The sequence below is a fragment of the Pelodiscus sinensis genome, chromosome 9 (assembly GCF_052426305.1).
Source record: "Pelodiscus sinensis isolate ZL-2025 chromosome 9, ASM5242630v1, whole genome shotgun sequence".
Classification (NCBI taxonomy): Eukaryota; Metazoa; Chordata; order Testudines; family Trionychidae; genus Pelodiscus; species Pelodiscus sinensis.
This window is the reverse complement of record NC_143060.1, coordinates 21291823-21363911: the sequence shown is the minus strand read 5'-3', so window position 1 is coordinate 21363911 and position 72089 is coordinate 21291823. Positions and strand designations below refer to the sequence as shown.

Genomic DNA, 72089 nt, shown 5'->3' with positions numbered 1-72089 from the left:
AATCTATGGGTTCTGCTCCCAGGAGAGACTTTCCCTTGACTTCTGTGGGTGGAGGATTATGCCCCTTGTTAGGATTATATTTGTAGCGTGGTAGTGCCATGGACTAAAACCCTATTATGGTAGATACTGTACAAATACAGTCTATACCTTACAGTCCAAAAGCTAAACATCAACTGGAGCTGCTTAAATCACTTTAAAGACACTTCTGTTTTTTAAACTTAAAAAAAAAAAATTAAACAGCAAAGAGTCTGGCACATTGACAGCAAGATGGGAAAGGACAGGTTAAGAAACAACAATAAGGGAAACTCCAGCCTTCTCTACTTCTTAAACAACTTTTGAAAATTGTGTATTCCCCAAGTTCAAGCTGACTATGAAATGCATTACAGCAACTTAAGTGGACAACTCTTAACCCAACACAAAATTCTGTTTAAAAACCAAAAAGAGCATTCAAGGATATAGTAGGCTATGGTGAACAGTCCCTTTCTTTAAAAAATATGTGGGATAGGTTAATAAAGCATAGGTTAATAAAGACTACTATTTATCTCTCCAAATTAGAATGTAAGAATGGCTGGAAGGATTTTGCTCAAACATTCCCTTCCACCTAATATTTTCCTTTCTCTGAGCAGTGACACAAAGGCAAAGCTATTGTCACTGTATTTTCCAGTAAGAGGAAAGCTTTAAGAGTAGTTTTTGTTCTTTACTTAATCCCATGTGACTCTCTTTCTTCCCTTATACTGGAAACCCTTTGCTTCATAATTTCTTCTCTCTCAAACTATCAGTGTGTTCCAAAGAGCTTTTTAAGAGTTAATTTTCTGTAATCACTTGCTCAGTAATATTTTCCAGGACAAACTACAGAGCCTCAAGGAAAATCTAGAGGAAATATAGTTAGCTAGAAGATTTACCCAGCATTGCTCAGATCCTTAACTCAATTAATTTTTGTTCATGAGAGCTATCCTAGAAAAGCTCTGCCGCGTCCAAGGAACGCATCTGCTTTTTTCAGAACAGTTTCCAAAAAAGTGAACGTGTTTTTTCAGCATCCCTGTATTCCTCTGTGAGAGGAATAAGGGATGTTCCAAAAGAGGAGGTTTTTTTCTGAAATTTGGCCCCATGTAGATGAGCCAAATTTCGGAAAGGCCTCTTTCAGGGGAAAAAGTGGAAAAAGATATGCAAATTGTGGTTTCCAATTTGCGTTATCTTTTTCAAATTTTTGTCTGCAGTGTAGACATAGCCTGAGCTCCTCAGCCAGAGTGAGGAATGCAGAAAACTGTGCACATTCTTCTCACTCCCTCACAACCAGGAATAGCCAGCAATGTCCCTGTATGAATGGGGAGAGGGAGAGGAGCTTCGTAAAGGGGAATGAGAGGCTTGGGGGCTCAGGCAGTCCCAGATGGGGGCCACAGTCAGCCCCTTTCTCCTGCCTGGTGATTCTGTCTTTTCTGTGTGGTTTTATGAGAAGCATTCCCATTCCAGGCACATCCCATTTTCCTGGCACAACCAACTCCTAACCTTGCTTTAAGTTATGATAAGAGGAAGCTGTATACCAAATTTGGTTGTCCTAGCTTTTACCATTTAGGAGGAGTTCTTGGACAGACAGACAGCCTCTCTCAAATATTAGTAAATTTCTACCTAAATATAGCTCTTTAAAAAAAATGTGTTTGCATATTTTTCTTTGCTTCTCTTTGCAGGATCTGACAACAAGAGGGCACTGTTAATAATGATATCCTTTTGATTAGCTTGAAATTCAAAACATACATACTCTCTGGACAGCCATCCAAATGAATGCCTAGAGAAAGATCCGTGTAAAGTCAAGCGACCCTAAAAGATTAATCTATGACTTTCAGCTTTGTCACTGCATCCGTTTACCAAAACCAAAAGAAGCGTTAGTTTAAAAGAAAAACCAAAATTGCTGACAAGTCACAGCACTAACTTATGTGAACAGTGCAAGTTTTGGACCACATATACTGTGAAAATACAAATTTCACCAGTTTCATTTTAGGTGTGAATTTCCCTGCACACACTTCTACATGGTCTACTGAAAACTACATTTTTTCTTTGCAGAACTCTGAAAGCATTATAGCTGTTCCCAGCTTAGTCTTTGTACCATTTGTAAAACAAAGATTCCTGCCATTCCTAAATATAAAACCATGAATTGTATGTAAGAACCAGATTATGACTCCCTGCTCATATTGGGCAGATTGTCAACAGGGCACTGTGTGTGGTCCTTTGCATCACTGGAAAGTAGGTGCAAAATTTTTCCAAATCAGAACACTGGGGATTTGCATTAGCTTAAATGATTATTCTGAGTAGCACAATACTATAGAAGTCATGGTATCAGAATCCAGCTTCATGCTTTGGAGTCCAACAGGAAAGGAAAGAGAATTCAAACTGGAAATTAAGATGAAATCTCTTTAACCTTTTTAAAGATTAATACTTGCTCAAGTAATTAAATCTTTTGGTTTTATTTATATATTAGGCAGTGCTGTGAATTGTGCTGGTCTCTGTACACACCCTCCTGCCCTTTTCAAGGCTTTTATTGTATTCAACTATTTTAAAATGTCCTATATGGAGAATGTTTTATTGACAATATATTGAACTTGTCAAAAAAAGAGGCACTACACAGTCATGAAAGATTAAAGCAAAACTCTTCACAAAGTATTAAATCAATAAATAGTTGTTTATAAGCATTTCTACTGTGTTCATCACCAGAGTGTCTGAGCACCACTTTATTTCACTACAAAGGATTATGCAAACAAATGTTTCAGAGTTCAGTACATCTTTTAGCAATTATCTGGCACACAGATGGGAAACACTATTCACTGGGCAGTTCAAAGCTGGAACTTGAGTTCAAGGTGAGCAACTTCAGTAACCATACCCTTCCAGTGGGGTTAAGGGCTCGATTCCTGTAACATATTGAGTATTCTGGCCCCAAACCAGTTGAGCATTTAATCATATGTAGGATTGCTTATGTTCAAAATTAAGCACATTCTTAAGTGCTTGTCTAAACTGAGGCCAGTGTTCTGCACCTTGCAGAATAGAGCTCTGAAAGAAAGAGCATTTCTTGCTACGTCTCCCACAAATGTGAGAAAAGAAACAATACATCATCTATTTCCCTGCCACACAAACTATTGTTCTTTGTATTGCCACATTGTCCAATACAATTTGGAAACATCCAAAGTCACCATGCTTCCACCTGCTCCTTCTAAGCCATCCCACACACCGCTTGCAAGTTTGACCTCTATCAACCTATATTTCCTTTTTAATTTTAATATAGCCCCCCCTATCCCTAGTTATATTTCAGTGTATCCGCATAAATTACTCCTCTCTCTCCAGGAAACATTCAAATATTTCTAGACTGTTACCATACTGTCATCACTTACGTAAGCTATTAATACTTCTCTTTGAAGTCACTCCTTCCAGTAATCTTTCTTCTCTGAACATCCCCCTGTTAGTCAATGTTGTTCTGGTAATGAGGTACCAGAATGTTCTGTTCTAGGACTGATCACACTCTGGACTGTAGAGAGAGACTTACTTCATTATTGCATTACTGTGACAAGACACCTCCTCCGGCTCAGTGCTTCTTCCTCTGGCGGTGGGGGGAAGAAGTCAGACCCACTCTGACTTCTCTCCTACTTGGGGTGTTTATTCTCCCACTTGGGGTGTTATTTCCCAGTATTTTCCAGGCAAGCTGTGGGGAAAATTGAAAGCGTTACCCCTCCACAAAACAAAAATAAACCAATGCCAACACAAAGCAGAGGGAAATACCTTTTCCCACACTCGCTCTGAGGGTGGGTGGTCGTGTTATTGACCCTGAGGGTGCCCTTTCCCCCCTAAATCTATTACTGATAGCTTCCTCTGTAGGAAGGGGAGAGCACCCAACCACCCAGCAGCAGCCTTTCTCCTTGCTGCCTCTAAACCTGCAGCAGCTTGTTTCTCCTCCACTCTGTCACCGGAGGAGGAGTTTTTAAAGGTTTCAGGCAGTCCTTCAATGAAAGCAGCAGGAATCGCTAAGGGTGTGTCTGCACAGCTGGGCTTAACTTGAAATAAGCTATGCAAATTGAGCTATGTTATTATGTAGCTTATTTCGAAATTGGCAGCATCTACAAAGCACTTATTTCGAAATAGAGCATTCTTCCTTCAACTTCCCTTATTCCTCATACAATGAGGCTACGTCTACACTGGCCCCTTTTCCGGAAGGGGCATGTTAATTTCAGAAGCCATAATAGGGAAATCCGCGGGGGATTTAAATATCCCCCGCGGCATTTAAATAAAAATGTCCGCCGCTTTTTTCCGGCTTTTAGAAAAGCCGGAAAAGAGCGTCTACACTGGCCCCGATCCTCCGGAAAAAGCGCCCTTTTCCGGAGGATCTTATTCCTACTTATTCCTACATGTTGCTGTGTAGACGTACCCTAATTTACCTGAGATAATCCCTTTTCAGTTTATAGGGAAAAGTACCTTCATCATTCTAGGTCTAATGTACCTTCTTTCCACTGTCTTCTTACAGTTCTCCAGCCTGACTTTTTGTCACAATTAGTTGATGTCTCTGCTCAAGCAACCCAAAAAATGCATTGGCCATATTTCCAATGGCCATTTATAAATGGCATTATAAATTCATGTTTAATCTAGAATTCGCTACTATGCCAGTCATACTCTTGTCATTATTACATTCCAGTATTTCTCCCCTCCCCTTTCTCCCTCCCCATTGGATATGCACTTTAGGTTATTTTTGTCCAGATAACTTGCAGAGATTCATTCTAACATATTAACATACTATTTTTTAAGCTTTCATTTTGCAGTCTTTGCCCCTACTTTTAACTTTTCTTGCCCCTTTTGTGTTATTTTTCTGTTCTGTCTGGTATTTGCTGCCCCTTATAATTTAGAAGCCAAGCAAATTTCACTATCTTGCTGCTGTCTTCCTCTTTCAAATAGCTCCTGCCTTATTTAACATCTTCATGAACTAACAGTGATTCCTGTGCTATCCCAATAGACACCTGTTCCTCAATTCAGTGCTTTTCCATTTACCATTATTCTTTGTTGCAGTCGTTCAGTCAGGTTTCCTCCATGTTCTGTGGTTCCTCTTGCCTCTCCACATTTTGTTCTTGTTCTTACTCTCTACTGGCCTTTCCCATGATTTGGTTGGCTGGCTGCCAGAATACCAACAACCCCTCAAGGCCATGATGACTGGTTGATGTCTTTGATCAAAGACACAAGTTGAATATAGGTAATGAAAACGACTCAGAGTAGTAACATTGAAGTAGGTTTCATACAACCAAGTTTATTGTTGAAAATATGGAATAAAGGCAAATAAATTGCTCCCTTCCATATTTCTTTTTAGAGTTATCAGTAACCTCATGGAGTGGCTGGAAAGGCTCTTTCTATTACAACTTAACTAATGTGGAACTCAATCTTGAATCCTCAGATCATCCATGTCCCCATTTGACTACATGGGCTTGTATTATTCAGCCTCTAGTCCTCATGCTTCCCCTCTCACTCCTCTTCCCCTTTTTTCTAGCAACTTGAATTTACCATGGTGTGCATGAAGATGGGTTCCAGAGCCCAGTGCTGATTCAGTTGTGCAGACCTTTTGTAGGCCAGTTTTAAGGTGATTAAACTTTCATTCTACTTTTTCCTGCACACACCACGACCTTCTAAGACTCAAGCTTCATCTCTTTACTTCGTCTTCCTTCTTTAAACATTCTTTTTTACTCTGAGCTGAATGAGTTGGTGCTATTGCTCACTTGGCTTGCTTCACAGTGCCATGAAAATGAGCTCTCCTCAGGCTGTTAGCTTTCTGCCATTATGTTGGTTGTTTACCCCCAACAGTTTTGTTCAGTGCAAATTAGTTATCCAGCAGTATAAAAAAAAAAAGTATCAAACATGGTTTCCCCTCAACTGTTCTGTCCATCTCAGTACTGAAGCAGAGTTGAATTAACTTTGAAAGACGTGTTACCAATAATTGACTACAATCCAAATAGCAAACAGCTGCTGAATCTCCTGTAGCCCTTAATACTGGAACTTAAACAGCAAAAAAATAGGGCTTTTCCCCTTGCGGTAAGATTGATTCTTTATTAGGTACATAGCTTGTACTGGGGAGGGAACAATCCAGAAAAAAACCCATATAGATGATGCTAATTATTCATGGTTCTGGTTCTCTTAAGCAAATACTAAAATAAGCTATTGATTATTTTCTCTTAATATTTGTTCCATTATTTTACTAGACATTACAAGTGATCTTTTCATAAACTTACGTTTGTAAAGCTAACATTCAATTAAGCAGGTAAATGTACAAAACCACAGCCATGTCGTCTCACATCCTTTTCTAGGAACTACATATTACTTTCATTCTCTGCTCTTGCTAAAGTGACCAGACGTCCCATTTTTAAAGCGACAGTCTCATATATAAGCGCACCTGCAGCTGTTCTGACTTTTTCTTAAAAACAGGCAACTTGTCCAATAGTTTCTGTCTCCCCCCCACATCATTAAAGGCAAGTCCAGATGCTGACCAGATCCCTGCTTGTCAGCCACCCACCCACCAGTAGTGAATGGGGGACAGGAGACCAGTGGCCAACAAGCATGATGTGTGTGCAAGACTGGTGGCGGGGCAAAGATGCAGCATGTGGGGTCATCCTCCCCCACTGCTGATCCTTCAGTGCAACTTCCACTGCATGCTGGCTCTTTGCCAGCAGGGCCCAGCCTCCCCTCCCCCCAATCCATTTCCAAGCCACCACTGGCTGCACACTGTGGTGGTTGGAGAGTGCATGCACGTGCCAGGTGCCAGTCGGTTATATGCTACCTCTGCTACCCACCCATTGGTCCATTATGTGCTCCTCATCTGACAGTTCTCTCCATGCTTTACCTATTTTCTCCCCCACCAGGGCTGGCCTTACCATAAGGTGAACTGAGGCAGCCGCCTCAAATGCCAGACTTGGGCAGGGGGCGGAAGAGGGGGCACCACTAGGACCCAGAGTGTAGAAAATTGTGTCTGCTGCTGGTGCGTATGTCTTCTCTGCTCTAGATGCACAGAGATGGTGGAGTGCCATGAGAGGAGTAGAACAGGAAGAAGGCAGAATTGAGACCTCTCAAAGTTTTGGCCCAAGCGAGGGGGCATCATTTGAGCTCCCCGCCTCAGGTGCCAAAATGTTGTGGGCCAACCCTGTCCCCCACCCCTGTTGCTCCCCCATATCTACCTCCCTCTGGCAGGGCACAGCTTGCTCCCAGCTCTCTCTGGTGAACCAGCCCCTGGTAGGAGCACTGGGCTCATCAACAACCTGGCCAGCAGATTCCATGCTTCCTCCACTGCCTTTGGCTGGCCCAGCATCCCAGGAAACCCTCTGGCTCAGGGTGTCAGCCTGGAGGAGCTGAGCCCTGCATATGCCAAAGCCCTGCACAGCACTGGCACTGGGAAGCCTTTCTCTGACCCTCAGCTAAGCTCTAAAATGGTGGGAAAGAAGCAATTTCCAGCCTGTTCACACCCCAAACATGCAGACTCAACACAGAATCCCTACAGGGAAGTGGCTTAGCACCCTCTTCATCCTTACTGTGGGCTCTTTCCCATGGGAGCACGAGGCTGTTCCATCCCCTGGGCATGCTCTCATGTGGAGGCACCTGTCTGGCCAGGTTCACTGAAGTCTGTGCAGTCAGGTTCCCTGGGCCCTGGTGTACAATGTATCCTTATGGATTAACTCCTTCCTGCCTAAGGGACAGGATGCAGTTGGGTTATATCAATGGCCAGCATCAGCCTTCGAGTGTTAGCTGCCTTTGGAAACAGTGTGGATAGGAAGGGACAAGTTGCTTCCACCCACATAAAAGCAGGACAGGGGTGTGAGGGCAGGAGAGAGAAAAGCTCTGCAAAGACATGGGACAAGTTATTCTTCCCCCCTCTTCTCCTTCCCTGCAGCTGTAAGCAGCACCTGTCCCTTCCCTCCTGCACAGTGCAGAAAGGCTGCTGCTGGCCACGTTTTGGTCTGAACCCTGGGCAGAAATTGTCAGGAGGGGGGATGTGAGCTGAGTGTGTCCCCCTCACACATTGCCTTGTGAAGGTGCAGTGCCAGGCACCAGGAGAGACCAGGTCCATGCCAGGAGCCCAGCCAGGCATGGAGGGTAGAGCACACCAGAGAGAGATGGTTGGGTCAGTTGGTCACTCCCCCTCCTCCCATGTGAGAAAGGTGTATGGCAGTGCATGTATGTCACCTCTCTTCATGTGTGTGGGGGGTAGAGGTGTGGGTCACCCCTTCCAATGTGAACCCTAAAGGCTTAAAGATAAGAAGGTAAATAAAAGGAGTCCAACTATGCAGTATGTATTTTTAACAGGGCTCAGTCAACTTAATATTAATTTGAATGTGTTACTGATTGCTGTTGAATTTGTTTGAGTAATTTTACCAAGTGTCCTTTATTCAGCATAGGGAAATATGGTCACTGTAGCCCCTGCATTCAGTCCTCCTAACCTTGTAAGCACTCACTACTCAATAGTGCAAACAAAAAATACTAGAGACCCTATTGAATCGAATTCTAATTAATATTCATGCTCTGCACGTGTGACCACTTAAAACTCGGATGCTTTCCATTGCTTTGTTATCAGGGTGATTTTGCTGTACCAAATACAGTGGATTTACTGCTTTTCTTTTGTGTGTCTGCCTGAACCTGAACTTTAACCTTTTATCCTTATACTCAGAAAGCCAAAAATTCTGTGGGATAGGGCTTCATCATTGTTACTTAACTGTAAAACTTTAGTTTGGCCTTTTTGCTTCAACATACTTACCTACCACAAGCTTTTTTCTATAACTCATTTGTCACAGAAAATAGTATCTAAATAGCTTTTTAAGCAATACCAGACTATTAGAAAAAGTATTTTATTCTGGCTAGTGTCTTATAAAACTACTACTTTTTACTTACATAGCATTTTTCATCAGGGGAGCCTAAAATTATACAAAAGAAGCTGATTATCATTATCCTAATATTATAGATAGGGAAACTGAGGAAAGATGAATGAAGGCCACACAGCTGGTTAACGGCAGATCTGGGAACAGAATCCAAATCTCTTGATATCAGTTTAGTGCCTCATATATTAGTCCACACTGGTACCTTTTTCTCTTCGTAGCATTCAAAAGCATAAATAATTCTGCAATAACTATGCATGTTCCATTTAATGGAATAATATTTCATTTTAAAATGCACTTCTTAAAATAAGAGACTGACACAACTGAAGGAAAATAACAGACTCCATAATCATAACTCATCACTTGGAGCCTAAAGTTTGTATTTTGTCTCAGGAGAATTCCTGATATGCCATGACAGATAAAAGTATCACAAGGCTGAGTTAAGGATGATATCAAAGCATTGAACTTGAATTTTTTGTTATAATGGGTAAAATTCCAAATCCAGGCTCCTAGTGAATCACTGTACAGTCTTTTGTAACTTTTTAATTTTCCTCTTTATCCTTCCCATTGGGACTGCAGTAAACTTGGGAGAAACTGTAGTAACTGGTCTAGCATAGTTCTTTATTGAATAGCATATGATCCCATGTTAAGCTATTATTTAGATAGGTCACAATAATCTTACGTACTTGCATGATATGTGTGTGCAGGTCTGTCATTTAAGAGTTCCTCCGCAAGGTGGTAAGTATGAATTTTGGGTGGGTCCGTGACCTCGCATGCGTCTGCAGTGACACCACCAACAGAGGATGTGGGGCCACAGCTTTTGTGAATCATAAAAGGCAACATTAGCATGAGAAGCTCTCCCACATCTTATTCTGACACCAGCCAGTTCCTCTGCACTGTGCACAGGGAGGATGCCTGACTGTCATGAGATAGCAGGTAAAGATTTTGCTCTGTGGTAGGATGCATGCAGCTACACACACAGACATTTCTACGCCTGTGTTTGAATTCTGCACGCTCATGCAAGGTCAGCTAAATCCTACTAATGTGCCAAAGCTCAGTCATGTGTTCCAAAGAAGTCAGTATTTATCTCCACTAAAGGACCGAAGTATTCCACAACAACAACCCCATACCTCTCAAGTTTGTAACTTAGCCCAGGAGCAAATAGGGCTGTCAATGAATCATAATTAACTCATGTGACTAACTAAAAAAATGATCACAGTTAAAAAAAAATAATTTTGATTCATCATACTGTTAAACAATAGAATACCAACTGAAATGTATGAAATATTTGTGGATGTTTTCCCATATTCTCAATATTGATTTTAATTACAACACTGAATACAAAGTGTACAATGTCCACTTTATATTTTTATTTTTGCTTACAAATATATGGACTGTAAAAATGATAAACTAAAAATAGGATTTTTCAATTCACCTAATACTGTACTGCAGTCTCTTTACTGTGAAGGTGTAACTTATACATGCACATTTTGGTTACATACTTGCACTCAAAAATAAAACAGTTAAAAATAGAGCCTACAAGTCTACTTGGTCCTACTTTTTCTGCCAATCGCTAAGACAAACAAGTTTGTCTACTTCTTATTTGCAATGTCACCAAAAAGTGAGAACAGGTATTTGCATGGCACTTTTGTAGCCAGCATTACAAGATAAGCTAAACATTCATATACCCCTTCATGCTTTGGACACCATTCCAGAGGACATATTTCCACTCTGATGATGCTCTTTATAAAAATAATACATTAATTAAATTTGTGACTGAACTACTTGGGGAGAATTGTATGTCTCCTGCTCTGTTTTACCTTCATTCTGCCATATATTTCATGTTATAGCAGTCTCGGAAGATGACCCAGCACGTTGTTTGTTTTTAGAACACTTTCGCTGCAGATTGACAAAATAAAAAGAGGATATCAATGAGATTTCTAAAAATAGTTACAGCACTTGACCAAGGTTTAAGAATCAAAAGTGTCTTCCAAAATCTAAGAGGAACTTGTAGAGTGTGCTTTCAGAAGTCTTAAAAGAGCTACACCCTGATGCAGAAACTACAGAACTCAAACCACCAAAGACGAAAATCAACCTTCTGCTGGTGGCATCTGATAGAGATGATAAAAATGTGCAGATATCAACCCACACAGCTTTGGACTGTTATCAAGCAGAACCCATCTGCATAGATGCACATCCTCTGGAATGATAAAGAGATACATTCGTATATGGCGCACAAATATCTTGCTACAACAGTCCCATGGGAACACCTGTTCTCACTTTCAGGTGACATTGTAAACAAGAAGTGGGCAACTTCTCCTACAAATTATAACTAAACTTGTTTGAGTGATTGGGTAAACAAGAAGTAGGACTGAATTGACTGGTAAGCTCTAAAGTTTTACGTTGTTTTATTTTTGAATGCAGGTTTTTTGTATCACACTCACAAGTAACACATGGAATCCATTACAATGAGAGATCAAAGCATGGTAGAATTTTAAAAAAAGATTTGACCTGTAGATGGGAAGTGAGAACATCCATCACACTAGATAGAACAAAATATTTTTAGAACAAAATATTTTTAGAAGGGATATAAACTCTCCTTGTCTTTCAGGGCATGAGTCATCCACTAACTGATGCAGGGATTAAAAAGAAACTCACCATGAGTTAGTTATTCCATACTGTAGCAGACCATTGGTGTTTTTCACTTGTTTCATAGTTGTCCAGTATGGGGATTCTTGCATGTTCCCCTGAAGCAGTGAAGTGGAAGAAGTTAAGCTAACCTAATTTAAACTCCATATTCCCCAATGAGAGTGAGTAAACTCAGTTCATACACATTTTACTTAGACCACACTCCTATCCTGAGGCATTTGGAATGGTTGCTGTCAGTCAGCCTACTGGATTAGATAGCTAAATGCTGTGCAGATTGAAAGAAGGCACACTCCTGAGCCAAAGAGTTTAGGGCAAAACAGAGAGATAAGGAAAACAATGACACACATACTGAGTATATTTCTCAGCTTTGCAGAAGTATGCTATGTAAGCTGGAAAGCTTGTCTCTTTCACCAGAGAAGTTGCTCCAATAAATTACCCCACCCATCTTTTCTGTCTGCTTACCTACAACAAAGTTGTATGGAGTTCTGCTTAAGACACTGAGGGCACACTGTGGTATGTGTATTTTTTCTTTTCATCAGCTCTTTTTAAGATCTGTGCATCTAGGGAAGAAAAGAGGGTTTGTCGGGAGGTTCCCCCCCCCCCCCATACATGTCTAGAGTGGGGAGGGGAAGAGAAAGGAGCTTACTGACCATTTTGGTTCTTTATTCTCTTTTAAATACCATACAGTGAGAAATAAATAAAGTCTCAACCATCACGACTCAATTTCCCTGGCCTGCCTCAGCAAAGCGACTGGCTTGGGACTGGCTCTGCACTCTTGCCCCGTCCCCTGGTGCTATTTCTATTCGTTCTCTACAATGTACAAAAGAAAAGGAAAGAATAACTGCTGTTTTGGCCTGTTGCTTGGGATTTGCATTGTGAATGAATGAGGTTTGTGCTATGTTGTATTTGAAATGTTTGTTTACTTCCTATGCTTCTCAAAACACAGTCTACCCATTCCACATCTGGTGTTAAATGCAGGACAAAACTGTGCCTGCTGCCTATTTGTAACCAGCACTTTATTTGAGATGCACCCATGCAACTATGAGGAGAGAAGATTTGGGTTCAAGGATAGTGGCCCTGTTCCGCATTACTGGGAGCGAAATCCTGAATCCCCTGAAGTCAACTGGAGTTCTGTCATTGTCTTCAGTGGGAGGACGAGGCCCTTCTGCTTTGCAAAGACAATAATAAAACATGTCCATGCTGTTGTGAGGACTCCTGTGTATTTTTTGCTTATGCAGTGGCTTCAACTTGAATGTCAGGATGTGGACAAGAAGAAGGTTTATTAACTTCCACATCTCTCATTTTGGGTGCTCGTGGTGTAGCTGCTCTCTTACAATTTCCTTCCTGCACAAGTAATAATCACTACTTGTAGACCAACTTGCATGCTAGAAAAGCACTCTTGGAGACAGTTTGCAGTTTCCCCTTCCCCCCCTCCCCCCCATCACAACCAGCAGGTTAGAAAACTTACCTGGTAATAGAGTACTCTGTAAATTAAGTAAGAAGATGACAGATTTAACGGATCTGAATAACACTGAACACTAATAGGAAACAGCCACAAATAGTCACAGCTATCTCAGCTCAAAATAGCCTAGAACAAGCAATTAGAAAGCTCGGTCTATTGGTGGTCAGTTATTTGATAAGCACTTTCAGAGCCAGCACAATTTGAGAAAAGCCTCTAGAGCACTAACAAAATATGATATTTGTCCATGACTGGGGGTTTTAGTGCCACCACAATCAAAACAAATATAGTAGTAATAATTACTATTAGTGTCATGCTCCTAGATAGCTGGGTATGGATATTATAATTTATTTCTCTGTTTTAAAGTTATTAATACTCATACAAAATCAGTACCTGTTTTAATATTTTTATTTACATTTCAGTTAAGTAGCATGCATCGGTAGTAACATTTCTTCTTAATATGGTTATTATTTCCTTCATTATCACACGCACAGAGAAGTATGTCCCTACAATTTGTATAATCAGTTAAACTATTTATAGTTTCCTCTGTGATTTCAAGCAAGTCGGAGACACTTGTGCATTGCTCACAATTTTCTTTGTCACATAGTAAAAAGAATGTACCTACGGCTAATGTTAAACAGGAAGAAAATATGGGTGCCCAAAAGGAACTTATCAGCTCTTGGTGACCCTACCTTCTCCATCCTATGCAGGTTGAGAACAATGCTTAATCTTCTGTAGCATTTTCTAGCCAGTCAACTTAAGCAACTCATAAGTAGTATGAAGCTACTCACAAATATTGATGTACAACAAAATATTTTGTCTGTGATAATTTATTTTTAATTTTAAAAAGTATGCAAATAGGATTGGTCCCTGAGCTCCTGACAAACTGCTAATGTTACTCTCAATGTTTTTTGGGAGCATCACATTGCACTCTATTGCTGGTACGTATCCCACAACCCAAGCCTCCTCCATTGAAGTCAATGGGTGCGTTGCCATGCTCTTCAAAGGGAATAGGGTTGAATATGTATTTACATGCAATGTAAATTAGATATAACATATCAGAGCTGCAAAAAAATCTTAGCACTTGATAAAGTCTAAAGATCTCATTCTGTAGATTTTGTAATGGCAGGAAGCCAAAGTCTACTGCTCTTACTGTGACCTTGCATTGAAGGTAGCGGGCCTGATCCTTATTGCACTCTGTATAGTATAACTCTACTCTTAATTCTACTTTCATTTCCACTGAAGTAAATTGGAATTAACTCTTCTGAAGTCAATGAAGTGACACTTGTGTGAAAAAGAAAAGAATCCAGAAAGTCTTTTAGCTTCATTGTTTTATGGTAATGATACAACTTCTTATAATAATTATAAAGCAAATGTAGTAACCATACTAGAGAAAGGTGTGCAAAATTTATGCTTACATAGAATCATTTGGGTTCAGCTTCTGATACTATTACTCAAGTTGAATTGCACATTGAGGACAGACTACTCATAGGGGGAAAGTACTATTCAAGATGAGTAAGGATATCAGAATCTGGGTCTTGGGGAAAAAAACCTACACTCCGGCTATGACTTCAGTACAAAGGTAAGCTGACGCCAGTTATGTTGGCATAAAGCAGACAGTATATTTCTTGTACATGTAAGTAACTAGTGTTCTTGCATCAGCACTTAATTTACTCATCAGGAGTCTGTGTGCCAATTCACAGTAAGGTGCATGGATTGAAGTGTTACTGTGAAGTTACAATTGTCTTCCCATAATGTAGTGGAGTGACAGAGGTCACATCCCTAGGTTGAAACCAGCCAACCTTGCACTGTCTTAGGAAATTTGGGCTATGCATAGTGGAGGGGAAACAGGGAGCAAAAGGGCGACTAGGAGCTAGGGATCAAATTCCTGTCATCTGATTTTCTCCATTCCATCCACATCCCACAATTTTATGCCTTTTTAATATCCCACAGACCCATGTGACACTGTTCGGCATCTGCCATCTCTCACAGAAGTATGGAGCCTACACAGCTCTGTTCTGTTCTCATGGCTGTAGCAAATACAGGACATATGATTCTCCAGTATAAGAACTGCTCACAGGAAGAAACGAAACAACAGGGTGTATGATGATTTCTTCAAGGACAACTTGCTAAGTGACATCACAAAAAATAATTTAAGGTTGTTGGTGTCGTTTGTAGAAAAGCTTGAGAGAGTGGATCACTGCTCCTGCATTGCAACACAAGCACAGGTTGGTGGGATTGCATTATGCTGAGCAGCAGCTGCAGAATTTTCAGGTGCATTCCTGGATCAGTGTGCAGAACTCACCCCAGTTCTGCAGTGCCTAGACACCAGTATGATAGCTGCATTGATAACTGAGATGCAAGTGGCAATCATGCTCTGGAAGCTTGCAGCACTGGATTGTTATTGGTCCATGAGAAATGGTTTTGGATTTAGAAAATCCACAGTTGGGACCACTGACATGCAATTTAGTTGAGCCATTAATCATGCTCTGCTATGCAGGACAGGGGATCTTAGCAATGTTCATAGTGATGGATTTGTTGTAATGGAGTTCCCGTAATGCAGTGGAGTGACAGATGGCACACAAATCCCTAGTTTGACACCAGCCAACCTTGTTACAAAGTACATCAACAAAACAGGTTATTGTTTAATAGTTATGCAATCCTTGGTGGATCATCAGGGATGCTTTACCAATATCAATGTCTACTCATCTGGAAAAGTATATGTTTCTTGTATTTTTAAAAACACAGGATTATTCAGAAAGCTGCAAACAGGGACGTTCATTCCTACTGGCACATTACCATCAGCAATGTTGAAATGCTAATAGTGATTGTGGGAGACCCAGTGGTTACAGCTGCCTGTTGTGCCTTGTGTAATATCTGTGAGCCCAAGGCGGAAAAGTTGGTGCCAGGTGGTAGGGGAGTGGCTCTTTGCTGAGTTTGACAAGCCAGCTGAAAGGACCATTAAAGGAGCTCAGTGTGGACCTGTGGTCCGAGATGCCTAGGACAGCCAACACTAGAAATGCCAAAGTCAGGTCATGCTGCAGAAAGCAGATTCTCCTGCAACTGATGGATAACACTATAGTTAGATTCACCAATCTGTCACAAAACCATGCTCCGGATCCTCCTCACTGGTTTATCAAGAAGCTGAGATGGGGGGCAGGGAGGAGAAAAACAGCCCCCTTTCCTGTATTCCAATCTCTAGCTCTCAATCAGTGAATTGGTCCAGTACAGTGAGAAGTTACTTCACATTTCGTTCCCTTTATAAAATGTTCTCCAGACCCTCAAAGGACCAGCTACATTACCAGATCAGTACTAGTCTGGTTCTTACCTGAAATACCATGCTGCCAGCCAATCCTTGAGTATCTAAAACTAGAGGTTTTATTTATAAAAGACATGAAAAAGAAGAGAGTTGTTAAATGGTCAAGGCAAGCAAATATGTGTGTATGACTTTAGAGTCCATATATATGATTATTAGCAGCGCTGATGAGTTTAATAGCTTGTAAAGTCCTTCTGGAATACATCCAAATCTTGAATGGGCTATCAGTCCTTTGTTTGAAGCTTCAATGTGTAGAGAAGTTATTCCAGAGGTGAGACACAAAATGGAGAAGATGCAGCTTTCTTTTTATATCCTTTGTCATGTGACTTGTATGCCCTAAACACAAACTTTGTCCTAAACACAAACTCACAGCACGTGGGCATTGAAAAGTCCCCGTCCACATATCCCTTCATGTCCTGCTGATAGGTATAGCCTCTGGCGTCTCTCAGTGGATTGATTATACAGCTGATTGCCCTTAATAGGCCAATCTGTCTCGGGGGATGTCACCCAGAAACAAACTTGAAATACAAATATACCACATATATTTATAACTCATGATACAAAGATGGTTCCTATAATAAACAAGATCAATGTATTTAATAAATCATAACTTTTCCACTGATACCAGAGGCTAGGTCTACATTACAAGGTTTTTGCACAAAACAGCTGGGTTTTTTGCGGAAAAATCCTGCAGAGCGTCCACACCTCAAATGAGCTCTTGTGCAATTAAATGGGCAGTTAAATGGCAGAACAGAGGGCTTTTTCCGCCGTAGGTAAACCTCCTTTTCTGAGGCATAACTGCTTTTAGTGCTACAGCTATTGCGCAAGAAGGCAAGTGTGGACACTCCAGAGGGGTTTCTTGCACAATGGGGAAAAAGCATAGGTGTTTTTCCTTCTTGCACAAGAGCATCCATGCAGTGTGGACGCTCTCTTGCACAAAAGCACATCACTTTTGTGATGTGCTTTGAGGTGTGGACATGCTCTTCCGCAAGAAGTTTTTGTACAAAACCTCTTGCGCAAAAGGCTTCTTGCGCAAGAAGCATATAGTGTAGATGTAGCCTGAGATGGCTGTTAGCCAGGATGGGTAGGAATCATGTCCCTAGTCTGTTTGTCAGAAGCTGGGAATGGGTGACGGGGAAGGATCACATGATGATTCCCTATTCTATTCATTCTCTCTGGGACTTCTGGCATTGTCCATTGTCTGAAGACAGGAAGAATCTCAAGCATTGTTACAAGCTGGGGACCAACCAGCTAAGTAGTAGTTCTGCAGAAAAGGATCTGGGGGTTACAGTGGATGAGAAGCTGGATATGAGTCAATGGTGTACCCTTGTAGCCAAGAAGGCTAATGGCGTATTAGGTTGTATTAAGAGGAGCATTTCCAGCAGATCCAGAGATGTCATTATTTCCCTTTATTCGGCTCTGGTGAGGCCACATCTGGAGTATTGTGTCCAGTTCTGGGCCCCCCACTACAAAAAGGATGTGGACGCATTGGAGAGGGTCCAGCAGAGGGCAATCAAAATGATTAGGGGGCTGGAGCATATGACTTATGAGGAGAGGCTGAGGGAGTTGGGTCTGTTTAGTCTGCAGAAGCGAAGAGTGAGGGGGGATTTGATAGCAGCCTTCAACTTCCTGAAGGGAGGTTCCAAAGAAGCTGGAGAAAGGCTGTTCTTAGTCATGACTGATGGCAGAACAAGGAGCAATGGTCTCAAGTTGTGGTGGGAGAGGTCCAGGTTGGATATTAGGAAAAACTATTTCACTAGGAGGGTGGTGAAGCAGTGGAATGGGTTACCTAGGGAAGTAGTGGAGTCTCCATCCCTAGAGGTGTTTAAGTCTCGGCTTGACAAAGCCCTGGCCAGGTTGATTTAGTTGGAATTGGTCCTGCCTAGAGCAGGGGGCTGGACTTGATGACCTTCCGAGGTCTCTTCCAGCTCTATGGTTCTATGATAGTGGGCTAGATAGATCTTTGGCCTGACCTAGTGTGGCCATTCTTATGTTCTTCTAGAATATCTTGTATAAGCATCATGGCAATTTTGTAATGTTGGTATCAGTCATAGAATACTAGACCTAGAAGGGACCTCAGAAGGTCATGGAGTCCAATCCTTGGCCTTCATGGCAGGACCAAGCACTGTCTTGACCATCCCTGATATATTTCTATCTAACCTGTTCTTAAATATCTCCAGTGATGGAGATTCCACAACCTCCCTAGGCAATTTATTGCAGTGTTTATTCATCTTGACAGTTAGGAAGTTTTTCCTAATATCCAATCTAAACCTCCCTTGCTACAGTTGAAGGCCGTTGCTTCTTGTCCTATCATCAGAGGCCAAGGAGAACAATTTTTCTCCTTCCTCCTTGTTACACCCTTTTAGATACTTGAAAACCACTATCATACCTCAGTCTTCTCTTTTCCAAACTAAACAAGCCCAATTCCTTCATTCTTCCCTCATAGCTCATGGTTTTTTAGACCTTTAATCATTTGTGTTGCAATGATATTATAAATGATCACCCTTACTACATACAGCACCATAGGAGCTGCACAGCTCAGGGAAGCCTTGCAAGAGTTTTAACCATCAGCTATAGAATGATGTAGGGCAGACTGTGCTTTACCAGGTCCTGAAGCTTTTGGGCCTGTTAAGAATTGTATAATGTGTGGTGTATGTTTATAGGTATTATACTGTCTCTTACAACGAACCTACAAAAGATTCCGGTTTTCTGTCCAGTTATAACTATTACACTGTATTTCCCTGACTGTCTGAATTAGATTATATTTGCTGTACATTTACACATACAACTGGGTTTTTTCTTGAACCTTTGAGGGCGTCTACAAGTACTTAGAGTTTTGGGTACTGCTATACATTCTGCTATATGTGTGGAGGATGAGCTTGAGTGGGCTTGTCCACAAGTTACATATCAGAAATGGTAACACACACAGTCCTGCAAGGGAACATTTTAACCTACCTGGGGCACTCAATCATGGATTCAAAAGTAGCCATTCTCCTACAAAGGAATTTCACAAGCCAATTACAGAGAGAGAGAGAGTATCAAATTGACCTTCATGTGCAAATCTGACAGTTTCCCGGGGCCTGAACATGGATGGCCCAAAATAAAACCAGCCTTTCTTACATTTAATTCTTCAATGACATCAAAACTATAGGACACTTCCAGCCCAGTCAATTAGCTCATTAGCACCAGCAATACAATTCACAGGTACTTTTTTTTCTCTCCCTTTTTTTCCCACTGAAACTCATCTGAGGAAGCGGGTTTTACCTACAAAAACTCACAATACTATATATATTTTTGTTAGCCTCTAAGGTGCCACAGGACTACTCATTCCCATGTTTCAAATCTTCCTTCCTTCATTCCCATAGTTTTGTTGGTAAGACATGCTTACTAACATGTCAGCCATGGGGCACCTCTGCACAGCAACGCTCTCCACCCGTGTTCCCTGTAAGCTGTGAGCTTGTGCAGCCACTCAGGTGAGAGTCAAATGCTGCCCAGATGGTTAGCAGAGTGCTCACAGCTAAGTTTTTTGTTTGCATGGGTGGTGCACATCTGCACGTGTCTCAGTGCACATAAAAATTCATTCTGCACATGGATGGAAAAAATTACAAGGAATCTTCATTCCCAGACCTGGTGTGTATCACCCGCAAGGGGCCAAAGATTGAGAGGACATGAATAGTCTATTCTCATTTTTGGTTGCATGAAATAACTCTCCACCAATTTCCATGGCAACAAGTAGAGGACAATGGCACTGAACACTGATCCTATTTTCCACAGGTGTAATTGTGATTTTTGCTAATATCTCACTCTTGGAGGTTACAAAGGCACAAAAAACAGAGTAACTGCCGGTGGCATTGTTAGTATATAGGCTTGATTGTGAACCTGAGGTAGAATTTGGGGGTTGAGTTTTTGATACTCTAATATGTGTGAACAAAGACACTATGTGTGTTGTCTGCCTGGCCAGATGGGTTTGTTAGTGTAATTGGAACAGGTCAGAACAGTTGAAGTGTATGGGATATGTTGGGAGTATAATAATATGAGCATACATAGGAAGGCTCCCTGACTTCTTTCTCAGGCCAAGGTGAAGCAATTGGTTAGGAGGGGCAGAAAGGGGTAGGGGGGAACATAAGACACACTAAAAGCCAAAAAAGAAGCTTGGTCTTAGCCAGAACACAGCCTCATCCCTTACCCTTCCCATAGAATGTAAAGGAGGTGGAATGAAAACCCCCGAGTCCCAACTCCCTAAAATGGAGCATGGCTATACATTATAAAGGGTGTGATTAGGGGCATACACTTCCAGGAGGGAGGAGGTGGGAATGGGAAATGAAGACACAGGCAAGGCTCTGTCACATCAGAGCTAGGAAAGGAACACTGGGAAACAGACTCTGCAGAGGGATGGATGTGCTTGCTTGGAACTAACCCCAATTAGCATCACATTGCCAGCACTTCAGACTTCTGGTCTGCTGCTTTCTGTCTGCATGACAAGAACTAGGGAAGAGGGTGAAGGGAAAACCCTCTGACAGTTATGAAGCCTCCTAGGCTGTATGCTGTTAGCCTAGTTGTTGCAATGATGTCAGCTGAACTCATTGTGGAGTGGCATGCGAAAGTGTGCTCCCATGCAGGAAGAAATAAGGTAGCCATCCCTAGAAACCCTTGGGAGAGATCATAGTGTATCTCCATGGAAGTTTCATTGAGATCTCTCAGGAGGATACAAGGGATTTCCTTTTGTATATCAACAAACTGCTCCACAGGCCCTCCTTAGCTCCCTCCTCTGCCTAATCCTACAGGGGAACAAAAACAACTCTACCTCAGCTTGTTGCACTGAATCTTTTCTCATGAAATGGTGAGAAAGTGATGAAAAGTGGCTTCGTGTGTCTTTGGGAACCTGGGATGGGACCGGCACCATCTTGACATTTAAACATTGTCATGGGAAAATACATGCACACGCTTACTCAAGTTTCCTTCCCCTCCATCAGGCTCTTCTGTGGTTGGCTGGCAGGAGGGGCAAGAATGTGGTGGAGTTTCAAACAGATTCTGGCTTGCCGCATATATTCCCATATATTCCCATATATTCCTCCTCGTCTCAACTCGTGGCTGGGGTCTGTATCTTGGAGGACGCCTTGGTGGTATCTGTGGTGCTCTAAGGAGTGCTGGTGGAGACTCTGCCATGTATTGCACACAGCTTTTTGTAACAGGGACAGGGCTGTGGTCCAGAACCAGAACAAGTCTTGGCCTCCTTGGCCACCTGGTAAGCCTGCTACAGTTCCTTTGCTTTCATGTGGCATCATTTGTAGGTGCCCCCATTTCTGTGATTATTCCGTGGCTGTGCGTGAACAGCCTCTTCACCTTATGGGCCCAGGCAATCCAATTCCTCTTGCCTACTGCAGGTAGGAGCATGTTTAGAAGGTGTGACCAGCATGGTTGGTTGGGCAGTTGTATCCGGCAAGGGAGAGCTGCTAAGGTTCTCCCCATGTTGGATAACCAAGGAAAGGCATTTAAAATATAGGCAGAGTTTTTCAAAGGTGGGGAGAGAGTAGGTTGCAGTCTCTGGGAGCCCTGGGCAATGAAGTTCACAATTGTGACCAGAACAGTACGTGTCAAAGCAGTATTTCTCATTGACTGGTCCCCAGGCTGGTCCCCGGGCTCCCTGAGATCTCCATGACACAGTATAGGAAGGCAGCAAGCTGGTTCCTAGTATCAAAAAGGCACAGCTGCAGGCAGTAGAGGTAGTTTTACAAAGGGTCCCAGCTGCCGGTCCCATGCCAGACCCAGCTGTAAATCCAGCCTTGGCCCCCTTACCCCTGTCTGGGGTCTCCCCCTAGAGATACAGCCACTGAAAAAAGGCTGAGAAACACAGCGCTAGAGGATGAGTAGGGTTGACGTAGGTCATGCAAGGTCTACGCTCACACTGCATCAATCTCAGTACATCAATGAAGACTCAGTGCTGTCCAGGGAGGCGGTGTTATTGCATCACTATATGGCAGACACATGCATGAATTGGTTGATACAAGGTGGCTCTCATCAACCGAACTTTGTTGTGTAGACCAGGCCGCAGGATAATGTTTTAAAACAACCCCATAGGTGGCGCTACACCTCTCATATGTAATCCACTGTTTGTAGCAAGGTGGTTTAGGATAGGAGTAGCTAGATGGCTAAAAATAACAATGGTAAGCCAGCAGTGCATTTACATATTGGGTGCTGTTTGTAGGTCCGCACCTGATGCTTAACAATGACTTTTACTTTAATCACAGATATTCAAATAGTGTTCTTATTATATTATTGTATTGCAGTAGTACCTAGGAGACCTAGTCATGGAGCAGGACCCCCTTGTGCTGTACAAACACAGAACCAAATAAAGGCCCTCTGAACCAGAGACCTGACTGAGCAAGTAATGAGCAAACATTTCAAAGTCCATTTTTTAATGGGCTGCTGAAAGTTTGATATAAAAATTTGACACTTTCTATGAATTACAGAATTATTTGAAGTTCTGGAGAATTCCTCTTCAAATAATTTCTTTAAATGCTCTTTATTGTCATATTTAAGTCTCTAAAATGCATGTCACTTACTTTGCTTTTTTTAAAAAACGCATCAGCTCACTTGTGAAATAAAAAAGATTAAACTCCACGATGCATCTCTTTCTCATTTAAAGTAAGTTTTTTTCTTTATTACAATTATTTCTATTTAAATAGTTTTCCAACTGTTTGTGGAAAATAGGACTTTATATCTATGGAATCTTCAGTCACAGCTCCTAAGCAAGAGACCAACTCATCTGGAAGTAATGTCTGCTCTTGAACATTTTCAGTGGTTGATGGACTTTTCCAGTGGTTTTCCAAAAGTATACTAGATTCCTCATCTGTTGCACTGAAAGAGTTACTTTGCCCACTTCTACTGTTGTTTACAATGAGGTTAATTTTCTCAAGTAAAAAGGTATTGCTCTCAGTTCTTTCAACATTCCACAAGGAAGTAATAGGAATTGTATAATCTTTCAAGAAAACATTTGTATCTTGGCTTGAGAGATACGTATTTGGATCCAATGTTTGGGACTGTGTTTTGTATGTATTGGTAAATACGTTTCCCAGTGGGCTTGCGTTGGAAACCTGGGGCTTATAGCCGTTGTTCTGCTCAGTGATGACAGTGCTGACAAGCAGTGAGTTTTGAAAGATGTCCACATGCTCAGTGGCCACTTTTCTGGTTCCCTTTTTGGTGTTTGTGGTCTTGTAATCCTCCTGCAGTGATGTCTCTAGTACTTCTGTAACTACTGGATCATCATTGTTCAAGGGCAACTGGATAGAATCACTATTCGTTAACTCCCATCTTTCCTGAAAACAAACAAACAATATTTTGTAACTGGTAGAAATGTTATAACTGCTGGTTCCTAAGTACAAGACAGGAGGGCAGATTCAAAATCCTGCCTATTTCACCTATCCTTACTCTTCTCCGTGGCTGTCTCCTTCATTGACACTTAACCACCATCTGTAAAGTGAACTAGAGGGGAGGATGTAAGGTGAGCATCTGATTGCACCTGAACATTTTTCAACACACTTCAGAGCCGGTCTTGATTGTATTGCTATTAGTTAACATTTAGGTTGTAGTAGTGTCTCCAGAGCTCAAGCAGGTTGGACCAAATGGTGCTACGCAATGAACACATACAATGACAGTTCCTGCCCCAAGGAGTTTGCAGTCTGATTTCTTGCTTGTTTCAAAGCCAGAAGGGATCATTGCTATAATTTAGTCTGACCATAGTCCATAGGACTTCCCTGAATTCCTGTTTGAACCAGAGTATATCTATCAGCAAGAAGATTTCTCTCTTAGGGCTGTATTTGTTTCTCATGACTTTTTGCACATGGAGTTAAATGTGATTTATATAGTAAATTAAAAACAACTGGGATGTTGTTTTGAGTAGTTACCTGGAGTGACTTTACCACATTGCTGTTTTCCACATTAGGACAATCTTCAATCAACCATTTTGGTGTCAATGACGCAAGTACGGTACTAAGTCTTAAAATAAAATAACATAAAATAAAAAAGTTAGTGTATTTTATTAGTCACTTAGCAGGGTGAAATTTGCCCCAGATCAGAATTATGCACAGCTTGGCTACGTCTACACTGGCCCCTTTTCCGGAAGGGGCATGTAAATTTCACTAGTCATCGTAGGGAAATCCGCGGGGGATTTAAATATCCCCCGCGGCATTTAAATAAAAATGTCCGCCGCTTTTTTCCGGCTTTTAAAAAAGCCGGAAAAGAGCGTCTAGACTGGCCCCGATCCTCCGGAAAAAGTGCCCTTTTCCGGAGGGTCTTATTCCTACTTCAAAGTAGGAATAAGACCCTCCGGAAAAGGGCACTTTTTCCGGAGGATCGGGGCCAGTCTAGACGCTCTTTTCCGGCTTTTTTAAAAGCCGGAAAAAAGCGGCGGACATTTTTATTTAAATGCCGCGGGGGATTTTTAAATCCCCCGCGGATTTCCCTACTACGATAGGTGAAATTAACATGCCCCTTCCGGAAGAGGGGCCAGTGTAGACGTAGCCCTTATGTCTTGCTTCAGTGGCATATAAGCTTTGCATTAGCCTGCTGCACAGGAGCAAAATTTCCTATAGGAGTATCAAATGCTCATTTACTGAGAGTAATGTAGTACGAATAATGGCGTACTATGAACTCTCAGAATTTCTTTGAAAATTGAGTCCTATTTTCATTGTAAAATAGTGTTGTAACCTCCTGGCAAATATTCCCTGGATATGCTCAATATGAGTGCCTCATTGAGCATCCTTTTCTCAGGCAGAGTCCCCACAGAAATCAGAGAAAGTTAAATGCTGAATAGGGCTTTTCAGAAACAGAGAAGTAGCTTGGTAGATGCATGTAAGAGCATGACCCTGAATGCCCAAGGAATTCCCAAGGAAACCATGGAGAGCTGAATTTGCAGCTTACTTGTGGGATTGGGCCCATCATACATAGGAAACACAGGATTCAAGCTCTTGGTTAAATCAGTTTGTGGGTTACAGACTGAGCCTGAGAGATGGGCTAGCTTGAGTTTGGCTTTACCCTTTAGAAGGGGACAGGCTCTGGAAATTGCACAATGCTTACTCTGGTCTTATGCTAGGTGGCTACTATTGAGGAGGAAGTATACTCTCAGAATCAGCTTTTGTAACTCTGTAGCCTGCAAGGCCTATGGTGTTTCCATGAATCAGCAATCACAGAAGCCATTTTAGTCTGGCCCAAGCCCTTGTGCAAAATATGTAGGTTTAACAGTGTTGCCAGTTGTCAAACTGGGAAAAAAACAATGTATGTTAAGAGGAAGAGGATGCATATGTTTCCTGATCTGATGAGATTAGTTCAGGAACATGGTAAAAAAACCTCTGATATGGAAATTTCAACTTCTTTACAATCAAAGTGCTCTGTAACCTGCACACATGACTATTATTTATAAGAAACTTGAATTGAGCCAAACGTCCACTGATTTTCACTGTGAGGGAGTAGGGAGTCTCTGGTTACAATGAACAGGTACATCAATGGCAGAATTCTGTGTCTGGATCAGAAAAACACTAAACACCATCTGTCTATATGTTTCTGTCCAGCCTTATTTATGATAAGTACTTGCCTGACCCAAAGGCTGGCACTATGCCACAGGCATCTGCTTGCCCCAAAAACGCAGAATTTCACTCGTTTCCTATACATGTGATTGATGTGGCAGTGGATGATTCTTAGATATCGATATCTTTCTTAGTGAAGTACAAGATTCAACATGCCCATTGTTCTGTGAAGTCCATGGTTCAGAGCAAAGGAGCTGGGGGATAAAACACATTTGATACTCTGTCGCTGGTGAATTGGATGTGAATTGGATTTGTAAAATATTTAAAATGTTCTGACTGATTATGTTCTGCTGCCCTTTGCGCCAATCTCTTCTGCTTCTAAATTATCTAATGTGGGATTTGATAGTCAAATTCTATTAAAGCAGCACATATGTCTAAGAAATAACATTTTAAAAGATCAAATAGTCTGTGTTTGGATAAAGCTTTTTTCTCTTGCTCTTTTTCTTGTACATCTATATTATGAAACATCCCTTATTCTCTAAATATGGGCTTTACAAAGGAATGGTCATATTATTATGCGTTGAGATTATCTATCTTATTGTAAAGAGAAAAAAACCAGAGGACATCTTTTTGTAACATGCAATTATGAGTGGGAAAAGTTGCCCTGGGTAACAGGAAGCTATAGAAAACTGGATCCATTTCTATAATTAAGTCTAGAGTTTTCTGAGAGAGAAGGAGACTAAGGGGGGAAAAAACTGAAAAGAAAGCCGTACCTTTTTCTAAATGATTTTTTAAATATCAAAGTTAAGAAAACAATTGATATTATGATCGCACCAGTGCCTATTCCCCAAAAAATTTCTTCATCATTATCTGAAAAGGGAGGGGAAAAAAGAGAATTAATTAAATAGCTTATATTTTAGGGAAGAATTTTTTCTAGTCCCCCAGACTCCGAACATGTACATGTGTCAGTTACTGTGTGTATGACTTGTACCATTGAACTCAATACAACAAGCTGTTAATGTCCATTAGTGTTTGCAGGACTGGGGTCTTAGTTTGTAAACCCAGTGGCTTGGTGAGAGGACAAACATGTTGCCAACACTGCAGCTTACAAAGGAAGAAATCTTTCTGGCTACATCTACACTGCAGGCTTTTTGCACAAAAATGACTGTTCTTGCACAAAAACTTGCAGAGCGTCTACACTGCACGCGTGTTCTTGTGCAAATAAATTTATAGTACAGTGTTAGAAAACAGGGCTTCTTCTGGAAGAGTTATTCCTCTCCCCACGAGGAATAAGCCCTCTTGTGCAAGAGCTCTTTCACAAGAAGGCAGTGTAGACAGGTAACATGAATTTCTTGCGCAAGAAACCCCTATGGCTAAAATGGCCATCAGACCTTTCTTGCTCAAGAGATCATCCACACTGCCACTGTTGCAATATCACTGTTGCATTGGGCCTTGAGTGATATTGATTTACAGCAACTGAAAATCTGAGGTAAAATCTACCAAATAAAATATTTACTGCTTGAATCAGTCTATTGTTTAAACATGACAAAGCCAGGCTGATGAGTGTGCACTGCTGTCCTAATTGTACATTCCTGGTGCACCCCAACCTTTCACTGTCTTCAGTTAGTGCGGAGCCAGGTGCTAGAGAAGCAGCACATTTTACACTGTGCATTTCTGTATGTTTGCTGCTGTGATCTGGCTGCAAGAAGCTAGCTTTGTAAGGGAGTTTCCAGGCGAGCACTTCTGAGAAATATGGCCATTGTGTTTAACCATTACCTAACATAAAAACAAATGTATTCTCTTCTTTTAAATTGATCTTTTGTTTGGTTTTGGCGGCCTGACTCTGAAAAAACAATGCAGAAGTCCCCTTTTTGGTTACAATAAACCAAAAAAGTAAGTGGAGGTTAGTGTTACATGAGAAATAAACAAGTCTTTGGCTCAAATTGTGGAGTCAAAATAGCTTAGCCAACATGCCTAGCTGTATGATCAGGAAATATCTTATTTTTGTCTCAGTTTCTCATGCCCTAGCTGTTGTCCATTAGGTTTAACTGTGGATGTCTTAACAGAACAAAAAGTCCTAAAGCATAATCACAGGATATACAGGCTAGTAGTACTATGCTCTGGATCAGTGTTTCTCAAATTGTTCCGTGCACCCACTTTGGAAAAGCCACTAGTGGACTGTGCCACTTTGTTTACCTAAACATGGAGCACTGGCTCTGGTTTGTTGTTTCCAGACAAGGAGAGCTGCAGGTGGATTCCTAACATTTTGTTTGCTTTTTTGACTGCTGCTGCACCGAGTGGGTGCTTTCAGAGAACAATCCACAATGACTCCAAGATCTCTCTCTTGAGATCTTGTACTGGTGAAAGGGTGAGAGTTTACAGGGTGGCCAACAGACTTGCGGGACCCCTGGGAAAGGTGGGGGGAGGGCAGGCCTGTGCTCCCAGAAGGGATAGGGTCTCAAGTGGAAGGGAAGGACTGGGGCCAGCCAGCCTTCAGTGCCACCTGAAGTATGAGGTGCAGCACTCTGATGGGGATTTAAAGGGCCCAGGACTCCAGCTGCTGCTGCTCCCATGGTAGTGGCAGTGGCAGCTGGGACCCTTGGGCCCTTTTGAATTGCCAGGCCCTGGGGCAACTGCCCTGCCCCCCACCTTCAGTGAACCAGAGTGTTTGGCAGAGCTACAACCCCAGTAACAAACCAAAGTGATAGTAGGTTTCACTTCTCTATTATCACGTCACTCAACGGCCATCCCCTTTCATGGTTTGTGGCATACTATCGATGGCACACAGCACAGCTAAAACCACCCACTTTGGGTCAAGTAGAAACTGTTTCTTACCAAGTCTGAAATACTATTTTCTTACCATAGGAAATCGTCCCTGTAACTGTGGCGATGATTACAGGATCGGAAATATCGCTTGCATTCAGGAGCTGGTTCACTGAAATCATATAAGGAGGGAGAGAAAACAGCATTATGGTGTGTGACAGGGTTTGTTGCAAGGCCCTCCTTGTCTTTGTCCCTGTTGGGCTGAGAGAGTCACTCGGAGACCTTTTTGTGCACTGCTCACCTGGCGCTTTTATTCACAGGCTGTGCTCCCACCAACTTTTCACCATACAAGTGGTCCCCTTTATAGTCCGCAGGCAGGGGAGAGTTACTTCTCTCTGCTTCCACTCCTTGCCTTTTCTCCTTCCTTTCTCTCTCTCCTTCCATTTCCTTCCCCGGAGTATCTTATCCCTGCCTAATGAGGCGGCATCTCTTCTTGCGTCCTCAGTTAGGGCCAGGTGATCTAACCAGTTCCAATTCACCTCCCTTACATGGAGCAGGAGTGACAGAGCGTCAGCCTAGCATCTCCTGCTTAGCGCCCTGTCACATGATGATAACCTTACAGAAGGTGCCTCCTTTAAAAATTGGGCCTTAAGTGCATAAGTTTGTTCAATATGGCATGTAGGCACCCGAGACGCTTAGAAGCTTTTTGAAAATTGTACCCCATATCCCTACTGAGGAGAAAATAATAAAGTTGTTTCACTCAAGCCCCAAGGCAGCTGTTTGCACCAGTCTTCCTTGGTGCCCAAGCCATTCAGTATTGATTTTTGTAGCTCTGTCTGGAATTTAGACACAAGTGCAGAGTGCCTGCAGTTACCCTTTTCAACTCCCCTACTCCTAACTGCATGGATCCTTGACATTTCTCTTACCAGTGCTGACTGCCAGTAGATCAGTTGCCAACCGTCTTGGAATGCATTTAAAAGGTCCTCTTTATATAGTTTTAAAAGGATAACAGAGATAAATCCCTGCGGAAATTTGCTCTCTTCTGTAAGAGGATCTCATCAAAGATATTTCATTAGCAGTTTCCCAAAGAGTAAGAATTTTGATAGCCAAGACCACAGAACCATATGGCAAGCTAGAACATACCCCTTGTCTTTATTAATCCCACCCCCCACGATTTGCAGCCCTGAAGATATATATACAAATATTTTAGGTGTCCATAATCCATCACCCTTTCTCCCTGCAGCCTAAGCGGCTGCAAAGAAAAATGATGCAACTAGGCCTGAATTTCTTTTGAGGGTTGGCCAGTTATTGAGAGTAGCTTCAAATGGTGGTAAGCACATTTTTACTGAACAAAGACACAAGCCTGGTTTGATTTACTGTTGCAATTCCCTTGGTATTTCCATTTTCCTCAAGCAATAGGAGGCATCTTTGATTCCACAGAAAAACTCTTCCTTTCATTTTGGAAGTTCCACTCCATGCTTCTCACTTTGTTTTCAAACTCTGTGCCCCTAGATCTGGCAGGCAAGTCCATCACTAATACTTTATTTGGAAAGACTTTTTAAAGCTAACAAAGAAGAGGTTACATATACAACATATCCCTTTTATTTTTGACAAAATAAAGGTTCAAAACTCTACATCTTATAATATCTTACAACAGGCTAATATTACAACCTTAAAGGTTATACTAACACGTTATAAGAAGTAGAGCTGAATGGCACTGAGTTTTGAGCCATTGCTATAGAGCAGGGATGGGGAATAAAACAATGGCAGTTCACCAGGGTTAGCCCGGTTGGGATGCTAGCACCATCTTTATATGCACCTCTGTAGTTATGGGTGATCACAGTTTCCATTGGCCAAAAGTGATCTGCAGCCAACGGGAGCTGAGATCCCCCATACCAGCGGAGTTGCAGGTAAATACGGCATTATGGGGGCCTGCCGGGGTTAACCCTGGTAGACTGGATCCAGCCCATGGGCCAGTATTTGCCCATCCCTGCTGGAGAATAATGCAATGCCATTTATAAAGGAAAAATAATAGGTTTACACATGAACAGGTTCTGGATTTCAAGAACTGCAAATCCTACTAATGATAAACATCATCACAAGATGTATTGAATTCCAAACATATGTTTGTTTCTCAGGATATGAAATGCTGTTTTAAATACTGATTGAATACAAATGAGTCAAGACTGTGGAAAATTTCAGTCTATGCACAATTTCAGTCTATGCACTGTATAATTTACTCTCTTGGGTTTCTCTGTTGTCCTAGGCTCTACTACAATATAACTTGCCATAATAATGGCCATATATAGCGCAAAATCACTTTTGCAATGTCACTGAGCACCACTTAAAAGAATTAAGGTTATCTTTAGGTCTGTGCTCTGATAGAATTAAGGACATGAACTTCACCTGATGTAATTTGTTGGCCTATGTGAAAAGCCCATTGTATGAAGTTAAATTTTCTCAAGATAACTTGCCATTGTATGATTTTCACAATTTCTCTGTTAACAGTGGAGAAGTTGTGGGTGTGGAATGAGAAATGCATTGATCTATATATTAACATATATTTGGCTAGTATGGATAGGTTGACACAGAATTATTATATTCTACATGAAATGCTGCCATCATGTGGCTCTGGTGGAAATTGCACCCTGGATATTAATTAATTAGTTGAATCTTTTCTTACAAATAGCTTCTCTGGTCATTTTGGCCCTTCATTCTGTCCATGACCCCACCATGATTTCTAAGATTATATTTGGGTTTTGAAAGCTTTTATCAAAAGTCTATACAAACTGCTTTTTACTGGATATTTATTTCAACTAAGTCTTTGACTACTTGTGATTAACAGCATGTGAGACTGGACACAAAAGGACATAGCATTGTTTTGGTTCCTTGATTAGATGACCAAATACTTTTTAAACTGGAGAATAATGAGTGAATGATAAGAGTAGCAAATAATTAAATCTAAATAGAATTTTCATATACTGATACATTTTAAGACCAGAAGAGACCATTGAGATAATCTAGTCTGACCTATGGCATAACACAAGCTATAGAATTTCACCCAGTAATTCCTGAATCAAGCCCATTAACTGGTTGTTTCAGATGAATTCAGGCTAAAATGTATGAGATATATGGGATTCAAAACTTTCTCATGAATAAACCAGTGGTTGTCCAAATAGTCTCAAACAACAAATAATGGGAGTCCACACAATACAGACTCATTATGAGCAAGGAGAAATGAGTATTCTATTCTATTCTATTCTATTCTATTCTATTCTATAGTATGGTGGCATGAGAAGCAATATAGGAACAGTATACAATTTGTGATAAGTTGTTCAAACCCCAGGCTGATATGGAAGGGGTTAAGCTGTTGATTTTGGCCCAAGAGGCCCCACACCAATATGCACTTTGATGTAAGATGATCCCATCAGAGATATTGCATTAGCAGTTCCCCCAAGAGTGTGGATTTTGATGGCCGAGACCACAGACTTGTATGGTAAACTGGAACATATGACAAGCATGCATGGCTTGCAGGAGGAGATCAAAAGGGAAACAGGCCAGCACATAAGGAGGGTAGTTAGTGCAGGTGAACTGATCTAATCTGAGGCTACGTCTACACTGCAGGCTTCTTGCGCAAGAACTGTTTTTGAGTTCTTGCGCAAGAGCGCATCTACACTGCCATGTGCTTTTGTGCAAGAGTGTCCATGGCAGTTTGGACGCTCTCTTGCGCAAGAAAGCTCTGATGGCCATTTTAGCCTGTGGCGGGGCAGACAGGCCCCGCACTGAAGGGCAGAGAGTAGCCCAGGTCCAGCTGTCTGAGAAGGCCCTGCCCATCCAGCTCTGCTGGGCATGCTTCCAGCAGAGCCAGACAGGGCCGGATTAAGGGGGGGGCTAGCTAGGCAGCTGCCCGGGGCACCAACCTATGGAGGGCGCCTGATGGCAGCTATAAGAGGCACCGCGCGCCTGGCCGCACGGCACCCCTTAGAGCTGCCATCAGGCACTGCGCACCCGGGGCCGGGGGCCACGTGGTGCCTGATGGCAGCTCTAAGGGGCGCAGCGTGCTGGGTGGGTGGGGTCACGCATGCACTGTGTACCCGGGGACAGAGCTGCACATGCATTGCACGCCTGCTGCCCAGGGCACAGGAATGGCTCGAGCCGGCCCTGGCAGCCAGAGTATAAAAGCAGAGAGAGCCCTGCGGGAAGGGAGGCAGCTGGGGAAGGAGTAGGTCAGGCTGCACCCGCCTCCGTGTTTCCATAGCAGCTGATACCAGAGCCGCAGCCTGCAGCCTGGGAGGGAGGAGCGCCTGCAACCCCAGCGCCAGCCCCGGATAAGGACCGGGCCTGGAGACGAGCAGACTACAGGAGTACCAGGGTGTGGTAGGAAGCATCCCAAGGCAGAGGACAGATAGAGCTGCTCGGTGTGTAGCAGCTGGATTCCCCACCAAGCAGGCAGGAGCAACAGTCACCGCCTAAAGGGCCTTGGGCTGGGACCCGGCGGAGAGGGAGGGCCCACGTCCCCCTACCAGCCTTTTCTGTACTCTAGACAAACGGCTTTTTTTGGTGACTAGGCCTCAAGGGCCTAGAAGAAGGTCATAGTGACTTGACAGAGGGGCCGACACGTGGGGACATTATCTGGCGAGGTGGCCCCAACGCTGAGGGGGAAAACACCTCTCTACATAGCCATCGGGATTTCTTGCGCAAGAAACCCCTGTTGCCTGTCCACACTGCCTTCCTGGGCAAGAGCTCTTGCGCAAGAGGGCTTATTCGTTGTGGGGAGAGGAATAACTCTGGCACAAGATGCCCTCTCTGATGCTTTACTGTAAGTTTACTTGCACAAGAACACGCGTGCAGTGTAGATGCTCCGCAAGTTTTTGCGCAAAAACGGCCATTCTTGTGCAAAAAGCCTGCAGTGTAGACGTAGCCTGAGGCTACGTCTACACTGGCATGATTTTCCGAAAATGCTTTTAACGGAAAAGTTTTCCGTTAAAAGCATTTTCGGAAAAGCACGTCTAGATTGGCAGGATGCTTTTCCGCAAAAGCACTTTTTGCGGAAAAGCATCCGTGGCCAATCTAGACGTGGTTTTCCGCAAAAAAGCCCCGATTGCCATTTTCACGATTGGGGCTTTTTTGCGGAAAACCCTACTGTGCTGTTTACACTGGCCCTTTTGCGCAAAAGTCTTTTGGAAAAAGACTTTTGCCCAAACAGGAGCAGCATAGTATTTCCGGAAAATCACTGACGATCTTACATGAGATCGTCAGTGCTTTTGCAGAAATTCAAGCGGCCAGTGTAGACAGCTGGCAAGTTTTTCCGGAAAAGCGGCTGATTTACCAGAAAAACTTGCCAGTCTAGACAGCCTGAGTGTCTGGAAAACAGCACAACGAAAGGTCTTAGGCTCTGGTTGTAGAGACTTGGCTAAGTCCAGGCTCATTGATGGGGGTAGGAAAAGCGGACAATTGCCCTGGGGTCCAACAATTCAAAAGGCAGCCACAGCAACTAGAGCTCTAGGCCCTTTAAATTGCCATGGGAGCCCCATGTGGTGTGATCCCGGCAGCTTCTAGGAGTGGTGGGGGATGGGATTGTGCGATACTGATCTGAGGGCTGGCTCCCCACTTTGGCTAGGTGCCTGGCAATTCTGTCAGCCACCATGACTAAACCCATAGGAGAAAGTCCTGTAATGCTCAGGAAGTCTGGAACTTCAACTTGCTTATTCAAGTAGTTAACATTTCCTTTTAAAAAATGTCTTGTTTAGCCAAGACTTCAATGAAAAAGGAAAACTGTCAAACTCTGAGACTCTCTCTCCTTTTCTGGACCGTTCTGCCTGTTAGATGAAATATATGTGTCACAATATCACTGCTCCATCATACTATTTCATATAATTGTCCTGGCATTAGTTTCAGTGCAGTCTTTGATCTGACCTGACATTCAGACTGACACTATGGCTTTATAATCAAAGGTGGGAATATGCCTACTTCACAAATGAAGAAAAAAGCATTCACTCGGTTTTGCCCAAGTGTGATTCACAGCTAAATTACCTATATTCCCAATGAACTTGGAATAGTTTTTACATGTGCGGGCTTCCTAAATCATCTGTTAACAGAGACAAACCGACTTAGCTAAGTGCTTTGGAGTCATTGCAAAAAAATTCTTGAATAACTGGGATTTTGGGTGACTGGAATAAATGATATATCTACATCACATGGATCATTTCCCTCAGTCATGTATATACATAATAGTCACCAATGCTTTTGTCACCTCAAAGTTGGATTAAAAGATTCAATAGCTGCAACAAATGCAGAATTCAGCAGCCCCGTGATTAAGTTGCATTTCTCCTGTCCAGCACATATTTGATCTCACCTATGTGGTTTAAAATAGCAATATAAATACTGCTATGTTCTAGCTCAGTCGGAAGATATGGGCTTGATGCAAGAATTATCACGTGATATCCCTTAGCCTGTGTAGTTCAGGAGGTCATACTATATACTTAATGGTCCTTTCTGGTCTTAAATCCTAAGACGGTATTAACTCAACTGTACTGATAACACTTTATCGTCAGATCCTGTAGTGCAGGGGTAGGACATTGTTTTTGAGTCGGGGGCCACTGACCCACAGAAAACTCAGTCAGAGGCCGCACAAAAGTGCAAAACAAAACAAAACAAAACAAACCCACAGAACAAACCAAATGCTCACAAATGTGGCCCCTGACACTCCCCACATTCTCCTTTCACAAGGGAGCCTAGGGGGGGCCAGCCTAGTAGATTTTGTGTGTATCAGTCCTGCAGTGGTGCAATGGGGGAGCTGGAGCACAAGCTCTCCAATGCTTGCGGGGGGGAAGGAGGGGACTGAGCCTCTAGGGCCAGATCCAGGCAAGCCAAGGGCCACATCCGGCCCCTGGACCTGAGGTTCCTCACCCCTGCTGTAGTGCCTTCAGCAACGCAGCAAACATTACCCTAAGTCATATCTTGTTGAGAGTTCAAGATATAGTGTCTTTCTTATGCTATCTGGGGTTTTTCTCCCACAAGGAGTAAATGAAATACAGTAAACTTCCGATAATCCGGCACCTTTAGGACCCAGGGGGTGCCGGATTATCAGATTTGCCGACTATCAGAAGGGAGGGCTATGAAGGGTCTGGGATGGGGTGGGGAGGGATGCCACCCCAGACTCCTCATAGCCCCCCCCTTCCGATAGTCCGGCTCTGCCCCAGGCGTCCCTGATTCAGACGCTGCTGGTCAGTTTCAGTAGCGGCTGAATCGGGGACTCCCGCAGCAGAGCAGCTGGAGTGCTGCCGGGTTGGTCTGGTAGCGCCGACCCAAGGCACGGCGAGACCAACCCGGCAGCACCCCAGCTGCTCTTGGGGACGCCTGGGACAGAGCAGCTGGGGTGCTGCCGGGTTGGTCCCCCAGCACCGCTCCTCGGCGCTACTGGACCAACCTGGCAGCACCCCAGCTGCTCTTCCCCAGGCGTCCCCAAGTCAGCAGCTGCTGATACTGATCAGCGGCTGACTCCAGGAAGCTCGAGGCAGAGCTGCTCTGCCCTGGGCTTCCTGGAATCAGCCGCTGGTCAGTTTCAGCAGCGGCTGAATCGGGGACAACTGGGGCTGAATCAGGGACAGCTGGGGCGCTGCCGGGTTGGGTTCCCAGCCCCGAGGGGCAGCACTACAGGACCTACCTGGCAGCGCCCCAGCTGCTCTGCCCTAGGCGTTCCGGATTCAGCCGCTGGTCAGTTTTAGCAGCGGCTGAATCAGGGAACCTGGGGGCAGATCAGCTCCAATGGTCCGGCTGCCCGGACCACTTCCGGGTTCCTGATGGTGCCGGACCATCAGCAGTACCGGACCATCAGATGCCGGACCATCGGAGTTTTACTGTACAAGGATTTATCCATAGCTTGGTTAGTTTCTTTGGGACTCCTATCTGCTGATAAATAGTAACTAGTAAAGCTATTGATTAATCGCAGTTAACTCACAGGGTTAACTCAAAAACAAATCACAGTTTTAAAATAATCATGATTAATTGTATTTTTAATCACACTGTTAAACACCCATTCAAAGGTATTAAATATTTTGGTTGTTTTTCTACCTTTTCATGTTTTGTATTCCATGTTGAAATGGAAAACAAAGTGTTTATTATTTATTACAAACGTTCACACTGTACAAATGGTAAATGAAAAATATATATTTTTCCATTTACCTTATACAAGTACTGTAGTGCAATCTCTTTATTCTGAAAGGGTAACTTACAACTGTAGATTTTTTTTGTTACATAACTGCACTCAAAAGCAAACATTGAAAACTTCAGAGCTTACAAGTCTACTTCTTGTTCAGCCAATCACTAAGACAAACAAGTTTGTTTACATTCACAGGAGATAACACTGCCTCTTCTTATTTATAATGTCATGAGAAAGTGAAAACAGGCATTTGCATGGCACTTTTGTAGATGGCATTGCAAGGTATTTACATGCCAGATATGCTAAACAATCAAATGCCCCTTCATGATTTGTCCACCATTCCAGAGGCCATATTTCCATGCTGATGACACACACAAAAAAAAAAAAAAAAAAAAGGCTTGTCCAAACCGGACTTTTCAGCTGGGAATGGCTGCACAGAACATCTCAATTAACATTGGGCCTCTAGTTCTCCAGCAGAACAGAGGCCAAAACAATCTGACAGGCTACTCAATTATCCTACAAGGAAGGCAGGGACATTCAGGTTACATCTACACCGCACAGTTATTTTGGAATACACTATTCCAGAATAGTTATTCCGAAATAGCTTATTTTGAAATAGCACTTCTCGAAATAAGCAGGGAAGCCTCAAAATTAGTCGGAGGCAGGTTTCCCTAATGTAGACGTGCTTTATCGATTTAGAGCCTCAGGAGGAATAACTTAGAATGGCCCTGGTGAAGGGCTATTTCTAAATAGCAGAAGTGGAGAATCTACACATGCCTTATTTCAAAATAGCTGTTTTTGGGATAGGTATTATCCTTCATAGAATGAGGTTTACAGAAGTCCCAATAGCCATCTGTTATTTTGAAATCATTTCAAAATAACAGAATTGTTGTGTAGACGCTTGCATAGTTATTTCGAAATAACGGCTGTTATTCCGAAATAACTTTGTTGTGTAGACGCACCCTCAGAATGTTGGAGATTATGCAAAGCTTGCTCTCATTTCCCTATATTTTTTCTATATTTTAGACCACCATTTTAGGGTCCTGTTTGGGACCTGTACAGCTGTTTCTCCACAGGGGGTTAGTAAGGGTCACAGCTTTGCCATTTTCTCCCTGTAAAAAATGATGCTATTTCTCCCCATTGCACAAGTTTTAATCGACACGTGTGGAAATTGGCAGTTGATTCCCTTGAGCATCAGCCTTAATTATATTGTGTCCCATGATCTGCAAACTACATTATACTCATACAAAGCCAAAGTGCAACTGTTTCAGCAAGGTCCATGCTATTGGTATTCTAGTGTCCAAATTAAAACCCCTTCTTTTAAACTCCTTCTAAACTTCTACTTTTCTGTATCATTCAAGGAAGACTGGAGAAAATTGATGGGGTTTAGCCATCGTTTATAAAATTAAGTAACTCTACTAAATTGCCAAATCACAGAAAGATCTGGGAGAGGGGGATGTTTTCCATAAAGCTGAATATTGAAATGTTGCTTCCATCCCAGCATGAGTACACTTACCTAAATCCCCCAGAGAGAACTGGCCAGAACATGGCTTGCTTATTCCATCTTGATACACTGCATATACTGAAATGTTAATGAGAGTTTCTGCTTTGATGTCTCCTGAAAAAAATAGTGTTTTAATTAAAATTTCTATTCAAATTAAAGTTAAAATGGCAGAAAATTCTACCTGGCTATTTAAATAAAATGAGAAAAGAAGTTATATGGGAACAGGTGGGAGCTAGGAATGATTTAATTCCATTCCCATCACTCACACTCGCTGTACAGCTTGCACAAGTTGCTTGTGCAAACAACTGGTCAAATTTTTTTGGTGTGTGTATGGAAAATGTCAGTTTTTTGCAGTGGAAATTCAACTGCTGAATGATAAATTGCAAGCTCTGCTTTTTGGAGAGCGGAAGCAGTGCATCATGGGACTCATTGGCACTATGTATCATAGAAAGATGTAGTCTGACAGTGAAGCTTAGCCCAAAGAGGACAGTGGGAACACAAAGCAACTGAAGAACACTTCCAATGAGGCTCTGCAGCATGGCCAAACCAAAATATTTTGAGATTTTGGCTAAAATATTTTCATTTTGGGGGATTTTTACATTAATTTATGTATTTATATATTTATTTTTTATTAAAAAAAAGTTCTTGGAAATCTCTCTTCTTCCCCATCTCTAAGGGAAAAGTACCTATTAATACTACAGTGAAGATTAAATAATGTCTTTAAAGTGCTTTGAAGACGAAAAGCCCTATGGATACCGTGACACCACCATGAGTGGTGGCTTTCAAAAAATGCCTAGAAAAAAAAGTGTATTATTAAAAACTTCAGAAGGAAATTGCAGTTTAATACAGATTGAATAGTTAACTTATGTATGACGAATATGCTCTGATGCATAAAATTGGAGATTGTGTTGTGAGAGAATTTGAGTATCAAACTTTTCACCAATAATAAAAACTATAGATCTATAACTGCAGAATTAGAATTGCTACAGAATTTTTATGCATATGTGCCTTATAGCACATTTTAAAATCTCTGTGGTGATATATATTTTATTAGATGGTGGAATTAATTCACTGTGTTTCAGTTACAGGGAAGCTGGGTCTTCTGCACTGTGCATTCCACTTCAAAGCCTCTACTCACTAAGGCTACGTGTACACTGCGCAGTCTTGCACAAGAACATATGCAAATGAGGCACAGCGATGAATATCACCATGCCTCATTTGCATATGTTCTTGCTCAAGACTGGACAGTGTAGATGTAGCCTAAGGGTTTATGAAAGGGAATTATTTTAATATTCATTTATGATGTAAAACGAAATCCAATGACTACGAAGGATATACAGGCAGTCCCCGGGTTACGTACAAGATAGGGACTATAGGTTTGTTCTTAAGCTGAATTTGTATGTAAGTCGGAACTGGCTCCAGATTCAGCTGCTGCTGCTGAAACTGACCAGGGGCTGACTACAGGAAGCTGGAGGCAGAATTGCTCCGCCTCTCCGGCTTTGCTCCAGGTGTCCCTGGTCTGCTGGAGATGGTCCCCAGCAGACCAGGGGCACCCGGAGCAGCTTTTCTTGCCCCGGAGGTCGAGGTGGCGGGACCGCTGTTCTCTGGGCAGTCCCGCTGCCTGCGAGCTCCGGGGCGAGAAAGCCCCGTTCGTAAGTGCGGATCCGACATAAGTCGGATCCGCGTAACTCGGGGACTGCCTGTATTCATTTGTTGTTATAAGTTGTATTTATTGTGAAGAATGCAGCTGCCAGTTTCCACTTGAAGCAGGTTTCTCACATTTTCCTCATAATGTACCAGTACAGAATGAAATGCCAATGTGATCCCGTGGAAATGTGGGGATCAGGAACACTGCATTCACTATAATTGAGGGACAAGGGGGGTGAAGTAATTTATTTTCTTGGACCGATAGAAGTTGATGATGGTGAAAGAGACAAGCTTTTGAGCTACATAGAGCTCTTCTTCTTCTGAAGTTTCTCCAATAGAAGATGGTCCCACTAAGGACATTACTTCTCCTACCTTGTCTTTTTCTCATATCCTGGGATCAAAATGGCTACCAAAACACTGTATTCAGCATAAAGGGACACATGTCACAATCCTTATTTTGCTGGAAGCTTGACCTCTGTGGGAATTTTGCCTGAATAAAGCCTGCAGGTTGTGTCCCCTACAATTGGAGGGGGGATCAGCAACAAGAAACAGAGAAGACTATTGCTGCCTCACATATTACTGCCTCTTCTATTCTTTTGCTCTCTATAAAGACATATGAATTGGTACCAATCTTCCCTGCTCACGTATGACTTCACTACTCCCCACAATTTAGCCAAGTTTCATACCTATCTTCTCCCTCTTTGTGACTCAGTCCACTCTTCCACAGTGCAGCCTACATTTAGAACAGCCTCCTGCGTAATCTCCATGTTTCCAGTCCTAAGCCTCTTTCAGATCATGTAACTCTTAATTCCTGCCTATTTGCTACAAATGTTCACCTGCTCTCTTTTCTCCTATTTGTAATGTTAAAAGTACCAAGGGGATAGGGCTCAAATTAAATTCACACTCTTTGTTTTCTTTTGTTGTATTTTGAGCTACAGGGCTTTGTTTACACCTATAGCACTATACAGAAAGTAAATAGCAAGAAGACTGTTACCATATCTTACCCTGTATATATGTAAGTATCTCCTTGCTGGGGACTTTCTTCCATAAAATATTGTGTTGCGGATTATGCTGAGCTGCAGAAATCCATTCCACTATGAACCACAGAACTAATCTGCCAGTGTTTTTAGGCAGCTCCCATTTGACAAAGATTCCTCTCTGGTCATCATGTTTAATCTGCATGTTGGTGGGGGACTCAAAATCTAAAAAACAGAGGTAGGAGAAGTGATATGATTAAGGTGGGCTGGAACTTCTAGTCATAGGAAAACATTAAATGGCCCATTCTGTAAAGCGAAACCATTCTGTACAGCGAAACTGCCTGTGCTCTGACATAGTTTAAGAACGGATCTTTAAGTGTGTGTGTGTGTGTGTGTGTGTGTGTGTGTGTGTGTGTGAGAGAGAGAGAGAGAGAGAGAGAGAGAGAGAGAGAGAGAGAGAGATTTTACTGACATTGACATATTTTACAGATATTTCACATATTAAAGGCCCATTGTAACACCTGTTCTCTCTCAAAATCTGTACCTGTTGGTGCTTACAAGAAACAACCTTTGATTCTTCTAACAGAGATTCAAGAATAATCTGATTTTCCACTTTTTTTACCTATTACGCTTTCTATTTAGTAATTTTCACTACATTCCTTTCACTTACAGTTTCTGTGGGACTTTCCCCAGTTGCTGAGTGCAACTACGTTTTAGAAAACAGGAAAATGTGGTTGTGGAAAACCACAATCATTGGTCTGGGGAATCTGAGGCAGACTTAGACTCTGCAACTACTTCTATTTCCCTATTATTGTCGTTGTTTTACATGATGAGACATAAAGGTGAAACTGTCCATTTATTGGAAATGAAAGTAGTTATTTCCACAAAGGTCCTTTGTATATGGGGAAAATGCCCACATTCTGAGACAGTTTTCAAGACCTGATTTAAGCAGCATGGCTATGTCAGTTGGTGCTAGCCAATGCAGACAGGCCAAAACTTATTTTTAAACTTATTGTTGAAAATTATCACAGAAGAGCCTTTGAAATATATAGCTGCTTATTGTTTCCAGGGCACACAGCCTGGCATCTTCTGGAGAGCACTAAAAAGAAGTGGGTGGGAGCAGAATTTCCAGAGGGTTTTTTCTATTTTAAAGTAATATAGAGATGATCCCTTCCCCAGTTTTGACACAACCAGATTTCAGTTAAGCCTAATGATGTGTGCGTAAGCTTACCATTAAAATTACTGTACTCTTGGGTCACTGTTATACTGGCTGGCATGGAACTCCCCTTTGAATTATATGCAGTCACATAGAGGGTACGCATGGCTGGGGAAATCAGAACTTTGCACTGGGTATCTGATGTGTTACATAAGTTAACCACCTCTCCCCGGCTTTCTTGGAACACAGTGTATCCCAGAATTCTTCCTCGGGCATCTTTTGGAGCAAGAGGCTGAAAAAGATGGAAAAATAAATGCCCTTATTGAACAGTAAGTTATTTGCTTCCGCTGGGGATTATGTTCCTAGTTTCACACCATCCCCAAGGACAATGCTTCGCATGACATTGTAACTGTGAACCAAGAGTATTGTTAATTGATCTGAAGGATCTGAAAGGACTGGAGTGAGACTCATCAGCTTAGTTTGCTGAATACTCTGGACCATTTTTCCTATAGAATAGACCCAAACAAACATTGCCTCACCTTTATACAGCCATGCCATTGTTTTTGTGCTCTTTCTTCCTTTGAACAAAGTGGCTGGTTATTGCTTGTACAAGGAAAACATCAATTTTCATTTATCTGTGAGCTCCCATATAACCAGGATGGGAAATGCTCCCAGATGACCATTAATTCGGCTCCGCATTGGAGCTAAAACACTAAAATCTCCACCCTCCCCTTCCCCTTAGCTGTGCAGAGAGGACAATCTCACCCACTTATAGGGCATCAGAATCTAGAGGTGTGTCCCGCACCCCTCCCCACCACCTCCGTGTGTGCTTGGGAGAAAAAAGCAAAGACTAGCCAGCCAGAGGGACAGAAGCAGCTAAAGCAGGGACCTTTGTCTTTTCTGGAGAACTTTCTACAGTTTCAACAGGACTTTCTCTGCCTAGTGGTGCTTGCCTGTTTGCTCCAACCACTTTCTCCTCCTTCCCTCAGTCATAGGGTATGTCTGCACTGCACTTAGGTGCCCAGTGCTGGCCTGTGCTAGCTGACTTGGGCTGATGGGACTCGGCCCGCAGGTCTGTTTCACTGCAGTGTCAGCTTCTGGTGCTTGGGATAGGCTCTGGGTTCTAGGTCCCCTGAAGGTTTGCACTGCAGTGAAACTGCCCAGAACTTCCTGGCAGCGTAGACACACTTACCAATAGTCTCTTCATCCCAGCTTCACTCCTCTTACCTTCGTCTCCATCTCACTGTCCCCTTTCCATAAGTGTCCCCAGCAGGGTCGCTGACGGCCTCTGTGGGCCCCTGGGCAAAGTGCGGGGGCTGGCTCTGTGTTCACCGAAGGGGGGGAACTGGGACAGCTACCCAGAGCACCGCCCTTCCCTCATAGCCCGTTGACTGCCCCGAGTGTGTGGCATAGTACTCCGGTGGTAATTTAAAGGGCCTGAGGCTCTGGCCACTGCTGCTGCCACGTAGCAATGGTGGTAACTGGGAGTCCTAGGCCCTTTTGAATTGCTGGGCCCCAGGATGACTGCTCCCTTTGCCCCCTCCCCTCTCATCAGTGGGCCTGGTCCCTCTGCCTTCTACTTAGCTGATTTCCCCCGCAAAGAACCCCCGCTCCAGAAAAGTGGTGTCATGGCCACTAACATGCTGTTGCTGCCCTCACGCTATTCCTGCCGCAGATGTATTCTGCCCCTACCCTACCCTGTGTCTGTTTTGTCTATTTAGACTGTAAATTCTTTGGGTACATCCAAACTACACTTTATTTTCGAAAGAGGATATGCAAATTCTGCGGGAATTTGCATACCTTCTTCCAATCTCACTTTCGAAAACAGGTCTTTCCAAAGTGAAAGTAGTCTGGACACGTTTCTTTCAGAATCCCCCGCTTTTTCAAAAAACCGCTTTTCCTTAAAAAATGAGATTTATGCACTCTTTCTAAAGTTTTTTTTTTTTTTTCAAAAAAAAGTGTCCAGACTACTTTCACTTTGGAAAGACCCACTTTCGAAAGTGAGATTGGAAGAAGATATGCAAATTCCCATGGAATTTGCATATCCTCTTTTGAAAATAAAGCATAGTCTCGACATAGCCTTTGCGAAAGGGACTTTTTTTTCCTGTATTTGTACAACACCTAGTGAAACAGAGTCCAGGCCCATGACTGGCCCTTCTAGCTGTTACAGTAATATAGATAATAATAATTAATAATATAACACAATAAATAATTAATAAATGATATTTTAGCATCTCTCAGGGCTTGAAAAAGAAAATGCATTACCTTTATCAAGACGGTCACTTCTCGGCTACCATCTGTGTGTGCTGGACCCAGAACCCTCCACACATCAAGGATTTTAGAAGGTGCTGCGTTCAAAGGAAATACAGTAACTGAACAGATGAATTCTGGTATTAATATTTTAATAAGGTGATAGCCATGATTTGCCACGTGACTTACTAAACTTGGCTCAGTATTAAAACCAAAGAATGGCATAAGCAACTATTTTCAAACCACCCCTTTGGGGGGATTCTGAGATGCAGGCTCTGGAAGATATGTTTCTAATAATAATTAAGAACTGAGCTGCTGTTAGTTTAGCTCCTTAAGACAGCAGGGAAGGAGCTGATGATGCCTGGTCTCAGACACCGGCTGGCACATAGTTCTGCCACTACATCAGCGGAAACAACCCAACTCAGTAGAGTTATGTATTATTACTGTGTAGTATTTTGTGCACTATGCTATTAGTTTCTTAATCCCTCCATGAAATGAGCCTTTGAGGAATCATCACACCTTTCTTTTATCATGGGCTGGCAGTTACGTTCAACCAAGTCAGGCTTGCCTTGGTTCAGTCTGGAGTAGGATGTCGGTCTGGGTTTTCTCAGTAGAAGGCATTCTAACATCAAGTGCTCCTTCCCAGAGCAAACTCACCCCAGCATGTCTTTCATTTGGGCACCATGCAAGCCCTATTTATAACTGTGACTCGCTGGGGTCCACTGCCTTGTTTGCATGGCTTTGTGTATCTTCTGTCTGTCTTCCCCATCTCCTCTGTGGGAATGGGAAATTGTCCTTTTCTATTAGTTGGTAGTTGCCTTGAGAATCCCAGGGCTTCCCTCTGAACTATATGTAGTGAACTATTCCCAAACATCTGATTTGATTGACTTTTCAACTGAAGTTTTGTGGTTTGGTTTTATTGATTGACACTTATGCATGTTTTGGGATGGCCCTCCTACCAATGAATTGTTCATAGATTTATGGAGTTTAAGGCCAGAAGGGACTGTTAGATCTGTATCACAAGACATATTTCACCTGTTTACCATTGCATTGAAATGACTCACCCAATAACTTGTTTTTGGCTAACTCATATCTTTCAAAACAATAAATAGTCTGGTAGCACTTTAAAGACTAACAAAACATGTAGATGGTATCATGAGCTTTCGTGGGCACAGCCCACTTCTTCAGATGATCAGCTGAAGAAGTGGGCTGTCCCCACGAAAGCTCATGATACCATGCTTTGTTAGTCTTTAAAGTGCTACCAGACTATTTGTTGTTTTTAAAGTTTATCCTATATATACTAACTCGGCTACCCCCTGAAGCTTCATATATTTTGAGAAAGGCACCCAGTCTTGAAGATGCCAACAGATGGGGAATTCCCTTGATAGTTTGTTCTAGCAATTAATTACCGTCATTGTTAAAAACCTGTGCCTAATTTCTAATTTGAATTTGTCTGACAGTCTTAGGGTTTGTAATGGGGTATATCAAACCCACACTGGCCAGAGGGGTGGAGGACAGGCTTATTGGGTGGAGCAGGCCCCTCCTCCACGGCCCTTCTGGGCATGCTCGCCCTGCAGCACTAGTATAAAAGCCAGAGAAGCTGGTCAGTTGGGTCTGACCACCGGCAGGGAAGGAGCTCCTGCCCTAACCGAGGAGCAGCAGCCAGGGAAGCAGCAGCAGCCACAGCAGCAGCTGCCGCCTGCGAAGCAGCAGCCAGACACCAAACCACGTCCTACACAGCTGGACAGGGGTAGGAAGCAACCCAGGGCATGGAGCCAAGAGGCAGCCCGGTGAGCTAAGCACGTTTTGGAGGAATTCCCTACTGAGCCGGTGGTTGGGAATGTGCCCACCACCAACAGGGACCTGGGTTGGGGCCCAGTGGAGAGGGTGTGCCTGGGCCTCCCTATCCCCACCCCTGTGACCCCAAGGAGGGGAAGCATTGACTATGAGAAACTAGGCCTCTGGGCCTGTCTGTGAGGGTATGTCTACACTACCCTCCTAGTTCGAACTAGGAGGGTAATGTAGGCATACCGCACTTGCAAATGAAGCCCGGGATTTGAATTTCCCGGGATTCATTTGCATAAGCGGGGAGCTGCCATTTTAAAAACCCCGCTGGTTCGAACCCCGTGCAGCGCGGCTACACGGGGCACAAAATAGGTAGTTAGAACTAGGCTTCCTAGTTCGAACTACCGTTACTCCTTGTGAAATGAGGAGTAACGGTAGTTCGAACTAGGAAACCTAGTTCGAACTACCTAGTTCGTGCCCCGTGTAGCCGCGCTGCACGGGGTTCGAACTAGCGGGGTTTTAAAAATGGCGGCTCCCCGCTTATGGAAATGAAGCCCGGGAAATTCAAATCCCGGGCTTCATTTGCAAGTGCGGTATGCCTACATTACCCTCCTAGTTCGAACTAGGAGGGTAGTGTAGACATACCCTGAGTGACTAGGCTGCTGGGCCTGACCTGGAGTGACAAAGCTGCCAAGGTCTACTGATGAGGTATCAGTTTGCGGGGTGTCACCTCCTTGGAATAGCTACAGGGCAGGAGGCCCCATCACAGGGATGTTCAAATTAGATTAATCAACTAATCAAATAGTCAATAAGGGGCTCTTGTGCATTTCAAAGATTGAAACGCCGCATGGAGCCTGCCCCCAGCCTCTATGCAGCACTTCCGCTTTGAAATGTACAAGAGCCCCATCAGGGACTCTTGTACATTTCAAAGGTGGAACACCGCTGCTGCACCCCTACCCCCCCCTACAGAGCTGGAGCTGGGAGGAACTGGCTTTTAAGCAGGCTCCCCTCAGCACCCCTCTTCTTCCTCCACCTTGCTGCCTCTTTCTGATAGAGGCAGCAAGGGGTGCGGAGTGACTAGTCAACTATTGTGTTGACTATCTGATAATCTTTTGTTTATCGGATAGTCACTAGTCGATTAGTTGTTTACATCCCTATTCTGACTTCAACTTCCCACCTTTGGTTCTTGTTTTGCTTTTCTCCTTTAAATGAAAGCGCTCGTTCGTACTAGGTATATATTCTGCTAATTGAAGTATGCTGTCTTCACAAAGTACCTGTATCCTGTAATCAAATCACCTCTCACTCTGTTTGATAAGCTAAACAGTTTGAGATTGTCCCACCCTTGCATTGTTTCTTTGCCTCTAGTCAGTATCCTCTCCATTTTTTCAACATCCCTGTTAAAACATGGGTACCAGAACTGTACAAAATATTCCAGTACCAGCCACATCAATGCCACATACAGAGTTAAAATAGTCTCCTTAGTTTTACTAGTGCTTCTAGATCCAGGATCACTTTAGCCCTTTTTGCCATGTTATCACATTGGGAGCTCATGTTCAGTTGTTTGTCCCCTAAACCCTTCTCAGAGTCACTTCTATCCAGGGAACAGCCCCTCTTCAGTAGATGTGGCCTAAATTCCTTGTTCCTAGAGGTATATCTTTGCATTTGGCTACCTTAAAACATGTTTTCTATGAATGGGCCAGTGATTGTCTGTCTATTCCTGACAGGCCTGCCAGGGGTTAAAATCGTTAGACTGTCCAATTAACTACACAGGCTGTACTTGGAGGAGAAGCTGTGGAGCAGGGGGCTGACTGAGAAAAGAGGCTGGTCGGGAATAAGTGAGATTTCCATAAAGCCAGGGAACAGACAGCAGAAGGGGACCAGAGGGAAGGAGTCCCTAATTGCTCCCTGGAAAAAGGGAGATGTGGCTAGACATAAATAGCTTAGTTAATCCCTTGGAAGGGGTGTATGGTTTGACAAGCCTGGAAAAAAGGGAGAGCCGGAGAGGCAGGCAAGGCTCAGAGGAAAGCTCAGTGAGGAATGGGGTAGGTCAAACCACGCTGCTGATGAGAAGCTCTCTGAGCCAGGATCTGAAGTAGAGGGCAGTCATATATGCCCCTACCAGCTGCTGACAAAGTGGCACTGGTGGAGCAATGAGCAGGAATGCTGCCTGAGCCCATTTGCCAAGAGGGACTGTGATTTCCTGGAAGGTGGGACCATGTATGGTGACCCAGCCAGAGGGCCAAGTCACAAAGAGGAAGCTGTAGTTCCTGGACCAAGAGGGACCACATGATGAGACAGGATGGGTGAAGACATCATCGGGATGCAAAGTCTGGCAGAACTAATCTCCAGGATGGCCAGGAGGAGGCGCCAATAGCTAGGAGTAGACTTTGTCAGAGGACCCAGCTTAGCAAGAAATCAAGATTTCTCTGTATTACTGCCCTGTTGTCCCTCATTGACTGCTCCGCCAATCTTTCTGTCATCTACACCTTTTCTCATAGGGATTTTATATTTACTTCCTGACCATTGTGAAAACATTTACTAGCATCATGTGTCGTATCTGTAGAAGCCCACTAGAAACTCTCCCATTCCATGATAATTCCCATGGATAGCTACTTTTGAGATCTGTCAGCCAGCTCTTAATTCATGTAACATATTCTCTATCTATATTATACTAGAAGATTTACCTGGCTTTGCTTGGGTCCTTAACACAATTCATTTTTGTTTTTCTTCATTTAAATTCTTGACTGAGGTGGGGCTAGGGCTGAGGGTTCGGTATGCAAGCTTCTGAGGGAGAGAAAACTAACCCAGCCACTTCTCATTGCAGCAGCTTGGGGTCAGGATACATTCCCCTGCCTTTCAGGTAGGCTTTGTATTAATTTCTTTCAACTCCCCTTCCCAATGGGACCATTCTCACAACCACTAGACCCAACTTTACACAATATCCCCTCTCCCCTTTGAGAGAGAAACTTGTGAGGCTTTCTCCTGAGTTCCTAGTCCACTTTGGCCACATCAGGTATCGTCTGAATTTTTGTCTAAAAAACCCAAACCCTGTGATTGCCTTATTAAAATAGAATCTCTTATGTCCTAATCAATAGTGACAGAGGCTAAGTAGCCATCACACCAGTGAATGGGGTTCTAAACAAGAACAGTGTGATAAATCATGTCCAGATGGAATAAGAAATGTAGGGTACATCTACACTATCCGGGAGGTATCCCGGAAAAACTCTGCTGGGTCTAAGGAACATGTTTGGTCTCTGGTTTTTTTTTTGCGGAAGAGCAAACATGCTCTTTCAGGGAGCCCTGTATACCTTGTTCTATGTGGGATAAGGGCTCCACTGAAAGAGGAGGCTTTTCTGTCATTTGGACCCACCTAGACTGGTCCAAATGGCAGAAAAGCCTCTTACGGAAAAGCGATTGAGAAAAGCTATGCAAATTGCGGAGTGCAATTTGCATAGCTTTTACTGAAAAAAAAAACACTCTATAGTGTAGGTCAGGGCTACTCAACATGCGGCCCATTTGTTTACGGCCCATGGATGGGAGCCAAAACAAAAATGTAGTCAATATAATGGTCTTCTGTTGATATGTGTTTTAGTAGTTAAATTCCTGGACTGTCATTGCTCATTAAAAGTGCTGTTATATGGGTGGAAATTGGGTAAATATTGTATTTTATTCATATCAGCAGAACTGACTTAAATGGGGCTTGTGTGTTGTGTTGTCTTGCCTTAATCTTTGTATCCGTGCCCATCAGTGTTAAAAAAAGCTAATTGCATATAGTTGCATATATATTTGCATGTATATGCAATTACACTTAAGTTGCGGCCCTCAGCATGTACTGTGAGTATCATTGTGGCCCCTGGGGCTTCCAAAATTGAGTAGCCCTGGTGCAGACCCTAGCCTAACCCACAAGCTTTCTGGCTACTGACAATGTTGTACTATGTATTAGCCAGCAGAGGGCACCAGCAAAACACTGGTGTAGTGGTAACGCTGGGTGCTGTTTACGGATCTATAGATTGGACCCCCCAATCTGGCTCCGTCGGGACCTGACCTGTCCCGAATGGGGGAATTTGTGGCACTAGGGAAGGTCCCCTGCCACCAGCCCCCCAGTCAATGGCTCTCCTTGACTGCAGTGGGTTTAGCTCAAGCTTTGGATGGTGCTGCTCTACTGTTCCTGCACGTGCCCCTGCTGGGAGGCAGTGATCTAAGGAAGGTGTCACACTGCACTGGCCAGGGCAGAGGAGAGCCAGCTGCATTATGAGCAAAGGCAGAATAGGTAAAGCAGCTGTTTTACTAGCTCATTAAAAACATGAGGCAGAAGCTAGCACTGCCACTCTGGCTACGTCTACACTGGCATGATTTTCTGGAAATGCTTTTAACGGAAAAGTTTTCCTTTAAAAGCATTTTCGGAAAAGCGCGTCTAGATTGGCATGGATGCTTTTCCACAAAAGCACTTTTGCGGAAAAGCACCCGTGGCCAATCTAGACAAGGTTTTGCGCAAAAAAGCCCTGATCGCCATTTTAGCCATCAGGGCTTTTTTGCACAAAACAGTACTGGCCCTCTTGCGCAAATGATTTGCGCAAGAGGGCTTTTGCTCGAACGGGAGCAGCATAGTATTTCCGCAAGAACACTGACGATCTTACATGAGATCGTCAGTGTTCTTGCTGAAATTCAAGCGGCCAGTGTAGACAGCCGGCAAGTTTTTCCGCAAAATCATCTGATTTTGCAGAAAAAGTTGCCAGTCTAGACACAGCCTCTGTGTTCATATCAACACCTTTCTTAGGAAGGTTTTTTATATATGTTAAGACTCATAAGAACCCTCTGAGATAGATGTGAGTTGTACCCATCCAGCAGGTATATATTCAGAGGCAGAGAGAGGATAAAATGATGCCTCAGTCATTGTCAAAGCCAGGCATGGAATCATAATGTCCTGACTCCAGATCTCCTATGTTAACTATTCTATATGCTTAAAAAACAATAGCTAGTCCTGTGGCACCTTGGAGACTAACAAATATATTATATCATATCTTGAGATTTTGTGGGTACAACCCACTTCCTCAGATGAGTTGGAGTTGTTATTTGCAGTCTTTTTTTAAGCCCAGTTGACCCCAGGGTATTAGAGAGACATCCACAAAGTGGAAGCGGTAATATCTTATACTGGACCAACTTCTGTTGGAGAAAGAGGCAAGATTTTGAGCAACAAGTGACGTGAAAGGGTGTCTCCATGGGCTGAATCATGGCATTAACTAAATGAAATCTATCTTGATTGGATAAACATCACAGAAAAGTTGAAGGCCAAACATTACAAAATGTCAATCTCTTTGCACATACATTTGCATGTGTGTGTGTGTGTGTGTGTGTGTGTGTGTGTGTGTGTGTGTGTGTGTGTGTGTGTGAATTGCAGGCGCAAACCTGGATATCTGCACCTCTAGCTACCTAAGTGCAGGTCAGAAAAGGGAGGTTATACCTCAGCCCTTCTTAAAAACATCCCCTTTATGCTTTTAAGGTATGAAATGGTGTGTCATATGCCATTACAAATATATTTATTCCCCTATAGTCTGCCAACCAGAAGTGGGAAGTGTTTGCAGCAAGAGAGATTGTCCCATAGGGCATGGCTTAAGTGACTTTTTTTTTAAACATTTAGTCTGATTAGAAAATCAAATGCTACATTCCAGTTTTACATTGTAAGGGAGAAATTCTGGTTTCTCTGTTGGATTAAAGAGGAAGAAGATACAAGAATGCTTCTTAATCAACATCATAGCACAGAGGCAGGATTCCCCCTCAATGATTGAGAGCACCAAGAGGTGGACCCAGCTAACACTTCCATTCCTTGCACCCTGGCCCACAGGGACTCTGGTAGGCTGGCAGGGGTCAGGCATAGCTAGACTTCCATCTAGCATGCGCTGATATGGGATCTGCTGCTCCAGGAAGGAACACCTGAAGTGCACTGATTCTGCATGTTCAAGAGCACAGTTCTGCACCATTCCACTCTCTTGGATAACTGCCTCAAACAGGGGAGCCCTCTCATTCAGTTTAAAAGCAGAGAAAAAGTGATGCAAGCGAGCTGGAGATGGAGAAATCCCCTTGCAAGCCTGGGTATGAACTCACCAGCTTCTGGGGTTGAGTAAACAAAGGGCACGCTCCATCCACTCCAATAGCTTTGGGCACGTATTAATCGGCACCTCACTTGAAATTCATACTCTGTGTTTGACTCCAAGTAATACTCCATGTGTGGCACATTTGTCACATTGCTGTTCCATCCTTTCATCTAAAATTGACAAACAATATAACTTTCCAAGCTGTAGTAACGTAGCCTTGTGAAATTAGACATTCTTTCTAACGTATTGGAACCTATTAATGACACTATAGCAAGTCCTGCCCCAGTGGAGGGAGTCAGCATCAGTCTTCCCAGAGCTCCCAAGAGTACAGGATCAGTGTGGGCACTGCACTGTGCCTTAGCCTAGAGCCGTATCCCTGGCCAATGTGGAAGGGGCGTAGCCATAGTCCTGTCCCTTTCTTGTCTGTTTGCACCTCTGGGGGAGTCAGGAGAAAGGAGTAGCTGCCAAATGGAAAGACTGGAATTGTGCCATGCCTCTAGCAGTATCAGGGGTGGAGAAAGTTCTCTACATACACCCAGGACCTTTTGCACAGTAAATCATGGGTGGTGCAAAATGGAGCCCTAAGCATCTGATGTTGCATAGACCTACAAAAGCAACCTCCTTGCTTAGGGATTTACTATGTTGGACATTATACCAATAAGCGGTAAGGTGTGAATTTAATCCTCAATAGTTATGGTAGTATAACTCCCCTGGAGGACACTCGTATTCTCATATGAATAACTTTTTCTAGCTCAGTTTGGAAGTGATTTAATCTAAACTCTGACGTAGGAATAACACTGGGAAATATCTTGACTATTGTGTTACTTTTCCTTTGCTAGGTACAGGGTTTATCTAAAGAATTCTGCAAGTACAGAGGTAAACTATTTTGAGTTACAAAGCAATGAAAGTCTGCATGTGGCTGCAGGTATTACTTGAATATCTCAGTTGGAGCCTTCTCTCTTTCAAATCACCTGTTTGGGTATGTCTGGACTGCATCCCTCTGTCAGCAGAGGGATTCAGATTAGGCAGGTTGACATTGCAAATGAGGCAAGGATTTAAATTTCCCGCGCCTAATTTGCATAAAAATGGCCGCTGTATTTGCCAACTCAGCACTTTGTCAGCAAAAAGCGGCAGATCCCCCTCTAGACTGCCGCTTTTTGCCGACAAAGTGCTGAGTCGGCAAAACGCAGTGGCCATTTTTATGCAAATTAGGAACGGGATATTTAAATCCCCAAATACTCTTGTTATGGTGCTATTATGTCCATAGGTAGGACATGCATCACTTGCAAATCCTTGTTTCATAGACATTCTCCTTGCATGACTTGAACACAGCAAATTGGTATCAATAACCTAGCCCAGTGATCTTTCATGCAGTGCCAAATCCTGCTCCCACTGATGGTAGTTTTGTCATGGATATCAATGGGAGCAGCAGCAGGCCCATGTTAATTAGCTGAGAAAGGGTTGACTCACATGCCACGTTTGATCTGCCAGCACTTTGTATCTCTCTTCACAATAAACGTTCTCAAATGATGTTTGCTTTTGCCAATGGATTATGGTTTTTGGGGAAGAATTGTCTGTTGTTTCAACCTTGGTGATAATAGGTGTAGCTGGTATCACTACAAGAGAGACAAAAGAATGATGAATCTATTCTGGGCCTATGAAGAAAATGGCATCAGTATATGCTCTGCTATAATGATTTATATACTTCATCACGAAGGACAGTTGTTCTTTGGAGAAAAATATATCTTGATTTTTTTCAGCTTAACCTGTTAAAAAAGCCCTATCAGATAACAAGTGCTGTACAGTATCACTGTCAGTTAAAGAAAACCTTCCATTAATCAGTTTTATACTTTCACTGTGAATTTAATGTTGGAAATAATAGAAAGTGTGAATATCTTCTGTAACTGCAACCAAATCACAGGCTTTCAATGTTAAACGACAAGTACTTTAGGGTATGTCTACACTTGCACCCTCTTTCGAGAGAAGGATGCAAATGAACAGGGCTTGCCGAGCTGCGGCGAGCCCTGCTCGCCAGCCGCGCTGTCCGTCGATCTGCACATGTGTAGATTGTTCTGCACATGCGCAGATCGCCCGAACCTGGCTCTTCCGGGTTGTAATCTACTCGCCACAGGCGAGTAGATTACATAATTTGTTGAGCCCTGCAAATGAAAACATTCAAAATTGCAAATGAAGCCAGGATTTAACTATCCCGTGCTTCATTTGCATAATCACGTTATGGCACTATTTTGAAATAACAGATGCTGTGTGAACACGTTATTTCGAGAGAAAATTCTTCTCTCGAAATAACCCTTATTCCTCATAAAATAAGGTTTAACAGTTATTTCGAGAGAAGGGTTTTCTCTCGAAATAACGCGTCTACACAGCGTGTTTTATTTTGAAATAGCGCGATTTCAAAATAACGCAATTTTGCAAATGAAGCACGGGATATTTAAATCTCGGCTTCATTTGCAATTTTGAATGTCTTCATTTGCATCCCTCTCCCGAAAGAGGGAGCAAGTGTAGACATACCCTTACTCAAATCCAGCACATCACAAAAAAACTAAGGACAGAGTATAGTGACTAGTAAAAGAATATTGACCAACAGACCAACTTGCAAAAAACAAATGAGAGGCCCATAGAATAATAGAACAGGAGGGAACCTTGAGAGATCATCAAGTCTAGTCCCCCACATTCATGGCTGGACCAAGCATCATCTAGACCAGTGTTTCTCAACCAGTGGTACGAGTACCCTTAGGAGTACTTGAGAGAAATCTGGGGGTTACATCAACACAACCGAAATTGGGAGAACTGAATTTTTTTCTTTTACAGTGCTTTATTATTTTTGTACTTTTTACACCTAAAACATTTCATCACCTGCCTGGCTACGATTAAATTGTTTAAACAAATGTGTTGTGATGGTAGAAAAAAAAATCTTGTGTCTGTGAACTGTAAGTAGTGGGGGTATTTATAATTTTTAAAGGGATACTTTATAAAAAAAGGTTGAGAAACACTGATCTAGACTAGCTGACAGTGTGACAGTGTATCAAAATGCACATCAACAGCTGTTTCCCTAATGTTAAATGGTATTCTGTGTGCAATGGTGTGTAATTTATTACCAATGTTCATAAGAAAATTTCAGTTCTGCACATCCATCTAGATATAGATTTTATCACTCTGGTGAGGGTTTTTGTAGTTCATGCATATTACAACCTGCTTGCAAAGCCATTACTGAATTACCGTATGTTACCTAAATCCTCCAGGTTAACTTGCAGATGCTCTGAATGGGCTGTGCCTAAGACGTTTTTGGCTTGGACCCAAACAGCATACAGTTTGCCTCCTTGTAGTTTGCTCAATGGAATGTTGAGAATTTCATCTGAAGGAAATGCTTCCTCCTCCTCTGTTTGTAAACTAAGAAGCAAAAAGCATCCGCAGTGAATTCCTCCCCCTATTAAGGCCAATGGGTATTTGGTCATTGACTTCAATAAAGTGAGGAAAGAGTTTAAACCAATACAAGTTAAATTAATAATCCCTGAGATGGTAGAACCACTGCATTGTTACATCAGTTTTATATCCTGTCTTACCTCCTGCAGCCCATTAACTCATTTAAGATTAGTGGTATGATAATAAATTGATCCTCCTGTACTGTGGCTATAGCCTACATCCTGGAACAATTGGTCACCCAGTCCTAATAGGATGACCGGCGGGCTAGTGATGCCACCACTTTCTTTAGCAATATACGCCATTGTCAAATCAATACTGATGCAATAAGGGCTTTTCCTACTACTTTGTTGTCTCTTAACCCAATTATTTCCCATTACCAGAATTCTGAAAAAAAGAAAGATGATGATTTCTCATTCACTGCATATTTGTTTGTACATCAGTTTGCTCACAGTGTTGTGTTTTTCTCAGTGGAATGGAGTCTGTATTCAGTTCTGTGGAGCTACTTAAAAAGCCTAAACTACAGATAGGAGCTAAGCAATGAGGAAGAATTCTGCAGTCACCACTACAGGTGAGCCCCACACTTACAACCTAATTGGTTGCTGGAGAACCGTGGTAAGTTGAGCCGTCATAAGTCAAACCCTTATTTCTCATAGGCGCAATGTTATAAATGGTGATTCCATTCCTGGAAATCCATTTCATACCCTAAAAATACCAAAATTGACTACAGAAATGGAGGAAAACTAAACTAAATAGTTCAAATAATGCACAAAAATAACTAAAAAGTGAAGACTGATGTGGTGGAGACACGTGCAGTTCAAGCAGCAGCTGCAGACTGGCAAGTTTGACTGATTTGTATGTTTCCTGTGATGATGCGTGGAATCTGCGTTGTACACCGTCATAAATGCTAGCTGCTCAAGTAAATTGGGGGGTTTTAGGAGCTATCTCTCATGGAAAAAAATGGTTGTAATTGCAAGGGGGAGGGGGTTGTAAGTTGGGCGGTTGTAAGTTAGGCGTTGCCTGTATAGCATTTGAACATTTATTTAAATAGTTGCTTTAGAATCTCAAGACATTGTGGTAGATCACAGTATCACAGGACCTCTTTGAGAGCTGGTTAAACAACTTGACACTATCTCTGGATATTGGGTCCTTGCTGACAAACATGCCATATGTTTGAGGGTAGAAGGTTTACTTTAGATTTCCTTTCTTCTCCACCCCACCTTCTGTTTCTGACTTGCCTATTTCTCACGTTCCATTTCACTGTGGGGTTTTTTATTAATCTGTGGGCAGTCAGTTTTCCCTCTGCTGTTAAGTGTCATGAGTACGTGTATGCTACTGAAAAAAGATGGTTCAATTCTTGGATCTATCACAAACTTCCTATGTGACCTAAGGCTGTTACTTAACCTATCTGTGCCTCCTCTCTAAAATGGGGATATTATTTTCCTCTTCATCCTCTCTTTGGCTTGTCTGTTTAGATTGTAAGGATCTTTGGGGCAGGAAGCCACCTCTTGCTATGTGTGTGTCTACTCTATAATTGGAGGGGGGATTACAGCTTGAGTAGGCAAACCCATACTAGATTTAATCTTGCGAGCACAGCTAAAAAGACCAGTGAAGACACAGAGGCATGGACCCCAGAGCTGGCTATACACACCTGCCTGGAACTCTCGGCACATACTACTGTTGTTAGTCTGTAATACTGACTGTGCCACCATGTCTTCACTGCTCTTGTTACGCACACTAGCTAGATTAAAGATACAGTGTGGATATGTGATTCAGTTGCCCATCCAATTGCAGCATAGCTATACTCCGTGTCTGTACAGTCCCTAGCACAATGGGGCCCTGATCTTGTTGGGAAGGCTAAGTGTTACCGATAACTAATACTGTCTAGCACCTCCCAACAGAGCACGTGGCCCTGCTCCCCCACTGCACAAGTTCAGTTTTACAGAGGAATAAATCCACGGAGTCCTACGAGCTCGAGATTCGTCAGCGTACACCTAACATAACACAAAAAGCCTAAATCAGGACTATTGAATAGAAAGGTGGCTTTTATTTTACATTCTTGGTTTAGGTTTGACTACCAGAAACACATCCTCAACTACGAGCTAAATAGCACTGATTAGACATCAACACTGAACGGAAATGTAAATCTGAAAAAATTTAAATCCTAATACCTCCACCTGGTGTTAAATAAGATCGACCCAGATACACAGAGCAGTTCATGTGAGCTGAAGAGATCAGTAAGGCAGTGTTCTAGAAAGTGTAAGTAGGACACTCTGTCTTTCCAGTCATCAAAACTAGAGCATGTGTATAATCGTACTTGGTTTGTGGCTGCTGTTGCTCTGACCACACATGTTTAGACTGTACAGTCATACTGGAGCTCCAGATTACAGAACTTCTCTGTCTTACCTGCTGCCCCCAACTAACCTAGTTTGTTCTTCGGTTTTCTTTTCATGCCCTTAGCACCGTTACCACAAAGCATCTTGTAAGTGAGGGAATCAGTGAGGGCCTCCTGCTCTTATTCCATTCAAATGCTCAGAGCCCTCTCCTGAGCTGCATAGAGAGCCCTGTACTTCAGCTGTTCTTGGTTTTCAATTAAGCACAGCAAGAAGCTGTCATGGCAAGACTTACCTCTTCAGGTAGAGAATGTACTTAGTACTTAAGTAGGTGTGCTTCCCTGGGTCCCAAATACAAGTCAGGTGGTCTGAATGTTCATAAATGACACAAGATAAATTGGTTGGACTGTCCGGTGGATCTGCAAAGATAGATGATATACAAATATATGCCCAGTCAATCGTTAAGGACTGGACGTTTAGACATTTGAAACTGTAATGTCCTATAGAACCTACACATGCATGTCTATATCTTTGAACAGAAGTTATGAAGATGTGCTGCCTTGTCCCATAACAGTTGGATACCAGAGTCAGATGATTGTGTTCTTCTGTGCCCAGGACCGTCTGTAGGATATATGGGGCTCTATGCACCACTATTACACTGGTACCCATATGCTCAATGGCAGCTGGGTTTGGGATGCTGACTTTTTTTAGAGATGTGACTTTATAATCTTCAGCAACACACACATGAAATATTTTCAAAGCAAATTAAACTAAGGTCCTCTGTAGACTAACACAGGCAATTCAGAAGCTCACAGCATGTACCTGGGATAGGCAAATCCCTATTAATGGCTTCATTACCACTTGAATGGCTCTTTCACAGGTTCACGATTCTGGCAGGCTCTTTCACTTTGAACTAGATCCTCTCCACAGGAAGCAGAGCCAGAAAGCAGGGAAGAGACCAGTGGGTGGAAACTAAGACCCAGTGATGCCCCCACATTTTCAGGTGCCTTACACTGCTGCATATTCTTTGTATGGGTAAGGGCAGCCCGGCCTGTGTCTTTCCATAGTGGGTTTTAACTGAGACTTTAACATTTTCCATCAGTATTGATTACATTAATCTTCCATTGGATTGGAACATGGGAACTCATTGTCCCCCGGCTGCTGGTACAGCATGCCTGGCACCTCTGCAATGCACTCTGCCAGAAGCACACTTAATGTGGCCACATCAGTAAAGCTAAGTGGACACCTCCCTCTGCAAGTTGAGATTTCCTTCTCTCACTCTTAAAGCTACAGGCTCCAGGGAAATGTTGTGTGTTTGCTCTTTCTAATTTATAATGTTAATGAGCCCATTTAAGCCATGCCAGTGGGGCCCAGATACCACATGGATGGCATGTATTTGTTATGATGATTTGTTACCTCTGTGGGGTAGATAAGTAGTATTTTTCCCATGGGTACAGTGAGGAAGGTATGCATGATGGGTTGGGGGACAGCCTACCACATGCTGATAGGCAGCAGCCTAGGATCTGAAAGCAAAGACTGCCCAAACGGTATTAATCCCAGGCCAGATGTGTGACTTCCAGCACACTCAATCAAGCACACTGGTGATACATCTGACTGTACGGCTCTCTTGCCTGCAGAAGGTTCATGTAGCTGCTGTGATAAGAGACATGGGGAAGGGATTTAATGTTACACAGCACAGCATTAGAAATTGTTCAGCCATGCCTGCATAAAATGCACAAATTTGGAAAAGAAACCATCTTTTCCTCAACTCCTTCAGCACTTTGGCTGCTCCATTTTTCTCCTCTCAGCTCCACACATCAGGGTATCCATACTAATGAGAGTGTGGAAGGAAGTAAACTGTGGCACATCAGTTTGCCTCTCGATGCCTCAGTTTTCCTATACATAAAATGGGGACAATGGTAGTGACCTCCCCGTAAAGTGGTTTGAAATCTACCATTTAAAAAGTGCTCTATAGGAGTTAGGTGGTGTGATAGCTTGGTATTACATGCACTACGTTACTTCTGCTACTTGACTCGGATTTCAGTAGCTCCTTGCCATTTGACCAAGCATAGGACAGTGAAAGAAGGATAGTTTCAGTATCATGTTTAGATACCTACACAGCCGTTTGACAGAACATGCACCGAAGTTGCTACTAATAATGTATATCAGATGACTTCAGTTACAACATAACTTGCTGGTTAACTACAATATATATATTGAATTACTAACAAGCCCCCAAACCCTTTATTGCTAAATAAAATTAAAAATAGAAGTTTAACTTTTCAACTGGAAAATATACCAACATTGTTTGGGGGAGGAGGGGTCAGGAAGGAGCATCTAAAAATATTATCTGAAAATAGCCTGCAGTTCCCAGCACCTCAACACTGACTGGGAAGAAGTAATAGTTAATAGCAGCTTAACTGGGATGAACTAGAATTAGTGAAAAGCCATCATACATCCAGTAAATTACTTACATCCTGCAGAAAATTGTGTTCCACATACTAACACGTCTGTGTGGCCACACTTGGCATAACATATGACGGTGGAAAATGGTTTTCTGAAATCATGAAGCTGAAGTTGCAGTGTGGTTTTGTTTCTTGTTAATAATTTGTCGTCTATTTGAGTAGTATCATTTAGTATCATGTATAACTTTGCCTTTTGGCAGTTTACTGTAGAGTGGCAATTTATAGAAATGTTCAAGCCCATCTGAATGACTGGAGCTGGTTCAATCCACACGTGTCCAGCGCAGCGAAGGTTTATGACACCTGTGAAAGCATAAGTTGATTGTAATAAAGCTTTAAATAGAAGATGCTAATGTTTCAGCTATGCAGTGTATTTGGCTATACTTCTTTTTGACTAGTCAAATGACTCCAGTGACCACTGCTTGAAACCAGACCTTAATGAACAAAGTTAGATAATTGTACCTGGTTCCTCCAGTACTCTAGAGTGGCATCCTGGAACTTCTGTATCTACTTCAGATGCAGTTTAAACAATGGAGGCATCTATTGATTAAGTTATGAACCTCTCTTGTAAAGCACTTTGGGTATGTCTACACTACTACCCTAATTCGAACTAGAGTGGTTAATGTAGGCAACTGAAGTTGCAAATGAAGCTATTAGGCTTTTGAGGAGCGAGGAGTAACGGTGGAACGAGGAGTAACAGTAGGTCGAATTAGAAAGCCTAATTCGAACTACCTACTCCGTGCCGCGTGTAGCCACGGGCACGGAGTCCGAACTACGTGGGCTTTAAAAATGGTGGCGCCCGGCAAGATGCAAATGAAGCCCGGGATATTTAAATCCCGGGCTTCATTTGCAACTTCGGTTGCCTACATTAACCACCCTAGTTCGAACTCGGGTGGTAGTGTAGACATACCCCCTGAGATCTGTTGATGAAAAGCATTATATAGGAACTACGTGTTATTTTTTAAAAAATGAATGATGCCATCAATCTAATATCCCTTGTACTATTTATTTTGATACTAAATGTAATCTGAACCTGCATTTTAAGTTTGTCTTAGACTTTTGCATTGAAACTACGTGAAAAGTACTTGTTTAAGAACATAAGAACAGCCATATTGGGTCAGACCAAAGTTCTGTCTAGCCCAGTATCTTCTGACCATGGTCAAAGCAAGTTGCCACAGAGGGAATGAACAGAACAAGTAATCATCGAGTGAACCATCCCATGTTGCCCATTCCCAGCTTCTGGGAAACAAAGGCTAGGGACACCATTCCTGCACATCCTGACCAGTGTTCCCTCTAAGCTGTTCAGCAGCACAGCTTCACAGGTAATTAATCAGCCTTGCCCACTCAAAGTCTCAGGGCTCCTCCTTGCATGGAGCTGATTGACTGGGTGGGGCTGATTAATCACCTATGAAGCTGTGCTCACACCCAACTTAGAGGGAACACTGATCCTGACTAACAGCCAGTGATGGACCTATCCTCCATGAATTTATCTAGTTCTTTTTTAAACCCTGTTATAGTCTTGGCCTTCCTCTGGCAATGAGTTCCACAGGTTAACTGTGTATGAAGAAATACTTCCTTTTGTTTGTTTTTTAATCAAAGATGATCAGTGAAATTGTAAAATTTTCATCATAAACTATCTCATGACAATTTGTCATTAGCACCTGATTGGAATCAATTGATTTTATTTCAGACTGTCTGTAGACTTCTAAATACAACACTGGATCAGATTACTTGCCATCCATGTTTAGAGGAATGTGCAATAAATTGCCCTTATTCTATCAGAGCAGAAATGTAGTTGTGGGGAAGGTCTGAAAACCTGTCACCATTGAAGTATCAGAGGGGTAGCCGTGTTAGTCTGAATCTGCAAAAGCAGCAAGGAGTCCTGTGGCACCTTATAGACTAAATGAAGTGTAGGAGCATAAGCTTTCATGGGAAAGACCCACTTCGTCAGATGCATCTGACGAAGTGGGTCTTTGCCCACGAAAGCTTATGCTCCTACACTTCAGTTAGTCCATTGAAGTATGTGGGAGTTTTGCTGATGAAGTTAATGGAGCCAGTATTTAACTTGCGTGTGCATGCCCACATGCACAGCTATGGATAGCTAATGAGAGCTTAGAGTTTAGATCACAATGTCATGCTAAGGAGGCCATCTCTTCAGCAAATTTGTGGCTCGAACCCTGGAGTACAGAAGCCCCTGTCTTCCAGACCCTCTAAAACAGATGCTGACTGAGTAAGGGGGGTGATGCACTCTGTGGGTACATCTACACAGCAACATTATTTCAAAATAACTTAGTCTGCATCTACACAGCAGGCAGTTATTTTGAAATAATGTCAAAATACTGTCAAGCTAGAGGATTTCTTATTCCAACTCCTGTAACCCTCATTTTATAAGAAGTAAGGGAAGTCCGAAGAAGAGTGCTCTATTTCAAAATAAGTGCTGTGTCGATGCTTCCTATTTCAAAATAAGCTACGCAATAAACATAACTCGATTTGCGTATCTTATTTCCAATTAAGCCCTGCTGTGTAGATGCACCCTGAGATATCACTCGCTTTGAAAGTAATGGGATCTCCTGGGAAGCAAGGTGCTAGTGAACATTAACAAGGATGTCAGAATATGGCCCAATGGCCAGTATTTATCAATGACTACATACTTAACTGACAGCAGCACCAATTAGTGTAAGGTCAGCAGCACCTTTGCCACCATATGAGGCAGCATGCAGCTGACAAAGAAACAGACTGGGGAAACTGATTTTCATTCCAAGTTGGTTTTACTCTGAGTGTCACCTTGGTCTGACAAAGAGCATGAGAAAAGGTGGCCTCTCCTACACCCTGTCATACACTGATTGGTTCATTGTAGGCATGAAGCCAAGGTTCCATCGGTGTGGGAGGGGATAACGAGGTGGGTCCATACATGCTGTTCTCTGTTCTGCACTGCCCTCACTAATACAGATTACACTGAAGAAGGTTAAGGGAGTGCCTCACCTTTCACACCCCCACGTTCTCCTCTGAGGGCACGCAGAACCTGACTCTATGAAATGTCAGCAGTAGGCAATGAAAGCTCAGATAGGAATCACCCAACTTGCAATTTCACAAATTTCAGACTGTGCTTTAACAGCAACTATAGGGAGATGAGCTTTTATAAACGGATCTGAGCTAAAGCAAACATAAGTGGATTAAGGCAGAGCCACAATAGTGTAAGATTAGAAGTACAAGGGCCCCTCATGATCAGATTACAGCTCAGCATCAGAAAAGAAAAACTTAGCTTCTGAGACATATCAGATGTGATCTGTTCTTCCTGGAAAGGAGTGGCTGCATTGAAACCTCTGACTTTTAAGATATGCAACAAAATGAGACCTCGCTAAATGTCTGTAGGTGTGAAACAGCTAAAAGAAGGCCCCAAAATAGTTTGTATATCTTATTTCAGCTACATTCACTTTATACTTGGCTGTTTAGCTGTTCTGTGCTCCATTATATTTCTTCAGATACATTGATTTCACAGACACAAAATTATACTAATAATTGTTCCTGAATTCCGCACAGAGAAGTGGTGAGATGGAAGACAGACTATACCTCTGTAAATCCAGCCAAAGAGTATATGGAACGCCATTGCCACTTTAAATCTAACCATGGCCTGGTTAGTGCCTGATGTCAGGGAAACAGCATGGCCTCTGAAAAAATTAAATTAAGATTAGACCTTTCTCACAACAAAAAATGCAATGCTGAGTCCTGGTTCTAACATGAGAGGCCAATATCAGAACCTCAAACACCAAATGTCTTGCTAGGTCCTGTACATGCTGCTTTTGTTGGTCCTATAACGTCACTTCCAGACCTACAGATGGGCCTATTTCCCGTATCATTAGAACAGAAAATTTTGTCCAAGTAGGATGAACCCTAGGTGCTGATGATGACAGGGGACCAAATTCATGGCAGGTACAATTGCATTGAAGTCAACAGAGTTACACCCAGTGTGAATTTGGCAAGGTGTTGCTTAGATCTGGGCCGAGGAAGTAACATTAAGGGATCTGAGTTAGGATTAGGGCAAGGATTGGGATTTGGGTTCCAGGGCTAGGGTTTGCTACAGAAGGAAGGTTGCACAAGCTATAAAGTGGGATCTTACGTCTTCAATGATGAATTCCTAAAGTAGATGTGGCTTGATTTTCAGAGGTGCTGACCACCCACAACTCCTGCTTTTATCTGGCTCCTTACTGTCAATTAGAGAAAAGGAGAATGACTTGCCATAAAGTGGAGCACTTGTGCCTAGTGGTTATGACTTTGTTTCTCCTGTTTCTATTTCTTTCTTCTGTTTTGCCTTTCAGCTAGACTTTGATTTCTTAAGAAAGATGTCACACCTACTGCAAATTCACTTGAGTACTTTCTACTTTCCTAAAACACTTTCTCGCCTGTTCTGATCATGAAGGGGATTTTTGTCCCCAGTAACATTCTCTTTGGTAAGGAAACTGAGTAATTTTTTAGCCTTTCAACTCCTGACCTATTGCACAGGTGCCCTCAGACTAGAGGTTTTAGATTAAGCCTCTGAGGAGCTAGTAATGTTGGGTGTCTCTTGCAGCCCAGCTTGAAACCCTTTAAAGAGGCCAAGGGGTGGTACTCGGCACTTTCTCCAAATCAAGCCTCTTCAAGACAGTCTCAAAGCTGAGAATCCAAATTCACTAGGCACATTTGAAAATCTTGGCTTTAAACTTCATGGCAACCTGATTATTGTAGAAGACCAGTTGTCCCAAAACTGTGGGATCACCTTCCTAGGGGGGCACAGGCACAGGTGCCAGGATTGCTTAATTTTTGGAAGTGCCCATAAATGGTCCAGGCAGAGCCATCCCATCCATAGGATGGACCAAAGCAGATGCCCTGGCCCTGTGCATTGGGACCCCAAGATTCAGTGTCATGTGGGGTTGAGGGCAGCTTGAAAGTCCACTGGGGGGCATTGTTCTGATAGCAGTGAGCTCAGCCTCACCCCAGTGTCTATGGGCATTTCTTGGGGGAAGGGGTGAAAGCCGGAAAGAGGCAGGGCAGGGCTGTTGCAGAGTGGGCTGGGGCCAGACTGATTCCTGTTGCCAGCACCAGGCCTCCTGCAACTCCCCCACCCCCACCCCCACCCCCACCCCGGCCTACCTGAATCCTACATCCCCCTGAACCCCAGGGGCCCCCAAAGCATGGGGCCCAGGTTAGTTGCCCCGGTCCTTCAGATGGATGGGTCAGTACTGAAAATATAAACCCATCCATTGGTGGAGCTGGGCCCATGTTCCTAAATATTGGTAGAGCACGGGCACCATGGGCCCATATAACTTGCTGCCTGTGCCAGGGGCAGCAGGTTTGTATAATTGTTGGTGATGCCTAGGACAGGTTCATGTCCCACCCTGCACACCTGCCTCAGGCTCTGGCAGGGAGTTTGTGTGGGAGCGGGGCAGGCTCAGGACGGGAGCTGGCGTGTGAGAGGGGGTCTTGGATGTGGGGTCTGGATTGGAGCAGGGGTTTGGGATGTGGGGCATGAGGTGGAGGTGGGGATGAGGAGATTGGGGTGCATCAGGAAGGCTTCCCCAGAGCTGGGTTAGGGGGCCAGAGAAGAGGGTTCCCCCGCGGCTTGTCCCCCAGCAGCAGCAAGCTCTAAGAGGAGGCCCCCTTTTTCTTCCCCCTCTGCCCCAGCCAGACACTCACCCAAGCCTCTCCAGGCTCCTGCTCAGGAATTCCAGCCAGGATAATTTCCCCCACACACTCAGAGTTTCTTGCATGGGGAGGGAGGGCTTCCATGCACTCCCTCCCTCCATAGACACAGCTGCTGCCCCAGCCTGCCCTGTGCCCCACTCTCTTGTAGCCAGCCACAGCAGTGGCTCTATTTGAAACCCAGGAGTGGGTGGGCGTCAACCCGCCCACTTTTAAAAGCCCCTCCCCCAGCAGTGGCCAGCAAGGGAGCATAGCATGGAGCTGCAGGGGACAGCCACTCACACCCAGAGCAGGCAGGATATCATAGGAGGCACACATGGGGCAGCAGACAGAGCCAGGGAATGCTCAGGGGAGCCATGCAGCTTCTAAACAGCTATTTCACAAAAAAATAAACACTAAGCGAAATTACAATTATTCTAAAACTAATTAATGGGTAAAAGGACAGGATTAAAAAGGTCAAAAAGTAGATGGAGCATGGGTCTGAGACCTCACTGCTCATGGCAGTAGGAAAAAGACTAACGAGATTTAGCCTTGCTCCAAACATTTGGATATGTACAGAGGAATTCAAATGGCCCCAAATATCCCAACATTCCAGCGAGTAGCAAACTCATGGACTCAAAGCGCACTTTCCCAGATCTGCAGAGAGAATATACTCAGAAAGCTCCAGTTATAGATGAATAATTGTCCTTATTATAAGCAGTTCTAGAGACTTCAATCGAACTATTCACATGCAAGGGGATTGTGCAAGGGGTAGTCAATTACTTTTTGTCAAGGTCCAAATTTCTTGGTCAAGGTCTGGTCAAAGTCCAGATGCCAGAGAAACATTTTTCACATCACATAACAATAATGAAAATCAGTAAATGAAAAGCGTTTGCAGTTTGTTCAATAGGATCTGGTGGTCTGGATTTGATCACCAATAGACTATCCTTTATGAGCACCAGCATGTCTTTACAGGATGAGAGCTATAATTTAGGTGTGTTCTATCTCTAATGCTATTAGATTGTTTTTATCTTCCCCTAACTTGTGCAGTAATTTTCTCTAGTGGGTCATCCAGTCTAGTTTTAAAAGTCCTGGACAATGTGTTTTCTATTTCCCATTAGAAGCTTAGCGTATGTTTACACAGCAAAGTTATTTTGAAATAACAGCCATTATTTTGAAATAACTTTCCTAGCGTCTACACAAGCCAACTGCTATTTTGAAATTAATTCGAAATAGCGGAGGGCTTATTTTGAAATTGGCAAACCTCATTCCACGAGGAATAGTGCCAATTTTGAAATTGCTATTTCGACATAAGAGTGGTGTAGGCACTTATTTTGAAATAGGGGACCTCCAGCCCTTCCCAGGGTGCCCTGCTGGCCACCCTGGCCACAAGGTAACTTCTGACCTGATGCCCTGCCAGAACCAATTCCGGCTGGCCTTAAATGCAATTCAATGTCCAATCAGTGTGGACGTGCTATTTCGAAATAGCAAAAAGCTATTTCGAAATGCATTTTGTGTGTAGACATGGTATTTCGAAATAACTATTTCAAAAGGAGATATTTCGAAATAACGCTGTAGTGTAGACATACCCTAAGAGTCTTCTCTAAGACTCAGTCTAAATTTGTCCTTGCTGAAATTGATGCCTTTACACCTAGTTTCAATCCCTCCATATCATTTTGGCCATTTTCTTTGTTATGAACCCACAGCCTTCCAGAAAATGCCAGAAATCCACATGATACTGCTCAGTGCTGGACTTTTACACTGAGACCTAAGTTAGATGCAACATGGATAAAACGAAAGAATTCTTGAATGATGATGCCTCTTAAGAGGTTAGACTATGAAATATCTGGAGCTGGTGAAACCCGGCACAGCCATACTTATTTTTGATTTACTGACGAGCAGGCCTGAAACCTCTTCCTGGGGTACCATATCCATTTGGGAGGCTATCTGCACCAGGGATGTGAATGCTTAACTGGTAAGCTTCACTCTGGCTGGGTGGGGGGGCTAGAGTGCCCCCCATACCGCACTTCAGTAGTTAGCAGGTTAAACATGTTTAACCAGTTAACAGATTAAATAGGCTTTTACATCCCTAATCTGCACATACACATTAGCTACCAACTGCAACCCTGAAGCACATGAAAGTATGCTGCTGCAGCTAGCTCTCAGTGGGGTGTCATCGGTATATCTATTTTGAGAGGTTATGCATTTGTGGATCTCAGTTCGAAACTGATCTCAAGGAGATAACAGGATTGTCCCTAAAAGGATTGTCCCTAACCGAATGTCAATGATAGCTCTAACCTTCTGTTTAAACTGGTACTTAAGTCTATAGAAAAATGATCAGAAGTAGATATTTCCAAATAGTTTTTTAAATTACTCCAATGATCTGAAAAAAAAAATCCATTGGAAACGGTAATTCTTCAACTGCTGTACATAGCGACCTCGAATACATTTCAAAAGGCTTTACTAACACTGCATATTTACATGGTCCAATGCATAACAAACATATGGGATTTTTCTCTTTGTATTGCCTTTTGCACAGTGCACTGGGATTTTCCTTTGCATTGGAGATGCTAAAACATACTCTGTAATCTCTTCACCAACTTTCATATTCTTTCCTTATCTGAGCCGGTAAAAATAAGCAGCCAACATCCTGTTAAGATCCTGCAAGTTAAAACTAGCAAATTAAAAAAAATCCCATATGCTTTTAACAAGTTCTTATTTAAGAAGATGTTTCTGTCCTCCAACTGTAACATTTAGATCAGGGTTTCAAACACTATCTGATTTGGGAGTTATTAAAAAGTATGGTTTTGAAATTGGCAAACTTATAGGGCCCATTTGCAAATTTCAAAATGAGAGGCAGTCTTGGAATTTGAACATCCTGCTAATTTAGCAATATCTTGTACTAGAGATTTGATCCCATCTCCACCAAGAACTCTGACTAAAAATTTCCTAGGCCCAGATTTTTAAAGATATTAGGTGTTGTAGTACTCAGCATTGCAACACCTAACTGACTTAAGGTGTCTAAGTCTCTTTTTCAAAAGTGATTTAGGCGCTTAAAACCCTAAGTCCCATAGACTATAAATAGGATTTTAGCTCCTAAGTGACTGGATCCCTTTGAAAATGAGACCTACTTTCCTAAATCAGTTAGGTGCTGTATACCTTAGTATACTAATACTGCAGCATTACTTACAGCAAATAAGTGTTGACAACGTATTTGTACCATCTCTGCAAACACATGCTATGCAGTATGTTCACAGAAAACATGAACAAGAACACAGTAAAATCCTTAAGCCTGCTTCTGACAGTTTTAGATATAAACAAAAAATCTTATCAAAGGTTGAGGAACTTGCTTATTTTTTACCTTGCCATCTATCAGGACATTGTTCCACTTCTGTAATCAGCTCCTTGATATCTCTACTCCCTGCTCCCTCACAGAAATTTAAGAGACTGGCACTAATTCAGAGTTCATTGCTATAACAGCAACTGTCAACACAACCCTGACCTACATTACTGATCACTGAAGAAAAACTTATAGTTTCCAGTTTGACATGTCTTTGATTCTGAGTCATTCTGTGGGAAAACCCAGTACATCTTAAAGAAACAGCTCCATTTTTGGAACAGTTTATTTTTAAAATTATTATTAATCAATTAAAAAAGAAGCAATCTTTCTCAATTTCCTATTGTTTGTCAATTATATATAAAATAAATCTAACTGGAATATTTCATATATCCTGTTTGAGAGCAGTGAGTTAGGCTTAATTTAGTTGTTAAGAAAAATTATTTCTGCTAATACAAACATCAGGCTATTACACAAAAATCTTTTCCACTCTAGGAAATGCATCAGTTTTTTGCTGCATCAAGTTTAATCACATTTTATCTCTGCTCCTCTTTCCGGGCTATTTATGCGTGAAATAGACAAAAATGTTCCTAATACTTGCCATACAGCATTCCACCAGTCACATCCCTCTGTCCTAAACTGCTGCCATCCTCACCATATCCCAATGCTGTGGTCAAGAATAGATTCTGACCACCACTTTAAAATATGGGATCCAAACTTTCTCTCAGGGGTTCATATGGACAATCGGCTACATAAATGCCATTTTTTACCATTAAAACATGAGATTCTGTCCATCCCATTTGACAAGTGAGTTCATAGTATATCCTATAGGTTCTGGTCCTGTCGTTTTAGAACCGTGAACTCAGTATTGTGATGAGCACCTTTATTCCTCTACGACAGGGAAAGCCCAATTTTAATTGGGTCCTATGCTGGTGAAGTGCAATGGGTAAGAGAAATGATAATAAGCGGAAGGATTAGTAAAGCCCACCCACAACTCCTAGTCCAGTCTATGGAGTACTACAGTCCATTCAAACCACAGAGGCAGGGACCACTGCATTCAATAGAAGGCTCAGAATTGTATAGGGAATGCTCCATGCCAAGAAGAATTGTATGGCAAGAACATCCCTTTTGAAGGAAGAGTGAAGTAGATGATTTCCCTGAAAAGTGAGACTTCTCCAGAAAGTTTATTCATATGGAGGAAAAAATGTTTCTGCTAAGGGCTGTCTTACAAGTGTTGTTCTCTAGAAGAAATCAAGAAATCCCTCGAGAGATCTTTTGCCCTTTGAAGCCTTAACAGGAATGTCCAAGATACAGCCTGGGATTGTGGGATTGCTGTGCCCCCTTAACTCTCTAGCCTGGGCTATCTCTTACAATGCTTTGCTGGTGACACCCTGCAAACCCCTCCAGGCCCAGTTATCACTCAGCACAACAGCATGTGGAGCCCCACACCAAGCTAGATTGAGGAATGCTCCCAGCGCCATTCATGAATCACACAGAGAAAGGCACCAGCCAAATCCTGGATCCCAGGCTTGTATTTCAGGAATGTACCATCTTGCACCAGTTAAGATGCGTGGTGCAAATGTATTAATCGGTTCACCACTTCATCTATAGAAAGTGGATATACAGTAGCCTCTGTAAAACCTGAGCAAATACCAAACACTTCAGGCAAACTCACTGGTAAAAATTAACAGTGAAATGAGTTTATTGACTACGAATGATAGATTTTAAGTGATTATAAATGGGCAAAAATGTCAGAGTTATTAATAAGCATAGCCCCTCAACTCTGGTAGACTGGGCAACAACTAGATTAAGCCATTTTTTTCTTACCTCACTAGATATTGCAGTCCTTAATATACAGGTTTATCCCTTAAACTTAGGCCAGTCTCCTCTGTTGGAGTGTTCAATCTTCTGTGTCTTTGTTGTTTGCAGCACAGGTGGGAGCAGGAGAAAGAATATAGAAGCCCCATGCTTTGCCTGCTTTATATGTTTGGTCCGTGGGTGCGATGGGTAGGAGGAGTGCTGGCCAGCACTCGGTGACTGAAGGATTAAACTCAGGTAGCAAGGGTGTTGGCAGGGGGCCAGAAGAACCCATGGGGATACAGTGATGAAATTTGAATTGGCTACGCGGTCTGCTCCTCTTTTGTGTATTCGAAATAAGGGCTGGAGAGAGCAGAGGCAGGGACCAGAATGATGATGCCGATAAGAAATATTGGACATGGGAGTAACTGGACCTCGACGTTCAGACCAGCATGGACCGTGAGTAGAGGGGAATGTGTATTTAGATACAATTAGGGTATTTGTGTTTATCTTTGTGATTTGGGTTGAACTTCTCTGTGTGAATCCATGCCTCCCCTGCCCCATTCACTATCTAAGGGTATGTCTACACTACCCCACTAGTTCGAACTAGGAGGGTAATGTAGGCATACCGCACTTGCAAATGAAGCCCGGGATTTGAATTTCCCGGGCTTCATTTGCATAAGCGGGCAGCCGCCATTTTTAAATCCCCGCTCGTTCGAACCTCGTGCAGTGCGGCTACACGGGGCACAAACTAGGTAGTTCGAACTAGGCTTCCTAGTTCGAACTACCGTTACTCCTCGTGGAACTCCTGCACGGGGTTCGAACGAGCGGGGATTTAAAAATGGCGGCGGCCCGCTTATGCAAATGAAGCCCGGGAAATTCAAATCCTGGGCTTCATTTGCAAGTGCGGTATG

General features: G+C 42.9%; 1 protein-coding gene across 1 annotated transcript; it reads right to left on the bottom strand.

Moving 5' to 3' along the window:
• Window positions 1–13441: 13441 nt before the first annotated feature.
• IL23R (interleukin 23 receptor) lies at window positions 13442–66212 on the bottom strand. Its single transcript, XM_075936189.2, has 15 exons — window positions 66057–66212; window positions 63957–64054; window positions 60399–60689; window positions 58220–58343; window positions 55401–55561; window positions 53624–53769; window positions 52164–52323; window positions 44292–44374; window positions 42102–42318; window positions 40898–41095; window positions 38259–38360; window positions 28679–28753; window positions 26592–26688; window positions 24202–24292; window positions 13442–23613 (listed from the first exon to the last, which is right to left on the bottom strand). The coding sequence occupies exons 1-15, from the start codon at window positions 66164–66166 to the stop codon at window positions 22972–22974; spliced, it is 2595 nt and encodes an 864-aa protein (XP_075792304.2). The 5' UTR covers window positions 66167–66212; the 3' UTR covers window positions 13442–22971.
• Between the last annotated feature and the right edge of the window lie 5877 nt (window positions 66213–72089).

Coding starts and splice junctions, on each gene's coding strand:
- IL23R (XM_075936189.2), bottom strand. CDS start 66,166: ATGGAGGGAGGGAGTGCATGGAAGCCCTCCCTCCCCATGCAAGAAACT. Junction 53,770..55,400: donor AGTTAACCTGGAGGATTTAG/GTAACATACGGT, acceptor TCTCTCTTGTAG/TGATACCAGCTACACCTATT. Junction 26,689..28,678: donor TACAGGGACGATTTCCTATG/GTAAGAAAATAG, acceptor CTCCCTTTTCAG/ATAATGATGAAGAAATTTTT.